Source organism: Amblyomma mixtum, chromosome 2 (genome assembly GCF_055824585.1).
Source record: "Amblyomma mixtum isolate Tamu chromosome 2, ASM5582458v1, whole genome shotgun sequence".
Classification (NCBI taxonomy): domain Eukaryota; kingdom Metazoa; phylum Arthropoda; class Arachnida; order Ixodida; family Ixodidae; genus Amblyomma; species Amblyomma mixtum.
The window spans coordinates 104,857,841-104,929,929 of NC_143013.1; the positions used below are offsets into that span (position 1 = coordinate 104,857,841).

At 47.4% G+C, this 72,089-nt stretch overlaps 1 long non-coding RNA gene across 1 annotated transcript; it reads right to left on the minus strand.

The window, feature by feature from the left end:
- Positions 1 to 38,020: 38,020 nt before the first annotated feature.
- LOC149360380 (uncharacterized) lies at positions 38,021 to 45,887 on the minus strand. Its single transcript, XR_016288831.1, has 3 exons — positions 45,126 to 45,887; positions 43,758 to 43,865; positions 38,021 to 38,147 (listed from the first exon to the last, which is right to left on the minus strand). It is a non-coding gene; the product is annotated as an uncharacterized LOC149360380 (long non-coding RNA).
- Positions 45,888 to 72,089: the final 26,202 nt, after the last annotated feature.

Here is a 72,089-nt window from a genome sequence, read left to right on the forward strand (position 1 = left end):
GCGCTGTACTCCATTGCAGCACACAACAACATGTTGTTGTAGTTTTTTTAAGGATAAGCAGAAGGCTGCAATTCCAGTTTTACGGCTATAAGAACCGAATTGCCTGATCTGAGGGTCACTTTTCACTCTAAAGTTGAAGACGGGGATCGTCATCCGTGATGAATTTTGCAAGAAAAGAACCCTCCCATCGACCACCGATTATATGTTGTTGAATTGAGTCGGGCAAGGTCAGGTACCCTTGTTTTTCATCACATCTGCTCAAGAGACATTCCATAAGCTTTGACTGTGACTCGCTGCCCTTGGAGTCCACTCTGCCACTCTAAACGCCGACCTTTGTTCGGCTCGTTACTTGGCCACCCTAAGCTCATTTTTCCGCATTTTGTTAGTGCTAAGATATGGATGATACCAGTTTGTTCCGTAATGCTCTAATCCTTCCCATTGACGTTATCGCTAGTATTTTCCTTGCCATGCCCAATGCGTGCTACACGGCTACTTGAAATCCCGTCGAACCGATCGCCACTCGAGTCGACGGAGCTTTGCGGAAAATGAGAAAAAGATATCTTAGCGGAAAGTTGAACACTCAGAGGCTCTTCGGCGTCCGGCCGACATTCGACGATTTCAAATGCTTACGAAATGCGAACACAGACCGCCCCCGTCATTGGCGGTGGCCGTTATCTTGCCTCAGAGCCGCGTCCCGCAACTGCTTCCGCCCTCTTAATTTCGACATCTACTGCTCACTTGTTTCTTCTACTCTTTGTTTAGCACACCGCTTGTGTTGTCGCTAATTTAGTGCTTCAAGTTAATGACTCGTCATTCAGCATTTACAGCGTGCGCGTGAAATTTAAGCGGGAATACACGAATGTCTACTGCACTGCAGTACCACCGTTGCCTGTGATCGTTTGTATGGCATAAAACGTAAGCTATGTTAAATATTCTTTTTGTGATGCCCGGATTGTAAATATACTTGTTTACACAGCATGATCACTGCAAGAAGACGGGATGATTGCGACGAAACACTTGATAGCCGGAGAACTGGCGCTTGTCGGTCGTGGCAGATCCGCTTTCTTCCATACCACAAATACTCGGTGCTGAACTGCTTTATCCAGAAGCATGTTCGACGATTGATCGCATCAACGAAAAGGATCTCATTTGTTATCCACGAGCGGCGCCAGTGGTCGACTGTTGACGGCTTCCTAAAGCAATGCTCGGCATGCCGGGTGACACCGGCGCTTCCCGCTCGTTCCATTCGTCCTGCGATATCAGCAATCATCCGCTAAGGGTTACTGTTTCCAAAACTTCACTTGTGACAATTTGCATTCGCCAAAACTTGTGTATTCGCTCTCCACAAAATCCGAGATCACATACGCGAACAATGCGGACTAGCGCTTATTCGTCGAAAGCAAGGGTCTCATCGCAGCAGCTCATGACGGCGCTGGAGAGCTCGGAAAGCGCCGTGATATGGTCTGGTTGCGGGCACAATGGACTTAAATTCAAGAGCCAAAGCTAACTTTCTCTGATTTAGTATTTTTTGAGGGAATATGGGGAGTCATCATACTAAGAAGCAAACATAATGAGCGTGAGCGTCAGGTTCATTATAAGTAAGATCGGCTGTACAATCCAGCCAGTATGAAACGCGAACACCCATATCGCCTTCTTTTTCTACATTGCAGAAAGGTATTCACTTGCAGCCAGTTTAAATATATATACTTCGGTAGAACCTTCACCCAGACACAGGAATCAGGCTAGTTCTGCACAACAGCTGAAAGTAGCCAGGCAAAATATTTTGTTTTGTTCCCATGCGCTGTTCGCTTGCCTTGCTGTAGACGGAACAAAGTGGGCTGTTAACATGTGACCAGTAAATAATTTACAATGGATTTTTTTTTTCTCACATGCCGTTTCGAATGGGGTTTTAATAGCCGAACGACGGTTGTGGTGTCGAAGTTAGGTATAGGCTCCATGCCCTGCAGTTTGGCGAGCACGAGTGACGTCATCTGGGTAACAGGGAAGAGGGAGGGGGGAAGGTGGACCTCGCTCTCTCGTTCAGTTTGCAGTCAGCTAGCAGAGCGCCAAGATATTCCCTCCGAAAGCGAAAACAAACTTCGCTAATTATGGGTGGCTCGACCTACTGCTGTGTTTATATATCGAAGATAAAATTTCATTTCTTTGCATGGTGATCATGCATGCTTGCTCATGCATGCACATGAGGGTCCACTGGAACAGAGTCTTTTTTGGAACTAAATTCATGAGTGCAAACTGGGAGCGGATTTACATAGTCTGGGGTGTTTTCAATGAGCCGTCACTGGTAGGAGTCCTAGGAGTTTCTTTGTGTAAAGAGAAGGAATGCACTGAGTAATAGGCAGTGGTTTTTTGGGGCGTTCTTGGAGCGGGCATCTGTAGTTTCAGACTACGGTTTTTTATACACCTGTGTGGTTCAGCGGGTTAGGGCAGTTTTTTTTTACATGAGTGGGTGCGCGTTGTGGGTACGATGTTGTTTTTCTGAGCGTGCTTGGGTAGTTTTTGACGATGTTTCGCTTATAAGTTTTTCTGTATTGATTTTTATGACGTTGCGTAGAGCGGTTTAAAATTTTTATATTGATATTGGTGAATTCCCGCCATGTAAAACCCTTTTCTGGATCAATAGAATAGAAAAGAAAGGCGTGGGAACTCACGCGATCGAGAGACGCCTGATCGAGAGACGCCCAGTTCCATCGCCCCCGTGGAACTGGGTAGCCGCACGAGCACACCCGGCAGGGATAAGGACCACGCAGGCTCTGCAGGAGCCGCGGTGAAGCGTTGTCCGAGGTAAGCGCCCGCAATAACAGCTCACGGTAAGTCAGTTTGCACTTGGGACGAAGACTGGAAAGACGAAAGCTTCACAATGGCTGACGTCCGCCGGGCGAGTAGCCGGAATGGCACTGACCACCACCGCCCTGAGAGCACATCCACCAGCCACCGCCAGCAACGCACAAACAGTGCTCATCTCGGGGAATGAGCGCGACGCTAAGAATAGAGGAACACACATGGTTCGGTCAACCTTGGAATGCAGGACACGGTCTCCACGAAGAAAAGCAAAAAAATAGAACGCAAACACTGACGCCGAGTCAAGGGTGTGAGGAGTACGCCCGCTCCCCAACGGCTACGCATGGCTCCTACGGCTGTTTCGCTGCTCGCCGTTCGGAAGTTTGAGCTTTCTTTTCACAATGAATCCTTTCCCTCCGTTCTCAACATCGTCGACCACTGCGCACAAACAAGGCTTCACCCAAAAAGAATTAGAAAAAGCTGGACGCGCTCCCTCCGAGGCCGCAGTATCCAACTGCGAGAAGTCCCAAAAAACAGTTGTGCTGACCAATTCTCTGCGCGCTTCTTTGTTCATTTACAATTCGCTACTTAAATCATTGTTAAAGTTTAGCGAGGTTTCTAATTAGCGGAAAACGAGCGAAATATCTTTGTGATGCGAACAGCATTCTAATATACCAGCGACTTTGTCCGAATGGTGACTGCAAGCCACTCTGCTCTGCTTGAATGGACGCGAGATTCTTGTGGTCTAGTGGCAAAGCTTTACAGAGAGGCGGGCCTGACAAGTTGTTTACTCTGGGGCAGCCAGCGGTGCGTCCATGAGACACCTTCTGTCTTCGCAGGGAAAGGCAAAACGAGACATGGCAAGACAAATAACTTCATGCAGAGCCGTGAAATTACACTTACCTCACGTACAGCGGTCTTCCGCATGCCAAAAAGAACGGGGCGCTTCTGGGGGGGGTGGGGGGGGGGGGAGGCGAATATGGCAAAATGGCATTGAAAATAAAAGCACAGTGCAGCCGCTGCCCGGAGTGTGCACGTAGTAGCGTAGATGTATAAAGGGTAGCCCAAGGAATCTACCGATTAAAGCGAGCATCTCCAAAATTTCAGGGGTGCGGGAAGGGGGGAAGGGTGTGCATGAGCTCCAGCACAGCTTGCTTGGCTGTACGCATCCCCCTCTGGTCATCATCCCTTCGTTCCTAAAGACCGTGAATGTAGCAGGTATCGACTCTGTTTTTTCTGCACCAAATTCTCAAAGAAAGGGTGCTGCATGAGCCCTTTTTCACATCTGCTGTGAGACGGAAGCGCTTGTCTCCCAGTGCAAACATGCGTCGCGAAAGATATGGATGAAAATTAAAATGTTTTAATAAGTGTACGTTATCAATTTCCGAGCTAATATTAGATTTGGAAAATTTAATCCTAAATCGTTATATGTTGCAACGCAACAGCCACTTTACAAAAGTCGTCGTAGGGGCTACGGATGGGAGTACAGGCCCTGGGCAACCCTGAACAAAGAGAATAATAAAAAGGCACGTCAGTGACATTGACCTCCTAACCCCTTTAGAAAATGTCACCTTCTGGCCTGCTACGAAGGCGCAAAATGCAGTGGCAATTATGACTTCACTCCATTCTGGCCCATTATGTATTAATTTGTTTCTGTTATTCATAAACGTGAATTTCAGTGCCGTGGTGCAGCCATAAGGCTGAGAAAGGAATACAGCATGCTTCGCGCCGATTCCCGGCATCACCCATGCAGGATAAAAAGAGGAGGCCGGAATGAAGCCAAGTCAGCGCAGCATCCTTTGCCATTCTGCCAAATTATGCCGGCAGAAGTACAGGTCCTGCAGACGTATACGACAACACTGCGTCCCTACTTCCACCTCGCACCCCGGTACTACACCACTGAGTGCACGAACAGGTATATGCACATAGGTATCACCCCGAAAACCTGCACAGGCTTTTAAATTGCTTCTTCCGCATCTTCACGAATAAATTCTTTATTATTGTGTGTTTCAAGGTCACATAAGGATGACTGAATCAGCGTAATATGCTCTTTGCTTCCTCTCTTAACCTACCAACGTTAAAGTTACCGCATCCGCAATTCTTGAGACGAAATACGGACGCTCTCTCCGTCACTCCGCCGAATTGCGGACTATCAGTGCGTTCTTTCAAACACCACTTATGGTTTGTGTTCTTTACAGACGTCTAAAGCACCTTCTGAACATGGACAACAAAGATTGAGAGAAATACAGGTGCTGATTGAGAACATCGTTTATTGCCTTGAACTGGCTTATATAGTCCCAGTCCCGTGACAACACAAGAAAACAACAACTCACTTCCCGTGGCACAATTATCTCGTTGGTCCGTAGCCTTACCTCCAGTCATTGGCATGCTCATGGGCGCTTAGAAAGATCAGCTCTTTTTTGCTCAGGTGTACGGATGGCTTGCTGACACAGTTCTTAGAGAATCTTGATATTGCCTTAGCTTCTACTATCCCCCATGAAGTGGTGTCGTGGCACTTGAGTAGAACAGCCGTTCTTTCAAATGCAGGTGAGCAGGTTTTACATTGGCTTTAGTGTTCGCTGAGCTCACCCGAGTTAGTATTTTTTAGATTTCTACGATGTTCTTGTAGCCTTGTATTCTGGCATTTCCCCGTCTGGCCCATACAGATATTACCACATGACAGCGGTGTTGTCGACGGAGGCGCTCCGGTTTCTTGAGACAAGTGCACAGGCGACGCCGGCCGTTCGAGTCCTGCAGCGGCCGCCATTCTCCGAGCACCGGCGACCACGCTTCCCTTCTTGGAAGAGCAGCGGGAGGCCCAAGAGGCGCGGAGCCACATCTGGACACCGCTCGCCGGTTGCCGTGGCGCCCTCGACATCCGGTCGGAGAGAGGGACACGGGCAGTGCCGTACGAACTCGCTTGCGGAAAAGGACGTGCGTGCTGTGCTCCGTCTTTTCTGTGTTCTTATGTAACCTTCGCAGACTAATAAACCTGCCCATTTATTTGTTTTATCTGGACGTTTGTTGTGTCGACTACATCAGCTACATCTTCAGAAGTGGGATTGAGACTGCCTTGCAAAACTGGCGCCTTCAACGAGAGCTTCGACCACGTAAGCCACGATGATGCTCCGATCGAAGCCAACGACGGAAGGTCCTGCGGGCAAGGTGGCACCACGACCGGGCCTTTCAACGGACAGCGACGCACCCAACGATGTGGGGGGCAAGGGAGGCGGCACTCAGCGAAAGCGATACTCTACGAAACGACGATGGGCAGTCTAATTCAGGGCGGGGATCCATGAACGCCGACACGGTAGACGGCCACGGACTGGACAACCCCAACGGAAGAGCGCCCGGGGCCTTCGACTTCCAGGCGCTGATGCAGGTTGCGGTGCAGACGGCGGTACGTGAGGCCTTGCAGGGAGCAGCCCAGCTTCTGCAGGCGGCCCAAACGCCACATCACCCACCGACGGGAACATCAAGCGTCGTGGATGGACGACTGGCCACGGCAAGTGCACAACTGGTGCCAAGTTATGACCCGTCATCTAACGACCAGCCAACAGTCGAAATGTGGCTGAACAAGGTAGACAACCTGGCTGCAGCGTACGGTTGGAGCGACCAGCAAGCGACGTGCTTCGCACTCACAAAGCTGCAAGGTGTTGCCAAGACGTGGTACGACGGCCTGACGAATGTCCAGCGCACTTGGGCAGAGTGGAAACGCGAGTTGAAGAAGGCATTTCCGTCAGCATCTAGTTTCCAGCACACCTTCCGGGACATGGAAGCACGCAAGAAAAAGCGCCACGAAAGTATAGAGGCGTACTTCTACGACAAGCTGGCGAAAGCAAGGCGCTGCAATGTAGGCGACCCGGCCTGTATTGAATACCTTATCGCTGGACTCGACAATGAAGAGCTTGTGCGGTCCCTCAGCGTCAGAGATTACGCCAGCCCCGACGAGTTGCCCAGGTGCATGAAGCGGCTCTACGAGCGTACAGAAGTCGTAAAGGAAACTAGAGCCAAGACGCTGTATCAACCACCAGCTATTCGGCACCCTCAACGCGTCCTAGGAGGACACAATTCGTCACAAGCGGCGCATCAGCTTCAACACTGCGCTGGAGACAACGGATCGACGAGGGCTCCCCGACGAAAATTCAACGACAAAGGAGAGCCACTTTGATTTAAATGTTCTTCATATGGACATTTCTCGGCAGCATGTCCAAAACCTCAGCGTAGACCGCGCTGCACGAATTGTGGGAAATCAGGCCATGAGAGCAAAGACTGCTATTCGAGGAAAGGCTCGACAGCCAGCGACACAGCTAAAACAGCCGTCCTAGCCCAAGAAAGCAGCAGTACAAGTGGCAGCATGGTGCTAAATCAGAAGTACTTCATGGATGCCAACGTGAATGGGAAGGCGATCAAAGCGTACATCGACATGGGCAGCCAATGCTTAACGATACGAGAAAGCGAAGCGGAAAAGTTACACCTCTCTTATGAAGCACTCAGCCGTCCATTCACTATCAGAGGGTTCGGAATGGGAAAAACAACGCCCCTGGGAAGCTTCGAAGCGAGGCTGACGGTGGACCAGGCTACGGCCTACGTCAAGGTACACGTTGTCCGCGACGAAGTGCAGGCTGTCCCATTGCTTGTCGGTCAACCCTTTACTGAGCAGCCTCACATTACGGTTGTGCGCCGTAAGAACACCGTGCGCATTTTCGAGGAGCGTAACGGGTCGGAGGACGAAGACGGAACTCTTACCAATCTTGCTATACCGGCCCTACCTCCGCGGCGTGTGAACTTGTGGGCGAAGGAGGCCGTTGTCATACCTCCTAATTACGTCGGGTTCATTGCGCTTGGGAGTGACAACGTTACGCACAGCGACATCTTCGTTCGCGGCAGGCTGCACGAGATGAGCGGCGAGTATGTGCCAAGCTGCGTATTAAGAGAAGATGAACATGGCGAGATATGCCTGCCCGTGGCAAACGTATCCGAATCTCCTCTGATTGTTGCTCAAAAGCAGAAGATCGCGAGAGGAACGTTGTGCATGGAAGAAGAAAATACCGAACCCTCCCTGATCGCAAACAGCAGCGAACGAAAACCGGCAAAGGCGATCTCGGGTGAAGATTTGACGGTTGGCACAACGATTTCTGCCACGCAGAAAGAGGCACTCGTCGCAGTGATTAACCAGTACCGCGACTGCTTTGCGACGTGCCTTTGAGAAATCGGGTGCACGGTCGCGGCGCAAATGAAGATTGAGGTGACCACCGACGCTCCTGTAACGTACCGCCCATACCACCTAGCCTACTCCGAAAGGCAGGCTGTGAGAACAATGATTGACGAACTCAAGGAGGCTGGAGTAGTAACGGACTCTAACTCTGCTTACGCGAGCCCTATCCTACTTGTTTCAAAGAAGAATGGCGAGAAGCGGCTTTGCGTAGACTTTCGAGCCCTCAACAAAATAACGAAAAAGGACAGGTATCCGCTACCGTTGATTGATGATCAACTTGACAGGCTACATGATAAACGACTGTTCACTAGCCTAGACCTTGCGTGCGGCTATTATCAGGTGCCAATCGATAAAGAGAGCCGAGAGAAGACAGCGTTCGTCACTCCGGATGGACACTACGAATTCAACCGCATGCCATTCGGACTTGTCAACGCACCGAGCGTGTTCCAGCGCATGATAAACACCGTCCTCGGCTCCCTTAGGCACACGAAGGTCATGGCCTACATGGATGACCTGCTGATTCCATCGGCTTCGTTTGAGGAAGGATTAGACAGCTTGGGCGAGGTACTCGAGCTCCTTCGTTCGGCTGGTCTCACGCTGCGCTTGAAAAAGTGCTCCTTCTTCCAAGAGAAAATTAGCTATTTGGGTTATGAAATTGCCGCATCGACCATCAACCCCGACAGCCTCAAGTTGATAGGAATTGCAAATTTTCCGACACCAGCAAACGTCCACGACCTCCGACGCTTCCTGGGCCTCTGCAGCTATTTCCGACGTTTTGTGGCTGGATTTGCCATGATAGCCAAGCCACTTACGATCCTGCTTTGCAAGGGAGAAGAATGGCGCTGGGACGACGTTCAAGAGACTGCATTCAGGCAGCTACAAAGACAGCTGATGAGCAAGCCAACGCTGGCACTTTACGCACACGGAGCGAGAACGGAAGTGCACACCGACGCTTGCAAGGTCGGCCTCGGAGGAGTGTTGTTGCAAGAGCAACCAGACGGCCTCATGCACCCCGTTATGTATGTTAGCCGTAGCACCACGCGAGACGAGGAACGCTACCATTCATACGAACTGGAAGCTTTAGCCGTTGTGTGGAAAATTGAGAAGCTTAGACCATACCTGTACGGAACCGAGTTTCTTGTTGTTACGGACTACAACTCATTGAGAACTGCTTTGTCAAAGCGAGATCTGGTGCCACGTGTCGGCAGGTGGTATCTAAAGTTGAAAGAGTATACGTTTGATGTAGAGCATCGACCAGGAGCTAGGATGAGCCACGTCGACGCCCTCAGCAGGGCTCCTGCGTCGGAAGCTGAAGAAGTTGACGATGTAAGTGGCATTAATGTCTTTGTAACAGAGCTCTCCAACGAAGACTGGCTAACGCTAGCACAGAAGACGGACTCAACATTACAGTCGACCATGGATTCCCTAAAGGGATCATCAGAGACGAAAGAAGCAGAGCGCATCAGAAAAGAATATGTCCTGGTTGAAGGCAGGCTTTTCAGGAGAACGTGTGGCAACAACGGCGACGAGCGTCTGCTATGGGTAGTGCCACGAGCGGCACGTTGGCAGGTCGTGAGACGATGCCACGACGATGTGGGTCACTTTGCAGTTGACATAACCATGGCCTTGCTCGAAAGCAAATACTGGTTTCCAAGAATGCGCCGGTACGTGAAACGACATATCTCGTGCTGCTTAGAGTGTTTGTATAGAAAGGTTCCGTCCGGAAAAAAACCTGGAAAGCTGCACAGCATCGAAAAAGTGGCCGTGCCGTTCGACACCATTCATATGGATCACTTGGGCCCATTTATCCGCAGCAAGAGTGGCAATACACACGTGATTGTGGCAGTGGACGGCTTCACTAAGTTTGTGCTCATTCGGGCCGTGCGAAGCACCGCGTCGGGCTACGCCAAAAGCTTTCTCAGGGACATCGTCTCCATATTCGGGGCCCCACGAAGGTTGGTTACCGATCAGGGAACTGCCTACACCAGCCGACAATTCGAGCACTACTGTAAGACTCTCAGCATAATCCACGTGAAAAACGCAACTTGCACGCCTCGTGCCAACGGACAAGTCGAGAGGTACAACAGAATGATAACCCCTGCGATTGCCAGCTTATCCGAACGAAGCGACGGGAAGGACTGGGACGAAACGCTCACGCAGGTGCAATGGGGAATCAACAACCCGGTAAACCGAGCTACGAAGACGACTCCATTCACTCTCCTTTTCAACTTTCGCCCCCGAAACGTGACAGGGGACTCAGTTGACGACGAAATCGCACTGGAGCTGGACGCCAGTATGCTGAAACTAAGAGAGAAGGCCATCGACAACATACGCCGGGACCAAGAAAAACACAGAAGTAACTACAACAAACGAAGAAAGACCGCGCCGAGCTACCAACCAGGCGACATGGTGTTGCTGGAGAGGGAACCAGCTGCAACGGGGGAGTCGCGTAAATTGTGCCAAAAGTACAGAGGCCCATATATCGTCGTGGAAACACTTCCCAAAGACAGATACAGGGTGCAAGACTTCCCAGAGGTCCAGCGGACGCAGCGGTTCTACGAAGGCGTCGTGGCGGCGGACAGGATGAAGCGCTTTGAGCTGGGAACGGTGGCAAGCGAGGATCATTCGTCGGACAACGACGAGGGTGAGGAAACTGAGGCTTGAAAAAAGAAAGCAGATGAAGCGAAGATGCACACCAACCGAGGGCGGCTAGAAAGGAAAAGGATGGCCGACTGTTGTCGACGGAGGCGCTCTGGTTTCTTGAGACAAGTGCACACGCGACGCCGGCCGTTCGAGTCCTGCAGCGGCCGCCATTCTCCGAGCACCGGCGACCACGCTCCTATTCTTGGAAGAGCAGCGGGAGGCCCAAGAGGCGCGGAGCCACATCTGGACACCGCTCGCCGGTTGCCGTGGCCCCCTCGACATCCGGTCGGAGAGAGGGACACGGGCAGTGCCGTACGAACTCGCTTGCGGAAAAGGAGATGCGTGCTGTGCTCCGTCTTTTGTGTTCTCATGTAACCTTCGCAGGCTAATAAACCTGCCCATTTATTTGTTTTATCTGTACGTTTGTTGTGTCGACTACATCAGCTACAGCGGGATTGAATAAACATCTTTTACACAGCTTACAAGACGTGAGCGATGATTCGTCACGCAGTTTGGCTTTATAGTTACATCAGAATTAACCTTTCTACACAACTGATGCAATCTTTTGGCGCCGTAAAAGCAACATGAACTGCTGCTCTGTTGCCAAACTTTTTTAGGTTATGGGACACAGTATGTAGGTCAGGTATCACCGATGCCTTCCTTCGACAGCGATTTTCACTGGGTTCCTTTTTAGATTTAAGTATGCTTTCAGCAACAGCAATCAGAAGATGCGCTGGGTACACGGCTTGCCGAAGACGATCCGCTTGCTTCAGAAAAACGTTTTCCTGTAGGTGCTTGCATTATTTTACAAGGGGGCTCCTAAAAAAAGACTTTACGATGACTCTCTTAACTAGTTTAGAGTGGGCCGAGGCCTACGGGAGGACTGGCTTATTTCCCCTTGGCTCACAGGCACAGCACACGGCTTCAGAGCGGAAATATAGGCACAAATCCAGGAATCTAATGTGTCCATTGTCCGAGCACTCATGAGTTATTACCAGAGGTGGAAGGCAGTCAGTGAACAAGTTCACATTTCCTCTCTGAACACGTCTGCTGGGCCTGTGAGCCAAGGGGAAATAAGCCAGTCCTCCCGTACGCCTCGGCACACTCAGAACTAGTAAAGAGAGCCATCGTAAAGTCTTTTTTAGGAGCGCCCTTGTAAAATCGTGCTAAAAAACGGGTACTAACTGCGGGGTTCAGGAAATTTAAGGGCGCATTCTTATCTCTGCTTCCCTGAAATGAGTTCAATGGCCTGCAGCTGACCAATCTCCTTCCCACCAATACCTTTTGTGGGCAGAGCCGGAAGTGAAAACGCACTCTGGGAATGAAGGTTTTTGGTTCGGAAATCAAATTTTCAAGTCATGTGTTGTGTGGAAACAACTAAAGCAAGCAAAAGAAAAAAAGCTGCATCAAGAGTTAGCCGCGCATTAGCGGACTTCTTGAAACATGTTTTTTTTTCATACAGATATTCAGTGAGCCTGTAGGTACCTCGCCCCTCCAAAAAAAAAAAATAAAAAGCACCACAACGGCATACCGCCTAAAATGCAGCCAGGAAAAATTTCAAGCAGCCCAACTGAACTATTATAGCCCAATCTGACAATACTTGGTGGAAGGAAGAGACGCGCGGGCTTTTTCTAGCCACTGGCCTGGAGGTAAAGTGACTCAATTGGGTCCCCTCTGTGTGGTTAACAATAGGTCACAGTGAGATCGCGGGAATCCCACTGTACGAGTCTCCGGGAGTTGGGGCTGACAATGGGTCGTCGCTCGAGGGCGGGAGGAGGGAGGGCATGGACGAAGAGAGCCATGACAACTAGTCGAAAGGGAAAGGGCAGCAGCCTTAGCCAATGGGGTGCGTCATTGCGTTGAGGCCCTCATGCAGAAGGTATATAAAGCGTGCGTCCGGGTCGCACCGTCGCAGGTTTTGCGTGTTCGTGCCATTTCGTGCAGCAGACGTGGAGGTTGTGCGACAGTGTTCCGAGACCGTTAACCCCGATATTCGAAGATTACGCTGTTTCTGAGAACGACTGCGAGAATGCCTGGGCTCGAGCATCCGCGACCTCTTCGTGCAGGCTGCAGTTCAGACTGTCTGCCGTCACCTGTTGCAATTCCAGCTGACGCAGGCGTGCTGTCGGACAGGCCTCCAACTGTACCTGTGGAGTCCAGCTGCTCTGTCGATGAACGTGGTGCCTGCATTCCGGCCGAGATCGACGACATCTGCGACCTGTTGAAGGAAGAGGAAGCCAGCATAGAAAAGAACTTCAAAGAACAGGTGGACATGCTCATCGGCCTCCTGCACTACGCACGCCGCGACGATAGGCTTAGCAACGCCACGCGAATGAAGATCCACGAGGTGATCGAACTGCGGTCTATGGGATGGAAGCTCGACGACGTCGCCGCAGAAGACATCGTCCAGAAGCTTGGAGGACCGGAGAGCAATGCTCGGCAGCGGAGAGCCATCGCGCCAGCACTTCCTCCACCGCATGCGCCGCTGCAGCCTCGAGAGCCATCGAGGAGCTATGAGTCCGCCAATCACTTGGGTTGGAGACTTCTAAAGGATGAAATGGCTGTACCAAGCTGCGACCTCTGTGGAGGAGTCCCAAGTTGCCAGAACTGCCGTGGGGATGACTCTGATATTTCTGAATATGTCAGCACTGTTACTGTGGGCGGAGAAGCTATCCGCATTGCTGCACCAACTGCTGCTCTTGCTGTTACTTCAGCTCAAGCAGTAGTGGAGTTGTTTTCCAAGCTCTTCTGAAATTCTGACGTCGAAGTGGCATCGACCGCCCCATACCTTTGGAAAGAACGCTTCCCTGTAAACAGGACCCGTGCTTCAAGGCCCGACACCGCGAAGAGCTTCTCGGTGCACCATGTGTGAAATCAAGGCTAAGAACTGGCTCTCAGGCTGAAGCATCAAAACTCTGTACATTCTCATACTAATAAATGTTTCTCTGTGTGAATGCGAGGCTTTCTTGTTTTTCTGCTATTAGTGCATTTCGTAATGCTGCCTATAGCTTGTTTTGCTCTAAAAAAAACCTCCCATCTTTTGCTTTCCAGTGAGTCTGCGAGGGCTAAACAGATTAGTGGGCAACGCTACACTTGGGGCTGTGAGGAGAACCGCAGTTGAGGGCTTTATAATTTCTTTAATGGGTTCTGAGATCACAGTACAGCGAATATTTTTGCATTCACAGTACGGCTAAAAACTGGTTAGAAAGTGGTTGCTGTGTCTGCATTGAACCTGTAAGCTCGTTCTCAGTACCCAAACACTGCAGACACATAGCCACCATGGCAGGTGTTAATAAGAAAAGGTTTACTAATCCTTTATTGCAAGCTGGAGCGCAGCAAGGACAACTGCGAAGGCAATCCAACTCATTAGCTAGCATTTGAACTCTGGCTAGCAAAGCTTACGGCTATGGCTATCGGGTGGTACGTAACTGCACTGCCTGATAATCAGCCAGTTGTGGTCGCTGTTCGATATGGAAGCGAAATGCAAAAACGCCCATGTGCTCGTAAAAAGGCTGAAATTTTAGCACACGTGCGCTGGTATGGTGGAGCCAGCAGCGACCGCATCGCCAGCGCGCCCGCACGACATTGCCTGCGTTAGATGGATGGCCAGTGCGTTTCCGTCAACCCGTCCGCATAGCAGACGCGCAGTGACATCGCTGCGAGAATGGCACCTCGGCTTGAGACCTGCTTTTATGCGGACTTGTGCAATGTTCGAAATTACAGACCATTCAACGCTGAAAATGAGAAGGCGGGAAATGGAGCGTACATTGGACAAAAGAGAGATGTTCTTCTACAAAAAGATATTGATGAGATAATCTAAATGGCCCTGACTACAAAAGGCCTGGCAGCAGTTCGACGGTTTGTTTTTTTATTGCTTTTATTTATGTTCCAGAGTAGAATTTATGAATCGTTGATGAAGGTGGCACCAAAGACGAAAAGTGTGCGTGAGCAGTTCATAAAAACAAGAACTGCCGACTTCCAGTATTTAGCCATGTCCTTCGTCACCAAGGATGTTCTGTAGTGCTGCAACTTTTTACAGTAAGCTTCGTGGCCTGCTTAATGTATTTGGCCACTGAAAATGTGCTGTACAGCAGTTTAAAATGACCACTTGCTGTCATTTGTCACCACTTGCGAGACCAAAAGGTCTCGTTCCCCGAAAACACTCTCGTATTATTCGAAGAAACGAAAAATGGCAAGTTCGAAAATCGCTAGCTCTCTGCTCTTTGTGCTGGACACTGCGCAGTGAATTCGACCATACATAACGTCAGATAAATCACAAAGGTCAAAATCGCATGTCTTAGAGATTGATACGATGCGCAGCTTGACGTTTGCATTCGCTCGCAGATTTAGCATCTGCTTGTTCCGCAGATTCGGCACCCCATGCGTGAGCGGTCTTCTCTTCTTGAATGCCTATACTAGCTGCCCGTTGTGGCACCTAATCACGTCATTTTACATGTTTGTTGCTTTAGGACAGGGTGGATTACTGGAACGTTTCAGCTCGTTATGAAAGGTAACGGCGCGCCTTCTCTATCAAATATGTAGCTAGTCAAATGGCAATTTTCGTTTTGGACAAATAGGTTTCATGAGTTTTTTGCACACATAAATGATGTTGTGAAGGTGCGGTTTCACAATTTATATTTTAAGAAATGATTAGCGGTACACCACCGCTGTTTCTGTATGCAAGTTATTCGGCCAGGTGGCCCTATAGTGTGGTGGAATTATCACCGTTAATTTCCTAACAAACGTCTTAAAATTCGAATTACTTGTTGAAGCTAAAGTGCATGTTTTTGTGAAAACACAGGCAGTCATTGTGTTAGGGCGTTATCTTTCCCTGAATTTTTCAAAAACCGACGGCGTTCTGAGGTATCTTCAATGTCCGGATAAATCGACGCGATTACGACCTGACTTGAATGACTAAGGGCGCAAAACTTTTCCCTGGTTTGATGACCAGGTGCATCTCGTGATGTTTCTTCGGTTTCTCTTACCTAGAATGAAACGAAACACTTTTCAGCTTCATCTAGTGCTCGTCGTCATGAACACACAAAACTCAGCTGCAAATGCCTTCTACCAGGGAACAGCAGTTAGTCAGCAAACTTCAATGGAAAAATTAGATCGCTGATATGCATGCATGTATAATTGCACGGATTGGGTCGGACTTTTTTTTTTTGGGGGGGGGGGGGGGGATTTGTGTGCGCTGTACTCCATTGCAGCACACAACAACATGTTGTTGTAGTTTTTTTAAGGAGAAGCAGAAGGCTGCAATTCCAGTTTTACGGCTATAAGAATCGAATTGCCTGATCTGAGGGTCGCTTTTCACTCTAAAGTTGAAGACGGGGATCGTCATCCGTGATGAATTTTGCAAGAAAAGAACCCTCCCATCGAGCACCAATTATATGTTGGTGAATTGAGTCGGGCAAGGTCAGGTACCCTTGTTTTTTATCACATCTGCTCAAGAGACATTCCATAAGATTTGACTGTGACTCGCTGCCCTTGGAGTCCACTCTGCCACTCTAAACGCCGACCTTTGTTCGGCTCGTTACTTGGCCACCCTAAGCTCATTTTTCCGCATTTTGTTAGTGCTAAGATATGGATGATACCAGTTTGTTCCGTAATGCTCTAATCCTTCCCATTGACGTTATCGCTAGTATTTTCCTTGCCATGCCCAATGCGTGCTACACGGCTACTTGAAATCCCGTCGAACCGATCGCCACTCGAGTCGACGGAGCTTTGCGGAAAATGAGAAAAAGATATCTTAGCGGAAAGTTGAACACTCAGAGGCTCTTCGGCGTCCGGCCGACATTCGACGGTTTCAAACGCTTACGAAATGCGAACACAGACCGCCCCCGTCATTGGCGGTGGCCGTTATCTTGCCTCAGAGCCGCGTCCCGCAACTGCTTCCGCCCTCTTAATTTCGACATCTACTGCTCACTTGTTTCTTCTACTCTTTGTTTAGCACACCGCTTGTGTTGTCGCTAATTTAGTGCTTCAAGTTAATGACTCGTCATTCAGCATTTACAGCGTGCGCGTGAAATTTCAGCGGGAAAATGTCTACTGCACTGCAGTACCGCCGTTGCCTGTGATCGTTTGTATGGCATAAAACGTAAGCTATTCAGTTCAGTTCAGTTCAGTTTATTGCCTTAAAAGTCCCCCGTAGGGGCATTACATAAGGGGTGGGTTTTTATACAAACAATAAGGATCATGGTAAACAGTTATTGAAAAAAATGGTCAGATACAAGTTGCAAAAACGAAGATCGGCAGGTAGTAGAAGCGATTTCGTGGGGACGGCCGTTCCAGTCTGTGGCGGTTCGGAAAAAAAATGAGGCAGTGAAGGTGGTGGTCCGGGCACGTGGGCGCGCAACTTGAAGTGGATGGCTAGTTCGATATGATATGCGTGCTGCTGCTATGTTAAATGTTAAATGCTGCTATGTTAAATATTCTCTTTGTGATGCCCGGATTGTAACTATACTTGTTTACTCAGCATGATCACTGCAAGAAGACCGGATGATTGCGACGAAACACTTGATAGCCGGAGAACTGGCGCTTCTCGGTCGTGGCAGATCCGCTTTCTTCCATACCACAAATACTCGGTGCTGAACTGCTTTATCCAGAAGCATGTTCGACGATTGATCGCATCAACGAAAAGGATCTCATTTGTTATCCACGAGCGGCGCCAGTGGTCGACTGTTGACGGCTTCCTAAAGCAATGCTCGGCATGCCGGGTGACACCGGCGCTTCCCGCTCGTTCTTTTCGTCCTGCGATATCAGCAATCCTCCGCTAAGGGTTACAGTTTCCAAAACTTCACTTGTGACAATTTTCATTCGCCAAAACTTGTGTATTCGCTCTCCACAAAAGCCGAGACTACATACGCGAACAATGCGGACTAGCGCTTATTCGTCGAAAGCAAGGGTCTCATCGCAGCAGCTCATGACGGCGCTGGAGAGCTCGGAAAGCGCCGTGATATGGTCTAGTTGCGGGCACAATTGACTTCAATTCAAGAGCCAAAGCTAACTTTCTCTGATTTTGTATTTTTTGAGGGAATATGGGGAGTCATCATACTAAGAAGCAAACATAATGAGCGTGAGCGTCAGGTTCATTATAAGTAAGATCGGCTGTACAATCCAGCCAGTATGAAACGCGAACACGCATATCGCCTTCTTTTTCTACATTGCAGAAAGGTATTCACTTGCAGCCAGTTTAAAAATATATACTTCGGTAGACCCTTCACCCAGACACAGGAATCAGGCTAGTTCTGCACAACAGCTGAAAGTAGACGGGCAAAATATTTTGTTTTGTTCCCATGCGCTGTTCGCTTGCCTTGCTGTAGACGGAACAAAGTGGGCTGTTAACATGTGACCAGTAAATAATTTACAATGGATTTTTTTTTCTCACATGCTGTTTCGAATGGGCTTTTAATAGCCGAACGACGGTTGTGGTGTCGAAGTTAGGTATAGGCTCCATGCCCTGCAGTTTGGCGAGCACGAGTGACGTCATCTGGGTAACAGGGAAGAGGGAGGGGGGAAGGTGGACCTCGCTCTCTCGTTCAGTTTGCAGTCAGCTAGCAGAGCGCCAAGATATTCCCTCCGAAAGCGAAAAAAAACTTCGCTAATTATGGGTGGCTCGACCTACTGCTGTGTTTATATATCGAAGATAAAATTTCATTTCTTTGCATGGTGATCATGCATGCTTGCTCATGCATGCACATGAGGGTCCACTGGAACAGAGTCTTTTTTGGAACTAAATTCATGAGTGCAAACTGGGAGTGAATTTACATAGTCTGGGGTGTTTTCAATGAGCCATCACTGGTAAGAGTCCTAGGAGTTTCTTTGTGTAAAGAGAAGGAATGCACTGAATAATAGGCAGTGGTTTTTTGGGGCGTTCTTGGAGCGGGCATCTGTAGTTTCAGACTACGGTTTTTTATACACCTGTGTGGTTCAGCGGGTTAGGGCAGTTTTTTTTACATGAGTCGGTGCGCGTTGTGGGTACGATGTTGTTTTTCTGAGCGTGCTTGGGTAGTTTTTGACGATGTATCGCTTATAAGTTTTTCTGTATTGATTTTTATGACGTTGCGTAGAGCGGTTTAAAATTTTTATATTGATATTGGTGAATTCCCGCCATGTAAAACCCTTTTCTGGATCAATAGAATAGAAAAGAAAGGCGTGGGAACTCACGCGATCGAGAGACGCCTGATCGAGAGGCGCCCAGTCCCATCGCCCCCGTGGAACTGGGCAGCCGCACGAGCACACCCAGCAGGGATAAGGACCACGCAGGCTCTGCAGGAGCCGCGGTGAAGCGTTCTCCGAGGTAAGCGCCCGCAATAACAGCTCACGGTAAGTCAGTTTGCACTTGGGACGAAGACTGGAAAGACGAAAGCGTCACAATGGCTGACGTCCGCCGGGCGAGTAGCCGGAATGGCACTGACCACCACCGCCCTGAGAGCACATCCACCAGCCACCGCCAGCAACGCACACCCAGTGCTCATCTCGGGGAATGAGCGCGACGCTAAGAATAGAGGAACACACATGGTTCGGTCAACCTTGGAATCCAGGACACGGTCTCCACGAAGAAAAGCAAAAAAATAGAACACAAACACTGACGCCGAGTCAAGGGTGTGAGGAGTACGCCCGCTCCCCAACGGCTACGCATGGCTCCTACGGCTGTTTCGCTGCTCGCCGTTCGGAAGTTTGAGCTTTCTTTTCACAATGAATCCTTTCCCTCCGTTCTCAACATCGTCGACCACTGCGCACAAACAAAGCTTCACCCAAAAAGAATTAGAAAAAGCTGGACGCGCTCCCTCCGAGGCCGTAGTATCCAACTGCGAGAAGTCCCAAAAAACAGTTGTGCTGACCAATTCTCTGCGTGCTTCTTTGTTCATTTACAATTCGCTACTTAAATCATTGTTAAAGTTTAGCGAGGTTTCTAATTAGCCGAAAACGAGCGAAATATCTTTGCGATGCGAACAGCATTCTAATATAACAGCGACTTTGTCCGAATGGTGACTGCAAGCCACTCTGCTCTGCTTGAATGGACGCGAGATTCTTGTGGTCTAGTGGCAAAGCTTTACAGAGAGGCGGGCCTGACAAGTTGTTTACTCTGGGGCAGCCAGCGGTGCGTCCATGAGACAGCTTCTGTCTTCGCAGGGAAAGGCAAAACGAGACATGGCAAGACAAATAACTTCATGCAGAGCCGTGAAATTACACTTACCTCACGTACAGCGGTCTTCCGCATGCCAAAAAGAACGGGGCGCTTCTGGGGGGGGGGGGGGGGGGGGGCGAATATGGCAAAATGCCACTGAAAATAAAAGCACAGTGCAGCCGCTGCCCGAGCTGTGCACGTAGTAGCGTAGATGTATAAAGGGTAGCCCAAGGAATCTAATGATTAAAGCGAGCATCTCCAAAATTTCTGGGGTGCGGGAAGGGGGGAAGGGTGTGCATGAGCTCCAGCACAGCTTGCTTGGCTGTACGCATCCCCCTCTGGTCCTCATCCCTTCGTTCCTAAAGACCGTGAATGTAGCAGGTATCGACTCTGTTTTTTCTGCACCAAATTCTCAAAGAAAGGGTGCTGCATGAGCCCTTTTTCACATCTGTTGTGAGACGGAAGCGCTTGTCTCCCAGTGCAAACATGCGTCGCGAAAGATATGGCTGAAAATTAAAATGTTTTAATAAGTGTACGTTATCAATTTCCGAGCTAATATTGGATTTGGAAAATTTAAGCCTAAATCGTTATATGTTGCAACGCAACAGCCACTTTACAAAAGTCGTCGTAGGGGCTACGGATGGGAGTACAGGCCCTGGGCAACCCTGAACAAAGAGAATAATAAAAAGGCACGTCAGTGACATTGACCTCCTCACCCCTTTAGAAAATGTCACCTGCTGGCCTGCTGCGAAGGCGAAAAATGCAGTGGCAATTATGACTTCACTCCATTCTGGCCCATTCTGTATTAATTTATTTCTGTTATTCATAAACGACAATTTCAGTGCCGTGGTGCAGCCATAAGGCTGAGAAAGGAATACAGCATGCTTCGCGCCGATTCCCGGCATCACCCATGCAGGATAAAAAAAGGAGGCCGGAATGAAGCGAAGTCAGCGCAGCATCCTTTGCCATTCTGCCAAATTATGCCGGCAGGAGTACAGGTCCTGCAGACGTATACCACAACACTGCGTCCCTACTGCCACCTCGCACCCCGGTACTACAACACTGAGTGCACGAACAGGTATATGCACATAGGTATCACCCCGAAAACCTGCACAGGCTTTTAAATTGCTTCTTCCGCATCTTCACGAATAAATTCTTTATTATTGTGTGTTTCAAGGTCACATAAGGATGACTGAATCAGCGTAATATGCTCTTTGCCTCCTCTCTACACCTACCAACGTTAAAGTTACCGCTTCCGCAATTCTTGAGACGAAATACGGACGCTCTCTCCGTCACTCCGCCGAATTGCGGACTATCAGTGCGTTCTTTCAAACACCACATATGCTTTGTGTTCTTTACAGACGTCTAAAGCACGTTCTGAACATGGACAACACAGATTGAGAGAAATACAGGTGCTGATTGAGAACATCATTTATTGCCTTGAACTGGCTTATATAGTCCCAGTCCCGTGACAACACAAGAAAACAACAACTCACTTCCCGTGGCACAATTATCTCGTTGGTCCGTAGCCTTACTTCCAGTCATTGGCATGCTCATGGGCGCTTAGAAAGATCAGCTATTTTTTGCTCAGGTGTACGGATGGCTTGCTGACACAGTTCTTAGAGAATCTTGATATTGCCTTAGCTTCTACTATCCCCCATGAAGTGGTGTCGTGGCACTTGAGTAGAACAGCCGTTCTTTCAAATGCAGGTGAGCAGGTTTTACATTGGCTGTAGTGTTCGCTGAGCTCACCCGAGTTAGCATTTTTTAGATTTCTACGATGTTCTTGTAGCCTTGTTTTCTGGCATTTCCCCGTCTGGCCCATACAGATATTACCACATGACAGCGGGATTGAATAAACATCTTTTACACAGTTTACAAGACGCGGGCGATGATTCGTCACGCAGTTTGGCTTTATAGTTACATCAGAATTAACCTTTCTACACAACTGATGCAATCTTTTGGGGCCGTAGAAGCAACATGAACTGCTGCTCTGTTGCCAATCTTTTTTAGGTTATGGGACACAGTATGTAGGTAAGGTACCACCGATGCCTTCCTTCGACAGCGATTTTCACTGGGTTCCTTCTTAGATTTAAGTATGCTTTCAGCAACAGCAATCAGAAGATGCGCTGGGTACACGGCTTGCCGAAGACGATCCGCTTGCTTCAGAAAAACGTTTTCCTGTAGGTGCTTGCATTATTTTACAAGGGGGCTCCTGAAACATGACTTTACGATGACTCTCTTAACTAGTTTAGAGTGGGCCGAGGCCTACGGGAGGACTGGCTTATTTCCCCTTGGCTCACAGGCACAGCACACGGCTTCAGAGCGGAAATATAGGCACAAATCCAGGAATCTAATGTGTCCATTGTCAGAGCACTCATGAGTTATTACCAAAGGTGGAAGGCACTCAGTGAACAAGTTCACATTTCCTCTCTGAACACGTCTGCTGGGCCTGAGAGCCAAGGGGAAATAAGCCAGTCCTCCCGTACGCCTCGGCACACTCAGAACTAGTAAAGAGAGCCATCATAAAGTCTTTTTTAGGAGCGCCCTCGTAAAATCGTGCTAAAAAACGGGTACTAACTGCGGGGTTCAGGAAATTTAAGGGCGCATTCTTATCTCTGCTTCCCGGAAATGAGTACAATGGCCTGCAGCTGACCAATCTCCTTCCCACCAATACCTTTTGTGGGCAGAGCCGGAAGTGAAAACGCACTCTGGGAATGAAGGTTTTTGGTTCGGAAATCAAATTTTCAAGTCATGTGTTGTGTGGAAACAACTAAAGCAAGCAAAAGAAAAAAAGCTGCATCAAGAGTTAGCCGCGCATTAGCGGACTTCTTGAAACATGTTTTTTTTTCATAGAGATATTCAGTGAGCCTGTAGGTACCTCGCCCCTCCAAAAAAAAAGTAAAAAGCACCACAACGGCATACCGCCTAAAATGCAGCCAGGAAAAATTTCAAGCAGCCCAACTGAACTATTATAGCCCAATCTGACAATACTTGGTGGAAGGAAGAGACGCGCGGGCTTTTTCTAGCCACTGGCCGGGAGGTAAAGTGACTCAATTGGGTCCCCTCTGTATGGTTAACAATAGGTCACAGTGAGATCGCGGGAATCCCACTGTACGAGTCTCCGGGAGTTGGGGCTGACAATGGGTCGTCGCTCGAGGGCGGGAGGAGGGAGGGCATGGACGAAGAGAGCCATGACAACTAGTCGAAAGGGAAAGGGCAGCAGCCTTAGCCAATGGGGTGCGTCATTGCGTTGCGGCCCTCATGGCAGAAGGTATATAAAGCGTGCGTCCGGGTCGCACCGTCGCAGGTTTTGCGTGTTCGTGCCATTTCGTGCAGCAGACGTGGAGGTTGTGCGACAGTGTTCCGAGACCGTTAACCCCGATATTCGAAGATTACGCTGTTTCTGAGAACGACTGCGAGAATGCCTGGGCTCGAGCATCCGCGACCTCTGCGTGCAGGCTGCAGTTCAGACTGTCTGCCGTCACCTGTTGCAATTCCAGCTGACGCAGGCGTGCTGTCGGACAGGCCTCCAACTGTACCTGTGGAGTCCAGCTCCTCTGTCGATGAACGTGGTGCCTGCATTCCGGCCGAGATCGACGACATCTGCGACCTGTTGAAGGAAAAGGAAGCCAGCATAGAAAAAAACTTCAAAGAACAGGTGGACATGCTCATCGGCCTCCTGCACGACGCACGCCGCGACGATAGGCTTAGCAACGCCACGCGAATGAAGATCCACGAGGTGATCGAACTGCGGACTATGGGATGGAAGCTCGACGACGTCGCCGCAGAAGACATCGTCCAGAAGCTTGGAGGAGCGGAGAGCAATGCTCGGCAGCGCAGAGCCATCGCGCCAGCACTTCCTCCACCGCATGCGCCGCTGCAACCTCGAGAGCCATCGAGGAGCTATGAGTCTGCCAATCACTTGGGTTGGAGACTTCCTAAGGATGAAATGGCTGTACCAAGCTGCGACCTCTGTGGAGGAGTCCCAAGTTACCAGAACTGCCGTGGGGATGACTCTGATCTTTCTGAATATGTCAGCACTGTTACTGTGGGCGGAGAAGCTATCCGCATTGCTGCACCAACTGCTGCTCTTGCTGTTACTTCAGCTCAAGCAGTAGTGGAGTTGTTTTCCAAGCTCTTCTGAAATTCTGACGTCGAAGTGGCATCGACCGCCCCATACCTTTGGAAAGAACGCTTCCCTGTAAACAGGACCCGTGCTTCAAGGCCCGACACCACGAAGCGCTTCTCGGTGCACCATGTGTGACATCAAGGCTAAGAACTGGCTCTCAGGCTGAAGCATCAAAATTCTGTACATTCTCATACCAATAAATGTTTCTCTGTGTGAATGCGAGGCTTTCTTGTTTTTCTGCTATTAGTGCATTTCGTAATGCTGCCTATAGCTTGTTTTGCTCTAAAAAAAACCTCCCATCTTTTGCTTTCCAGTGAGTCTGCGAGGGCTAAACAGATTAGTGGGCAACGCTACACTTGGGGCTGTGAGGAGAACCGCAGTTGAGGGCTTTATAACTTTAATGGGTTCTGATATCACAGTACAGCGAATATTTTTGCATTCACAGTACGGCTAAAAACTGGTTAGAAAGTGGTTGCTGTGTCTGGCATTGAACCTGTAAGCTCGTTCTCAGTACCCAAACACTGCAGACACATAGCCACCTTGGCAGGTGTTAATAAGAAAAGGTTTACTAATCCTTTATTGCAAGCTGGAGCGCAGCAAGGACAACTGCGAAGGCAATCCAACTCATTAGCTAGCATTTGAACTCTGGCTAGCAAACCTTACGGCTATGGCTATCGGGTGGTACGTAACTGCACTGCCTGATAATCAGCCAGTTGTGGTGGCTGTTCGATATGGAAGCGAAATGCAAAAACGCCCATGTGCTCGTAAAAAGGCTGAAATTTTAGCACACGTGCGCTGGTATGGTGGAGCCAGCAGCGACCGCATCGCCAGCGCGCCCGCACGACATTCCCTGCGTTAGATGGATGGCCAGTGCGTTTCCGTCAACCCGTCCGCATAGCAGACGCGCAGTGACATCGCTGCGAGAATGGCACCTCGGCTTGAGACCTGCTTTTATGCGGACTTGTGCAATGTTCGAAATTACAGACCTTTCCCCGCTGAAAATGAGAAGGCGGGAAATGGAGCGTACATTGGACAAAAGAGAGATGTTCTTCTACAAAAAGATATTGATGAGATAATCTAAATTGCCCTGACTACAAAAGGCCTGGCAGCAGTTCGACGGTTTGTTTTTTTTTATTGCTTTTATTTATGTTCCAGAGTAGAATTTATGAATCGTTGATGAAGGTGGCACCAAAGACGAAAAGTGTGCGTGAGCAGTTCGACAGCTCACCGCATAAAAACAAGAACTGCCGACTTCCAGTATTTAGCCATGTCCTTCGTCACCAAGGATGTTCTGTAGTGCTGCAACTTTTTCCAGTAAGCTTCGTGGCCTGCTTAATGTATTTGGCCACTGAAAATGTGCTGTACAGCGGTTTAAATTGACCACTTGCTGTCATTTGCCACCACTTGCGAGACCAAAAGGTCTCGTTCCCCGAAAACACTCTCGTATTATTCGAAGAAACGAAAAATGGCAAGTTCGAAAATCTCTAGCTCTCTGCTCCTTGTGCTAGACACTGCGCAGTGAATTCGACCATACATAATGTCAGATAAATCACAAAGGTGAAAATCGCATGTCTTAGAGATTGATACGATGCGCAGCTTGACGTTTGCATTCGCTCGCAGATTTAGCATCTGCTTGTTCCGCAGATTCGGCACCCCATGCGTGAGCGGTCTTCTCTTCTTGAATGCCTATACTAGCTGCCCATTGTGGCACCTAATCACGTCATTTTACATGTTTGTTGCTTTAGGACAGGGTGGATTACTGGAACGTTTCAGCTCGTTATGAAAGGTAACGGCGCGCCTTCTCTATCAAATATGTAGCTAGTCAAATGGCAATTTTCGTTTTGGACAAATAGGTTTCATGAGTTTTTTGCACACATAAATGATGTTGTGAAGGTGCGGTTTCACAATTTATATTTTAAGAAATGATTAGCGGTACACCACCGCTGTTTCTGTATGCAAGTTATTCGGCCAGGTGGCCCTATAGTGTGGTGGAATTATCACCGTTAATTTCCTAACAAACGTCTTAAAATTCGAATTACTTGTTGAAGCTAAAGTGCATGTTTTTGTGAAAACACAGGCAGTCATTGTGTTAGGGCGTTATCTTTCCCTGAATTTTTCAAAAACCGACGGCGTTCTGAGGTATCTTCAATGTCCGGTTAAATCGACGCGATTACGACCTGACTTGAATGACTAAGGGCGCAAAACTTTTCCCTGGTGTGATGACCAGGTGCATCTCGTGATGTTTCTTCGGTTTCTCTTACCTAGAATGAAACGAAACACTTTTCAGCTTCATCTAGTGCTCGTCGTCATGAACACACAAAACTCAGCAGCAAATGCCTTCTACCAGGGAGCAGCAGTTAGTATCGGCAAACTTCATTGGAAAAATTAGATCGCTGATATGCATGCATGTATAATTGCACGGATTGGGTCAGACTTTTTTTTTTTTTTTTGGGGGGGGGGGGCGGAATTTGTGTGCGCTGTACTCCATTGCAGCACACAACAACATGTTGTTGTAGTTTTTTTAAGGAGAAGCAGAAGGCTGCAATTCCAGTTTTACGGCTATAAGAACCGAATTGCCTGATCTGAGGGTCGCTTTTCACTCTAAAGTTGAAGACGGGGATCGTCATCCGTGATGAATTTTGCAAGAAAAGAACCCTCCCATCGACCACCGATTATATGTTGTTGAATTGAGTCGGGCAAGGTCAGGTACCCTTGTTTTTCATCACATCTGCTCAAGAGACATTCCATAAGCTTTGACTGTGACTCGCTGCCCTTGGAGTCCACTCTGCCACTCTAAACGCCGACCTTTGTTCGGCTCGTTACTTGGCCACCCTAAGCTCATTTTTCCGCATTTTGTTAGTGCTAAGATATGGATGATACCAGTTTGTTCCGTAATGCTCTAATCCTTCCCATTGACGTTATCGCTAGTATTTTCCTTGCCATGCCCAATGCGTGCTACACGGCTACTTGAAATCCCGTCGAACCGATCGCCACTCGAGTCGACGGAGCTTTGCGGAAAATGAGAAAAAGATATCTTAGCGGAAAGTTGAGCACTCAGAGGCTCTTCGGCGTCCGGCCGACATTCGACGGTTTCAAATGCTTACGAAATGCGAACACAGACCGCCCCCGTCATTGGCGGTGGCCGTTATCTTGCCTCAGAGCCGCGTCCCGCAACTGCTTCCGGCCTCTTAATTTCGACATCTACTGCTCACTTGTTTCTTCTACTCTTTGTTTAGCACACCGCTTGTGTTGTCGCTAATTTAGTGCTTCAAGTTAATGACACGTCATTCAGCATTTACAGCGTGCGCGTGAAATTTCAGCGGGAATACACGAATGTCTACTGCACTGCAGTACTACCGTTGCCTGTGATGGTTTGTATGGCATAAAACGTAAGCTATGTTAAATATTCTCTTTGTGATGCCCGGATTGTAACTATACTTGTTTACATAGCATGATCACTGCAAGAAGACCGGATGATTGCGAAGAAACACTTGATAGCCGGAGAACTGGCGCTTCTCGGTCGTGGCAGATCCGCTTTCTTCCATACCACAAACACTCGGTGCTGAACTGCTTTATCCAGAAGCATGTTCGACGATTGATCGCATCAACGAAAAGGATCTCATTTGTTATCCACGAGCGGCGCCAGTGGTCGACTGTTGACGGCTTCCTAAAGCAATGCTCGGCATGCCGGGTGACACCGGCGCTTCCCGCTCGTTCTATTCGTCCTGCGATATCAGCAATCATCCGCTAAGGGTTACAGTTTCCAAAACTTCACTTGTGACAATTTGCATTCGCCAAAACTTGTGTATTCGCTCTCCACAAAAGCCGAGACCACATACGCGAACATCGGACTAGCGCTTATTCGTCGAAAGCAAGGGTCTCGTCGCAGCAGCTCATGACGGCGCTGGAGAGCTCGGAAAGCGCCGTGATATGGTCTGGTTGCGGGCACAATGGACTTCAATTCAAGAGCCAAAGCTAACTTTCTCTGATTTAGTATTTTTTGAGGAAATATGGGGAGTCATCATACTAAGAAGCAAACATAATGAGCGTGAGCGTCAGGTTCATTATAAGTAAGATCGGCTGTACAATCCAGCCAGTATGAAACGCGAACACCCATATCGCCTTCTTTGTCTACATTGCAGAAAGGTATTCACTTGCAGCCAGTTTAAAAATATATACTTCGGTAGACCCTTCACCCAGACACAGGAATCAGGCTAGTTCTGCACAACAGCTGAAAGTAGACAGGCAAACTATTTTGTTTTGTTCCCATGCGCTGTTCGCTTGCCTTGCTGTAGACGGAACAAAGTGGGCTGTTATCATATGACCAGTAAATAATTTACAATGGATTTTTTTTTCTCACATGCTGTTTCGAATGGGGTTTTAATAGCCGAACGACGGTTGCGGTGTCGAAGTTAGGTATAGGCTACATGCCCTGCAGTTTGGCGAGCACGAGTGACGTCATCTGGGTAACAGGGAAGAGGGAGGGGGGAAGGTGGACCTCGCTCTCTCGTTCAGTTTGCAGTCAGCTAGCAGAGCGCCAAGATATTCCCTCCGAAAGCGTAAACAAACTTCGCTAATTATGGGTGGCTCGACCTACTGCTGTGTTTATATATCGAAGATAAAATTTCATTTCTTTGCATGGTGATCATGCATGCTTGCTCATGCATGCACATGAGGGTCCACTGGAACAGAGTCTTTTTGGAACTAAATTCATGAGTGCAAACTGGGGGCGGATTTACATAGTCTGGGGTGTTTTCAATGAGCCATCACTGGTAGGAGTCCTAGGAGTTTCTTTGTGTAAAGAGAAGGAATGCACTGAGTAATAGGCAGTTGTTTTTTGGGGCGTTCTTGGAGCGGGCATCTGTAGTTTCAGACTACGGTTTTTTATACACCTGTGTGGTTCAGCGGGTTTTACATGAGTGGGTGCGCGTTGTGGGTACGATGTTGTTTTTCTGAGCGTGCTTGGGTAGTTTTTGACGATGTTTCGCTTATAAGTTTTTCTGTATTGATTTTTATGACGTTGCGTAGAGCGGTTTAAAATTTTTATATTGATATTGGTGAATTCCCGCCATGTAAAACCCTTTTCTGGATCAATAGAATAGAAAAGAAAGGCGTGGGAACTCACGCGATCGAGAGACGCCTGATCGAGAGACGCCCAGTTCCATCGCCCCCGTGGAACTGGGCAGCCGCACGAGCACACCCGGCAGGGATAAGGACCACGCAGGCTCTGCAGGAGCCGCGGTGAAGCGTTGTCCGAGGTAAGCGCCCGCAATAACAGCTCACGGTAAGTCAGTTTGCACTTGGGACGAAGACTGGAAAGACGAAAGCGTCACAATGGCTGACGTCCGCCGGGCGAGTAGCCGGAATGGCACTGACCACCACCGCCCTGAGAGCACATCCACCAGCCACCGCCAGCAACGCACACACAGTGCTCATCTCGGGGAATGAGCGCGACGCTAAGAATAGAGGAACACACATGGTTCGGTCAACCTTGGAATGCAGGACACGGTCTCCATGAAGAAAAGCAAAAAAATAGAACGCAAACACTGACGCCGAGTCAAGGGTGTGAGGAGTACGCCCGCTCCCCAACGGCTACGCATGGCTCCTACGGCTGTTTCGCTGCTCGCCGTTCGGAAGTTTGAGCTTTCTTTTCACAATGAATCCTTTCCCTCCGTTCTCAACATCGTCGACCACTGCGCACAAACAAAGCTTCACCCAAAAAGAATTAGAAAAAGCTGGACGCGCTCCCTCCGAGGCCGTAGTATCCAACTGCGAGAAGTCCCAAAAAACAGTTGTGCTGACCAATTCTCTGCGTGCTTCTTTGTTCATTTACAATTCGCTACTTAAATCATTGTTAAAGTTTAGCGAGGTTTCTAATTAGCCGAAAACGAGCGAAATATCTTTGCGATGCGAACAGCATTCTAATATACCAGCGACTTTTTCCGAATGGTGACTGCAAGCCACTCTGCTCTGCTTGAATGGATGCGAGATTCTTGTGGTCTAGTGGCAAAGCTTTACAGAGAGGCGGGCCTGACAAGTTGTTTACTCTGGGGCAGCCAGCGGTGCGTCCATGAGACAGCTTCTGTCTTCGCAGGGAAAGGCAGAACGAGACATGGCAAGACAAATAACTTCATGCAGAGCCGTGAAATTACACTTACCTCACGTACAGCGGTCTTCCGCATGCCAAAAAGAACGGGGCGCTTCTGGGGGGGGGGGGGCGAATATGGCAATATGGCACTGAAAATAAAAGCACAGTGCAGCCGCTGCCCGAGCTGTGCACGTAGTAGCGTAGATGTATAAAGTGTAGCCCAAGGAATCTAATGATTAAAGCGAGCATCTAAAAAATTTCAGGGGTGCGGGAAGAAGGGAAGGGTGTGCATGAGCTCCAGCACAGCTTGCTTGGCTGTACGCATCCCCCTCTGGTCCTCATCCCTTCGTTCCTAAAGACCGTGAATGTAGCAGGTATCGACTCTGTTTTTTCTGCACCAAATTCTCAAAGAAAGGGTGCTGCATAAGCCCTTTTTCACATCTGCTGTGAGACGGAAGCGCTTGTCTCCCAGCGCGAACATGCGTCGCGAAAGATATGGCTGAAAATTAAAATGTTTTAATAAGTGTACGTTATCAATTTCCGAGCTAATATTAGATTTGGAAAATTTAAGCCTAAATCTTTATATGTTGCAACGCAACAGCCACTGTACAAAAGTCGTCGTAGGGGCTACGGATGGGAGTACAGGCCCTGGGCAACCCTGAACAAAGAGAATAATAAAAAGGCACGTCAGTGACATTGACCTCCTCGCCCCTTTAGAAAATGTCACCTGCTGGCCTGCTGCGAAGGCGAAAAATGCAGTGGCAATTATGACTTCACTCCATTCTGGCCCATTATGTATTAATTTGTTTCTGTTATTCATAAACGAGAATTTCAGTGCCGTGGTGCAGCCATAAGGCTGAGAAAGGAATACAGCATGCTTCGCGCCGATTCCCGGCATCACCCATGCAGGATAAAAAGAGGAGGCCGGAATGAAGCCAAGTCAGCGCAGCATCCTTTGCCATTCTGCCAAATTATGCCGGCAGGAGTACAGGTCCTGCAGACGTATACGACAACACTGCGTCCCTACTGCCACCTCGCACCACGGTACTACACCACTGAGTGCACGAACAGGTATATGCACATAGGTATCACCCCGAAAACCTGCACAGGCTTTTAAATTGCTTCTTCCGCATCTTCAAGAATACATTTTTTATTATTGTGTGTTTCAAGGTCACATAAGGATGACTGAATCAGCGTAATATGCTCTTTGCCTCCTCTCTACACCTACCAACGTTAAAGTTACCACTACCGCAATTCTTGAGACGAAATACGGACGCTCTCTCCGTCACTCCGCCGAATTGCGGACTATCAGCGCGTTCTTTCAAACACCACTTATGCTTTGTGTTCTTTACAGACGTCTAAAGCGCCTTCTGAACATGGACAACAAAGATTGAGAGAAATACAGGTGCTGATTGAGAACATCGTTTATTGCCTTGAACTGGCTTATATAGTCCCAGTCCCGTGACAACACAAGAAAACAACAACTCACTTCCCGTGGAACAATTATCTCGTTGGTCCGTAGCCTTACCTCCAGTCATTGGCATGCTCATGGGCGCTTAGAAAGATCAGCTCTTTTTTGCTTAGGTGTACGGATGGCTTGCTGACACAGTTCTTAGAGAATCTTGATATTGCCTTAGCTTCTACTATCCCCCATGAAGTGGTGTCGTGGCACTTGAGTAGAACAGCCGTTCTTTCAAATGCAGGTGAGCAGGTTTTACATTGGCTGTAGTGTTCGCTGAGCTCACCCGAGTTAGCATTTTTTAGATTTCTACGATGTTCTTGTAGCCTTGTATTCTGGCATTTCCCCGTCTGGCCCATACAGATATTACCACATGACAGCGGGATTGAATAAACATCTTTTACACAGCTTACAAGACGCGGGCGATGATTCGTCACGCAGTTTGGCTTTATAGTTACATCAGAATTAACCTTTCTACACAACTGATGCAATCTTTTGGGGCCGTAAAAGCAACATGAACTGCTGCTCTAATGCCAAACTTTTTTAGGTTATGGGACACAGTATGTAGGTAAGGTATCACCGATGCCTTCCTTCGACAGCGATTTTCACTGGGTTCCTTTTTAGATTTAAGTATGCTTTCACCAACAGCAATCAGAAGATGCGCTGGGTACACGGCTTGCCGAAGACGATCCGCTTGCTTCAGAAAAACGTTTTCCTGTAGGTGCTTGCATTATTTTACAAGGGGGCTCCTTAAACAAGACTTTACGATGACTCTCTTAACTAGTTTAGAGTGGGCCGAGGCCTACGGGAGGACTGGCTTATTTCCCCTTGGCTCACAGGCACAGCACACGGCTTCAGAGCGGAAATATAGGCACAAATCCAGGAATCTAATGTGTCCTTTGTCCGACCACTCATGAGTTATTACCAGAGGTGGAAGGCAGTCAGTGAACAAGTTCACATTTCCTCTCTGAACACGTCTGCTGGGCCTGTGAGCCAGGGGGAAATAAGCAGTCCTCCCGTACGCCTCGGCACACTCAGAACTAGTAAAGAGAGCCATCCTAAAGTCTTTTTTAGGAGCGCCCTCGTAAAATCGTGCTAAAAAACGGGTACTAACTGCGGGGTTCAGGAAATTTAAGGGCACATTCTTATCTCTGCTTCCCGGAAATGAGTACAATGGCCTGCAGCTGACCAATCTCCTTCCCACCAATACCTTTTGTGGGCAGAGCCGGAAGTGAAAACGCACTCTGGGAATGAAGGTTTTTGGTTCGGAAAACAAATTTTCAAGTCATGTGTTGTGTGGAAACAACTAAAGCAAGCAAAAGAAAAAAAGCATCAAGAGTTAGCCGCGCATTAGCGGACTTCTTGAAACATGTTTTTTTCTTTTCATACAGATATTCAGTGAGCCTGTAGGTACCTCGCCCCTCCAAAAAAAAATAAAAAGCACCACAACGGCATACCGCCTAAAATGCAGCCAGGAAAAATTTCAAGCAGCCCAACTGAGCTATTATAGCCCAATCTGACAATACTTGGTGGAAGGAAGAGACGGGCGGGCTTTTTCTAGCCACTGGCCCCGAGGTAAAGTGACTCAATTGGGTCCCCTCTGTGTGGTTAACAATAGGTCACAGTGAGATCGCGGGAATCCCACTGTACGAGTCTCCGGGAGTTGGGGCTGACAATGGGTCGTCGCTCGAGGGCGGGAGGAGGGAGGGCATGGACGAAGAGAGCCATGACAACTAGTCGAAAGGGAAAAGGCAGCAGGCTTAGCCAATGGGGTGCGTCATTGCGTGGCGGCCCTCATGGCAGAGGGTATATAAAGCGTGCGTCCGGGTCGCACCGTCGCAGGTTTTGCGTGTTCGTGCCATTTCGTGCAGCACACGTGGAGGTTGTGCGACAGTGTTCCGGGACCGTTAACCCCGATATTCGAAGATTACGCTGTTTCTGAGAACGACTGCGAGAATGCCTGGGCTCGAGCATCCGCGACCTCTGCGTGCAGGCTGCAGATCAGACTGTCTGCCGTCACCTGTTGCAATTCCAGCTGACGCAGGCGTGCTGTCGGACAGGCCTCCACTGTACCTGTGGAGTCCAGCTGCTCTGTCGATGAACGTGGTGCCTGCATTCCGGCCGAGATCGACGACATCTGCGACCTGTTGAAGGAAAAGGAAGCCAGCATAGAAAAGAACTTCAAAGAACAGGTGGACATGCTCATCGGCCTCCTGCACGACGCACGCCGCGACGATAGGCTTAGCAACGCCACGCGAATGAAGATCCACGAGGTGATCGAACGGCGGTCTATGGGATGGAAGCTCGACGATCTCGCCGCAGAAGACATCGTCCAGAAGCTTGGAGGACCGGAGAGCAATGCTCGGCAGCGGAGAGCCATCGCGCCAGCACTTCCTCCACCGCATGCGCCGCTGCAGCCTCGAGAGCCATCGAGGGGCTATGAGTCCGCCAATCACTTGGGTTGGAGACTTCCTAAGGATGAAATGGCTGTACCAAGCAGCGACCTCTGTGGAGGAGTTCCAAGTTGCCAGAACTGCCGTGGGGATGACTCTGATATTTCTGAATATGTCAGCACTGTTACTGTGGGCGGAGAAGCTATCCGCATTGCTGCACCAACTGCTGCTCTTGCTGTTACTTCATCTCAAGCAGTAGTGGAGTTGTTTTCCAAGCTCTTCTGAAATTCTGACGTCGAAGTGGCATCGACCGCCCCATACCTTTGGAAAGAACGCTTCCCTGTAAACAGGACCCGTGCTTCAAGGCCCGACACCGCGAAGAGCTTCTCGGTGCACCATGTGTGAAATCAAGGCTAAGAACTGGCTCTCAGGCTGAAGCATCAAAATTCTGTACATTCTCATACTAATAAATGTTTCTCTGTGTGAAGGCGAGGCTTTCTTGTTTTTCTGCTATTAGTGCATTTCGTAATGCTGCCTATAGCTTGTTTTGCTCTAAAAAAAACCTCCCATCTGTTGCTTTCCAGTGAGTCTGCGAGGGCTAAACAGATTAGTGGGCAACGCTACATTTGGGGCTGTGAGGAGTACCGCAGTTGAGGGCTTTATAATTTCTTTAATGGGTTCTGAGATCACAGTACAGCGAATATTTTTGCATTCACAGTACGGCTAAAAACTGGTTAGAAAGTGGTTGCTGTGTCTGGCATTGAACCTGTAAGCTCGTTCTCAGTACCCAAACACTGCAGACACATAGCCACCATGGCAGGTGCTAATAAGAAAAGGTTTACTAATCCTTTATTGCAAGCTGGAGCGCAGCAAGGACAACTGCGAAGGCAATCCAACTCATTAGCTAGCATTTGAACTCTGGCTAGCAAAGCTTACGGCTATGGCTATCGGGTGGTACGTAACTGCACTGCCTGATAATCAGCCAGTTGTGGAGGCTGTTCGATATGGAAGCGAAATGCAAAAACGCCCATGTGCTTGTAAAAAGGCTGAAATTTTAGCACACGCGCGCTGGTATGGTGGAGCCAGCAGCGACCGCATCGCCAGCGCGCCCGCACGACATTCCCTGCGTTAGATGGATGGCCAGTGCGTTTCCGTCAACCCGTTCGCATAGCAGACGCGCAGTGACATCGCTGCGAGAATGGCACCTCGGCTTGAGACCTGCTTTTATGCGGACTTGAGGAATGTTCGAAATTACAGACCTTTCCCCGCTGAAAATGAGAAGGCGGGAAATGGAGCGTACATTGGACAAAAGAGAGATGTTCTTCTACAAAAAGATATTGATGAGATAATCTAAATTGCCCTGACTACAAAAGGCCTAACAGCAGTTCGACGGTTTGTTTTTTTTATTGCTTTTATTTATGTTCCAGAGTAGAATTTATGAATCGTTGATGAAGGTGGCACCAAAGACGAAAAGTGTGCGTGAGCAGTTCGACAGCTCACCGCATAAAAACAAGAACTGCCGACTTCCAGTATTTAGCCATGTCCTTCGTCACCAAGGATGTTCTGTAGTGCTGCAACTTTTTACAGTAAGCTTCGTGGCCTGCTTAATGTATTTGGCCACTGAAAATGTGCTGTACAGCGGTTTAAAATGACCACTTGCTGTCATTTGCCACCACTTGCGAGACCAAAAGGTCTCGTTCCCCGAAAACACTCTCGTATTATTCGAAGAAACGAAAAATGGCAAGTTCGAAAATCGCTAGCTCTCTGCTCCTTGTGCTGGACACTGCGCAGTGAATTCGACCATACATAATGTCAGATAAATCACAAAGGTCAAAATCGCATGTCTTAGAGATTGATACGATGCGCAGCTCGACGTTTGCATTTGCTCGCAGATTTAGCATCTGCTTGTTCCGCAGATTCGGCACCCCATGCGTGAGCGGTCTTCTCTTCTTGAATGCCTATACTAGCTGCCCGTTGTGGCACCCAATCACGTCATTTTACATGTTTGTTGCTTTAGGACAGGGTGGATTACTGGAACGTTTCAGCTCGTTATGAAAGGTAACGGCGCGCCTTCTCTATCAAATATGTAGCTAGTCAAATGGCAATTTTCGTTTTGGACAAATAGGTTTCATGAGTTTTTTGCACGCATAAATGATGTTGTGAAGGTGCGATTTCACAATTTATATTTTATGAAATGATTAGCGGTACACCACCGCTGTTTCTGTATGCAAGTTATTCGGCCAGGTGGCCCTATAGTGTGGTGGAATTATCACCGTTAATTTCCTAACAAACGTCTTAAAATTCGAATTACTTGTTGAAGCTAAAGTGCATGTTTTTGTGAAAACACAGGCAGTCATTGTGTTAGGGCGTTATCTTTCCCTGAATTTTTCAAAAACCGACGGCGTTCTGAGGTATCTTCAATGTCCGGTTAAATCGACGCGATTACGACCTGACTTGAATGACTAAGGGTGCAAAACTTTTCCCTGGTGTGATGACCAGGTGCATCTCGTGATGTTTCTTCGGTTTCTCTTACCTAGAATGAAACGAAACACTTCTCAGCTTCATCTAGTGCTCGTCGTCATGAACACACAAAACTCAGCAGCAAATGCCTTCTACCAGGGAACAGCAGTTAGTCAGCAAACTTCACTGGAAAAATTAGATCGCTGATATGCATGCATGTATAATTGCACGGATTGGGTCGGACTTTTTTTTTTTTGGGGGGGGGGGGGGGGAATTTGTGTGCGCTGTACTCCATTGCAGCACACAACAACATGTTGTTGTAGTTTTTTTAAGGAGAAGCAGAAGGCTGCAATTCCAGTTTTACGGCTATAAGAACCGAATTGCCTGATCTGAGGGTCGCTTTTCACTCTAAAGTTGAAGACGGGGATCGTCATCCGTGATGAATTTTGCAAGAAAAGAACCCTCCCATCGACCACCGATTATATGTTGTTGATTTGAGTCGGGCAAGGTCAGGTACCCTTGTTTTTCATCACATCTGCTCAAGAGACATTCCATGAGCTTTGACTGTGACTCGCTGCCCTTGGAGTCCACTCTGCCACTCTAAACGCCGACCTTTGTTCGGCTCGTTACTTGGCCACCCTAAGCTCATTTTTCCGCATTTTGTTAGTGATAAGATATGGATGATACCAGTTTGTTCCGTAATGCTCTAATCCTTCCCATTGACGTTATCACTACTATTTTCCTTGCCATGCCCAATGCGTGCTACACGGCTACTTGAAATCCCGTCGAACCGATCGCCACTCGAGTCGACGGAGCTTTGCGGAAAATGAGAAAAAGATATCTTAGCGGAAAGTTGAACACTCAGAGGCTCTTCGGCGTCCGGCCGACATTCGACGGTTTCAAACGCTTACGAAATGCGAACACAGACCGCCCCCGTCATTGGCGGTGGCCGCTATCTTGCCTCAGAGCCGCGTCCCGCAACTGCTTCCGCCCTCTTAATTTCGACATCTACTGCTCACTTGTTTCTTCTACTCTTTGTTTAGCACACCGCTTGTGTTGTCGCTAATTTAGTGCTTCAAGTTAATGACTCGTCATTCAGCATTTACAGCGTGCGCGTGAAATTTCAGCGGGAATACACGAATGTCTACTGCACTGCAGTACCACCCTATTGAAAATACTGAACGTGGATTCTGCGTGCCTATCTTTGCGTGTTTATTGCCACGCACATTGTGACGATTGAGCGAGGTCGCAGAACGCGAGACATATTTCACACAATTTGCGCAAGCCGAGCAAGCTCGCAAATGCGACACATCTGTCACATAAAGTGCGCAAGCCGCGTAAGGCTCGTACAGCAGGAGACATCCTCGCGTGATATGCGCAAGCCGGGTGGGGCTTCCAGAATGTCCGAGAGCCAAGGGTGAGTCCCAGAATGTTCAAGAGCCTTGTCTGGCTCACAGAGCACTAGACAGTGTCAAATGGAGTTACCATCATGATACCGATAATACCTTGCATGGCTGCAAGGCTCCTACATCACTGCTCAACACGTTACGCCAATGCCCTACCTAAAGGCCTCCTCACCTGTCTGTCACTGCCTCATTCAGCATGCATGTTGTGAGATAACAAGCTTTGCAGCAATGGTGCTTCGTGGGATGACTCTCATGTGTGTAGCATGCTTGCAAAAGGACATAGATAAGGTCACCTTAACTGGCTTTATTAATGCCACATCCCTCATGACGGGTGCCACACAGTGGCTAAACAATTTCTTCAGCTTCTCCAAGTCCAGCAGGTTGGCGTCTTGATCCAGGTTCTCACTATGCAGCACCTGCAAAAAGGTAGCAGTATATGCAAAAAAATTCAGTTAATTTGTTTTCTCGAAATTCCAGAAAAGGGCACAAGTAGTTCTTCCAGTAATGAACTAATGATGATTTCGAAAAGTATCAGGTTTGAAATACAGACATTGGAAAACCCGACTCAAGCACGCAGGCTGCTCAGCATCAAACCTGCACAAAATCTAATAACCGTGTCACACAGGCATTTTGAAGGCTTTCAAATGGCCATCAACTCAGTGGCACTTGAATGCAGCTAAATGGGCATTTCCAATAGCCACAGAGTCCCTAGAACAGTGTGGACATCTATCAAGATTTTGAAGGCTTTTCAGTGGTAGAAATTTGCACTCAGACATGGAGCACTCGCAACTTACACTAAGGAATAAAATCAAAGCAATTTAATCGCTGAAAGAATACTCAACCTGAAATGTACAACTTATTTCACTGAAAAAAAAGAAGGCTGGCCACAAAACACTGCAGCAAGCGTATTATCACTGTTGCCAATAGCACAAAAACAATGAATACCACCTTTTCAAAACTGCGTGAGTGCTACAACAGCTTCCCAGCAAAATTATCAACTGTGACAGCGGCTCCACAGCAGTTTGGTGCGAGATGATGAAATATCTCTACGGCGATCAAGTATTCTGTGTAGCAGCGGCATAACTCCCGAGTTGAAGTGCAAATCTCAAAGCTCAATCTCCCACCTTAACTGTTATCTTTAAATACATATTTAAATTCATTGCAGCATGCTGCAGAAGTATGTGGTCAGATCATTCGAGAGGATACCTGCAAGCTATCTCAGGAGACGAAAGATCTGATGAAGAAACGCCAAAGCATCAGGACGTCTAACTTCAGAGATAGAATAGGACTAGGAGAGCTATCGAAGTTAATTATAAGTGCAAGGTAGCCAACATAAGAAAGTTTAACATGGAGAAAACCTAGCATGCTCTAAAGCATGGAGGTAGCCTAAAATCAGTGAAGAGAAAACTAATCACTGGTAAAAACCAGATGTATGCGCTGAAAGACAAAGAGGGCAATGTCATAAGCAATATGGATAAGATAGTTAAAGTAGCCGAAGAGTTCTACACAAATCTCTACAATAGTGAATGTAATCAGAAGGTTACAGAGAGAGGCAGTAGAGCACAGCAATGGGACACCAGCCAGTAACGAGGGAGGAAGTAAAGAAAGCCTCAGGAGCAATGCAAAGGGGTAAAGCAGCTGGTGAGGATCAGGTAACAGCAGATTTGTTGAAGGATGGAGGAGAGATTATGCTAGAGAAACTAGCCACCCTGCATACGCTTGCCTCGTGACCACGAGCGTATCAGGAGCTTGAAAGAATGCGAACATTATTTTAATTCATAAGAAAGAAGATGTCAAGGACTTGAAGATTTACAGACCGATCAGCTTACTATCCATTGTCTACAAGGTATTTACTAAAGTAATCACTAATAGACTCAGGACAACCTTCGAATTCAATCAATCAAATGATCAGGCAGGCTTTCATAAAGGATACTCAACAAGAGACCACATTCATGCAATCAATCAGGTGATAGAGAAATGGGCAGAATACAACCAACCCCAATATATAGCCTTCATTGACTACCAGACAGCAATTGACTCGGTGGAACCACAGCTGTCATGCAGGCATTGTGGAATCAGGGTGTAGAAGAGTGTTATGTGAAAATATTGGAAGATATTTATAACGACTGCACAGCTACCATAGTTCTCCATAAGGTCAGCAATAAAATTCCAATAAGGCAAGGTGTCAGGCAGGGAGACACGATTTCACCAATGCTATTCACTGCCTGTTTACAGGAGGTATTCCGGGGCCTGAAATGGGAACAGTTGGGGAGAAGAGTTACTGGAGAATACCTAAGTAATTTGAGATTCCCTGATGGCATTGCCTGGCTAAGCCACTCAGGATATGAACTGCAAAGCATGATGAATGAGTTAGACAGGCAGAGCAGAATTGTGGGGCTAGAAATGAACACGCAGAAAACCAAAGTAATGCTCAACAGCCTAGCAAGGGAACAGCAGTTCACAATTGGTAGCGAGGTGCTAGAAGTAGTAAGAGGATATGTATACTTAGTGCAGGTAGTGACCGCTGATCCGGATCATGAGAGGGAAATAACTAGAAGAATAAGAACGGGGTGGAGCGCATATGGCAGGTTCTCTCAGATCGTGAAAGCCAGTTGCCAATATCCCCCAAGAGAAAAGTCTAACACAGCTGTATCTTACTGGTACTCACCTATGGGGCAGAAATGTGGAGGCTAACAATGAGGGTTCAGCTTATTTCAAGGACAACGCAGCGAGCTATGGAAAGAAAAATGATAGGTGTAACGTTAAGAGATCGGAAGCGGGCGGAGTGGGTGAGGGAAAAAACGCGGGTTAATGAAATCCTATTTGAAATCAAAAGGAAGAAATGGGCTCGGGCAGGGAATGTAAGGCGAAGGCAAGACAACCGCTGGTCCTTGAGGGTAACAGAGTGGATTCCATGAGAAGGTAAATGTAACAGGGGGCGGCAGAAAATTAGGTGGGCGGATGAGATTAAGAAGTTTGCGGGGATACGGTGGCCACAATTGGCAGAGGACAGGGTTAATTGGAGAGACATGGGAGAGGTTTTGCCCTGCAGTGCGTGTAGTCAGGCTGCTGCTGCTGCTGATGATGATGATGATGACAGCCTGAGCACACCTACAAAGTAAAACTGTGAAATCGACCCAGCAGCACTTTACTGTGTTGAAAGAGAACAGGTACAATTGAATTACTGCATTACCTTGTTATCATTAAAAAGTACAGGGCTCTAAGGACTTCCTAATTTACATCGAAACGAATGGTTTACAGTGAACTTTCACGGATTACACTAACAGGCACTGAAAATCCAACACAGCTGCCCAAGAGAATATTAGGCAGCCGCGCTAGCCTTCTTTTGCGCTATGCTACCTGATACCAGATTAAGATTCGAGAGCAATTTACTCATACTCTAGCACTGGGATACGTTATGCCCCAGACTGATGCAGCTGTCTTACTAAAACAGAGAAGCTTTCAGTGTGGGTCATGTGTGCTGTGGCGTGAACACATGCACAGGATCGCCTGCTACCATTCAAGTCCTCTGTGTACACAAATGCAGGTGCAATAGAAAACCCACATCACAAATTTGGCTAGTCTGGTCGGCCAAGCATGGGCCAGCTGATAGCACGAAGCAGCAGGTGCGACACATACCATCATCAGCCTGACTAGGCCCACTGCAGGGCAAAGGACTCACCCATGTCTCCACATTAACCCTGTCCTTTGCTAGGTGTGGCCACCATATCCCCGTACACTTCTTAACCTCATCCGCCCATCTAAGTTTCTGCCGCCCCCTGCTATGCTTGCATTCTTTTGGAATCCACTCCATTACCCTTAAGGACCAGCGGTTATGTTGTCTTCCCATTACAAGCCCCGCCCAGGCCCATTTCTTCCTCTTAATTTCAAGTAGCATGTCATTAACCCGCGTTTGTTCCCTCACCCACTCCGCCCCCTTTTGGTCTCGTAATGTTAGACTTATCATTTTTCTTTCCATAGCACACTTTGCTGTCCTTATTGTTTGGCACGTGTTTTTTTCTTTGTAATAAGGCATAAAGTATTATACATGAATTACCACATGGCATCCTCCTATGACCGCTAAATAATTTATAATCAAATTTCTTTCTCCTGCTGTATTTGTTTCGGTTTCGACAGCTGAATGATGGCTGTGACGTCAAAGCAAGGTTATTGGTCACGTGAGGCATGAAAAACTGCAATACAATTGGTACTTCTGGCTCTTAAGGAATGCTGGTGTCAGCGCTGTAGCGAATTAAAATGATGAAGCAGCGATTATAAGTGCAGTTTTACCACGCCTCACGTGACCTATAACCTCTCTTTGATGTCATAGCCATAGTCAAATTGTTCACCGAAACAGGATGGCAGAAAAAGTTGATTATAAATTATTCAGCGGTCTCACGCGAATACCAGATGGTGATTCATGCATAGTAGTGTCTTCCGCAGCATTATAGAGAAGAAAACATGCCACCAAGATTAGGTGTCTATACTCTTTTAAGCTGAACTCTTTTAATTAGCCTCCACATTTCTGTCCCAAAAGTGAGAAACATGCAGGCTAAAGAAAAGATTTCAGCTTAAGTACCAAAGTGGCTCTAATCACACGATGAAGCGGAAAAACTCTCGACACTTGAACAGAGAACAAATAGGAATACCAACAAAATTTTAGATTCTTGTAAGGCTATCAAGCATTTCTGAATATTGTAAACTGCACTTTCACACATACAGTACGCATGTATGCCAAGCTCACATTCAGTAGCCCTGTTTTCCGGCTGTAATTATCACGGTCTGAGCTCAGTTACAGATTTAAAACCAGCCAAAAGATGCAACACAGGAAAAGAGAAGAAAACAGGTTGGACTATCAATTGAATTTTTTGTGAAGGAAAAGAAGGCTCGCATGAAGATGCGCCACACATGACCCACACCAGCGAAAGGCAGGACAACAAATAACTGTCACTGATATACAAGCACGTCATCTAAAAGAGAAAATTCTTTCCGTTGAAGATTGACTAATGGCTTCGCTACTCATACAGCCATTGCCTTGGAGATATGCATCAAATACCTTACAGATTTGTTTACCACTTCTATACACCACTGAACACCACTGAAGTGTCACAGAAATCAGGCGTACACACTGATGGGTCATCTTATGATTTACACTCACGACATTGGCACTGTAGTGCCAGATTAGAAGCTGCCTTCCCCCTAACGAGTTAGTGCTCACTCAGGGACACATTAAAGACACCTGCACATATCCCTGAAGTAGTTTCTTGCACAAGCTAGCGGAATGTGATAAACCACTTGCTGCAAGTCCTGAACCTAGTTTTATGGGATACCATACTGCTATCCCGGGTTTTAACAGCAGCGCAAAGGCCATCAACACAATGATTGGCGCAAAAATTACATTTAAAAATTTTCCCGACACTCGATTTGAACTCATGAAGTCTACACAAAGGACTCCATGATAACCGTTCTGAGGTGAATGGCAGTTCAGCCTAGCCTCTGGAATCTGTGCCAAAAAAAACGGAGTCAGCGCATCGCAATTTATTTCCGATATCAGCCAGTGCTGATGACAATTGTATATTTTGCTTTCTCTGGCTTATAAAGCTCCACTTTCAGAAAAAGTGTCGTCTTTGTGGTTAGGATGCGGAACTTCATCATCACAGGTCAACTTCAGCTTGCCATCAGTGTCCTTTTAATGCCTCAAAGTTGAACAATAGCTCCATTCATAGAGGAGGGCTGTGCATAAATTTCGACCACCAAAGATTCTTTAACATGCACTGACATTGCATAACACACGAGCAAATATGCATTTCGCCTTGTCGAAACGAAGCCACCACAATTCAATCCCGCGTCTTTGGGCTCAGTAGCCGAACACCAATGCAGTAGGCCACAGCAGCAGGTGAAAAACAAAAGAGAGCCCTTAATAGGCAACCTAACTTGCAAAAATCAACATAACGAGGGGTCACACAAGTAGCAGTGGACTAGGAAAATAAAAGCTACTTGTGTCGGAAGATGTCTTCAGTGCTTACCTCAAAAGCCTGCTTGCTTGCTGGGCATCCTAGCACCAAGTGAAAGGCTGGCACAGCTATACTGGAGAGCTTGGAAGAGGCATTGCTGGTAAAGCTATGTGGAGCTTGCTGCAAGGTAAAAAGACACATTTAACAGCAGCACAGTGCAAAAAATGGACTAGAATCAAGCATGTAAGGCAAAATGCAAGGCACAAAAAGGAGCCGGTCGCAGAATGGAACACGACTGTTTAACCACATTTCGAAGTGGGCCAGGCAACAAGAAATTCATAACCACGGCAGTCATTCACAAGCTAGCCTCAGACGAGACATCACTTGCATATCGATATCCAGCATCGTTTCTACAATACATGCCACCATTCAAAAGAACAGACCACAGCAGAACGATATTTTCAGTAGAAGGCTGGTTTGCTTCAAATTCTGCATGCGTCCCTCAATTTGAAATCTGGCATGATTAGCACTGATTTCACATTCTCACAGGTATGATGAATTAATAGTGCCAATTGCAGAAAAACCACACTTTTTCCTTTAACATCAAATAAGGTATTGGAGAGGTACCTCAGCATATTTAAGTCAAAGTCAGATTTATTTGCGCCATTGGTTATAATCATGAAACAATTAAGTTTATTCTTCGTACATATTAAAGGCTCAATTACCCTTAAATTTCACTGCAACTTCGGGATTTAGGCCAAATGGAGCTAGGGCACCTGTGTGCATTTTGCAGTTGTTTGTACCATTTCAGCTCCGAGCCAAAGTATGAAAAAGCGAATGCCAAAATAGAGGCGAAAAACTTCAGAGCAATTTGTTTTTATCTCACCGTTCTGCTATTCAAGGCTCGACTACACTGGCTCGGCTATAAGTACGAACGCAGCTGGATCATACGGAGCTTCGTACCTTAAATACACAATTTATAAAAGTACAAGTGAAATACAAGTGAAAGAGGAGGAAGCTCAATCCTAAGGCATACAGCTGAATCGCATTCTACGTAGTTATACTGCTCGAGCGCTGTTACTTCAATTACAGCGTAACATGCGGCGAGAATGCAAAGCCCGGGCCGAAGATCTATTCGCGGGCACATATTCCATTCTCGGCGAGAGATGAATGGCAGTACGGCGGCAGTACGGCGCCGATATCGTGCACCCCGCGATCGGATCAGCTGTGCATATTTGCATGGCATACTGACCATGACCGTGTGACCACTGACACTACACGCGCATTCATGCCCGTGTGCCGCCAGCAAACAACCTTTCAGCGCTGCGTGCTGCCGCGATAGGCACTGCGTCTTCGCGTCTCTGTACTAGCTGTGTTGACGTGGCCAGTTGTGCGCAAAGGCTTTGAAATAATGAACAGGTTCGAAGAAAATTAACTTACCCCCAAGATGCGAGATGTCACCCGGGTAGTGGTCTCCCACCAGCTGCTCCGCCATGGAGGAAATGAGACCCGCCGTCAGCATAGCGTTTCCAGTGAAGGCGCGCAAAGGACGACGCGCTATCCGTCGAGCCCGCTGACGCACGCTATAAACACAGGTTTAGCGAATTTCACTGCTGTCGGCACATCACATATCGGAAGAGTGACAAATGCTCATTCCAGCGATGGTTCACGCCCTCGGCACCACAAAGGAGGACCACGACCGACCACGACAAACGTAGCAACGCTGTCCGCCATGCTGTCCCTTCCCAGACGCTGCGTTCGTTGGCTAGCGCTTCGGCCAGTTCCGGCTTCCTTCGGCCCGTTTAGAAAGGCATCGCCTCCAGGCATTCCTCCAGGTCGTCTCTTTCGGGCTCTATGCTTTTGGGCAGTGCGATAGCAAAGGATTAAAACCAAATGAAACTTTCGTTACAAAAATAATTAAGTTCTTGTGCACATATTAGCATTAAAAACTTGAGAAATTTGTGACGCGTGGACGCATGAATATGCGTGTCGGTACATGCGTGCGTGCGTGCGTGCGTGCGTGCGTGAGTGGGCATGGTCTAGCGCGTCAAATCCAAAGCCTATCCGACATGCTGCATGGTTTCTGAGATCACCGCCGTGAGCTTCGCTTGTTTTCTCGTGCTGCTGCTGGGCGGTCTTGTGCGCCGCTGTTACTGTGCTGGAATCGCAAAAGAAGAAGGATTACCGGTGTGTGCTGCCGGTGGGCGCGCTCTCATGCAAGAGTAGTAGCAGCTCCCAATTAAGCGATCCGTCGGGGCATATGTGTTATGGTTGTCTGGTCGACAACGATAATGAGGTCAGCAGTGCGGTGCCGTCGTTTGATGAGTCGAACCTTTCGGCCTATTGCTCTGCTAACTTCGTTGCAAAAATGCCTGGCTCATAAGCAGCGACAGTGGCCATTGTTTCTGTGGTGTGTTTCGATTACAAGACGGCGCCCTTCTACAGTGTGGCTTCCTTGGAAACTTAGTCGGCGGTGTGCCTGCAACGCCTGTCGCTGTCAGCTCAAACTGACCGCCTGCGAGCGCTGCCTTCTTTTGCGATGTGAACGGTGACGGGACACTTACTGCCTGTGGCCGGAGCTTATAGCAAAAGCGAAGAGTGTTTTCTGTGAAGGTTTGACGAAGTGCGTGTGTCAGTCTGGACCCTTAGCAAGTCATACGAGATGCGACATGCAAAAGTGGTCCACCAGTCGCTTCAGCAGAAAGGAGTGCGGATGTTTTTTACGTTACTTCAATCTAGAACTGCCCATGCAAATATTTCAACTCGTCTCTTGCCCAAACAGCATAGTAAAGAAGCTAAAGCAACAAAACTGCTGTTTCCATGCTGTATATTGATTCCGCACTCGTGCTAGAGGTGGGAAATATGTAGCAGTTATTGGCGGAGTTACAGCCTATGAAGCACGTGCAGCTTCATGTAACTGCAGGTTAGGATATGCGCCTTACTTGGTATTGACTTTGTGACCAGACATAGCCATTTGTCAACTAAAAGAAATTTTCTTGCTATAGGATTCTGCAGCATTATGTATGCTTCTGGACACTGAATACCGGGTGCGTCACCTCTCTTGAAAGCACTCAGATTTGTGTACTTATCAGTACGTTTGAGGTGAGAAAATTTTATCAGCTTCTTTTCTTTATTTTATAATTAGCTACACAGCATGTTGCAAAAAAAATGTTTTAAGGAAAAGTATTTCAGTTTAGAGTAGAACAGTTCAACAAAGTTGTTTTGGGCATTCTGGTAACTTCAAGATGGTATTTGATGGTTGCATACAGACGCGCAAGTCAAACCTCAAAGGGCATCAAACTTAACAGTACCGCTGAGCTTATCCTTTCGTGCTTTTTATGTGTGTGTAGATCACGTGGGGAAGTTCAGTATTGGATGTTGGATTTCATAGTTCTGCTACAACTTTTATCTTCCTTTCTACACATGAAACATTACTGAACTTGATTACATTCCCCAAGCAAATACCTGACGCCTTACAAGCGTTCCTTACTGTGCACAGTTGTCCCAGTGCATTATATCCACTCATGTGCAGCACACTGTTGTGTTGCTCTTGGTCTCCAAATGTGACTCTCAGCAATATGATGGAATCATAGTCCATCCAGATGGTCTTTGTGGTAGTGCAAATTTCAAAACAGATTGAAGAAGAATGAAGAGTGTGATACTTCGTCATGCATCATGCAATGCTGGTGCTAATCAGGCAACATGTGTGGTATATATACTTCGCACATTTGAGATTCATTGGATTTGTTCTGGAGCCATACTGGGAATTAATTAATCGATCTGTGATTTGTCACTGAAATTGAGAGAGGGCACTAATTTCTGAACTTTTGACACCAACTGTGAATTCAAAACTGTCTTTTCATGTAGGCTTACATGGCTTTTTTACGTGTATGTAAATTTATGCTAATGACTTTGGAAATTGCTTTGGAAATGGTTTTAGAAATTGCCTCGTAACATTCCTGTTACAGCTCACAATTCGCTTTCTGCACGTCATGTTTGATTGAACCTGATTATATCCCCAAGCTTGCTTGTTGCACCTAACAGACACTGTTGCCCTTTCAGAGTTATTCCATTGATTGACTCCTTTCGAGTGCAAGCAACAAATGGTTGTGTTGCTTCTGATTTCGAAATATGGCTGTCTGCATGACGGGCGACAACATAAATGCTCTGGATGGCTTTCATCATGCATCTATAAGATATCTGTAACTTTCAGAATTGGTTAAAGGAAGAACTGAAGGATGCTGTAAGAGTCGTTAGAAGCTTGTTTTTTACATTATTTTATAATGAACTTGCAATGTTGACAAGTTCTTGCTCAGTGTGCATGTTGTCATGTACAGGTCCCTGCAGTTTCGAAGGGAACCATTTTGCACTAAAAGATAATTTTTTGGTTATTTGTTTGCTGAAGTTGAAAATGATTAATGGGTACTTACGCCAAGACGAAAATTATAAAACAGCAAAACGTGAGCTTATTGCTCATTATTGAGAAGTAATCATTAACTGAATGCTCGAACTTTGTTTGCTTTCACCCTAAATGGGCCTTTACAGTCTCGACAAGTTGCTACTAAGCAAGCAAACACACACATGGCCACACGCAGCCTCACTGAGCTTGCCCAGTGTGCACATAAGCACGCACAGCTTCGGCAAGCCCCCTCTCAGCACGCAGATGTCCACGCACAGAGAGTTGTCCACGAGAGTCCACGATTTTTTACACACAAAGAGTGTGCGTGTACGTCTTTCAGCTCACAGTACGCGATCATGTACACACAGGACGCACAGAATGTGTACAGGTAACGCACAATTTCTGCGCATTCGTGTGCAAAATGAACGTGATCGTACAAAAATCACTGTTCTCGTGCAAACTCACGCAGAGTTTTTTCAATACGTTGCCTGTGATCGTTTGTATGGCATAAAACGTAAGCTATGTTAAATATTCTCTTTGTGATGCCCGGATTGTAACTATACTTGTTTACACAGCATGATCACTGCAAGAAGACCGGATGATTGCGACGAAACACTTGATAGCCGGAGAACTGGCGCTTCTCGGTCGTGGCAGATCCGCTTTCTTCCGTACCACAAATACTCGGTGCTGAACTGCTTTATCCAGAAGCATGTTCGACGATTGATCGCATCAACGAAAAGGATCTCATTTGTTATCCACGAGCGGCGCCAGTGGTCGACTGTTGACGGCTTCCTAAAGCAATGCTCGGCATGCCGGGTGACACCGGCGCTTCCCGCTCTTTCTATTCGTCCTGCGATATCAGCAATCCTCCGCTAAGGGTTACAGTTTCCAAAACTTCACTTGTGACAATTTGCATTCGCCAAAACTTGTGTATTCGCTCTCCACAAAAGCCGAGACTACATACGCGAACAATGCGGACTAGCGCTTATTCGTCGAAAGCAAGGGTCTCATCGCAGCAGCTCATGACGGCGCTGGAGAGCTCGGAAAGCGCCGTGATATGGTCTGGTTGCGGGCACAATGGACTTCAATTCAAGAGCCAAAGCTAACTTTCTCTGATTTAGTATTTTTTGAGGGAATATGGGGAGTCATAATACTAAGAAGCAAACATAATGAGCGTGAGCGTCAGGTTCATTATAAGTAAGATCGGCTGTACAATCCAGCCAGTATGAAACGCGAACACGCATATCGCCTTCTTTTTCTACATTGCAGAAAGGTATTCACTTGCAGCCAGTTTAAAAATATATACTTCGGTAGACCCTTCACCCAGACACAGGAATCAGGCTAGTTCTGCACAACAGCTGAAAGTAGACAGGCAAAATATTTTGTTTTGTTCCCATGCGCTGTTCGCTTGCCTTGCTGTAGACGGAACAAAGTGGGCTGTTAACATGTGACCAGTAAATAATTTACAATGAATTTTTTTTTTCTCACATGCTGTTTCGAATGGGGTTTTAATAGCCGAACGACGGTTGTGGTGTCGAAGTTAGGTATAGGCTCCATGCCCTGCAGTTTGGCGAGCACGAGTGACGTCATCTGGGTAACAGGGAAGAGGGAGGGGGGAAGGTGGACCTCGCTCTCTCGTTCAGTTTGCAGTCAGCTAGCAGAGCGCCAAGATATTCCCTCCGAAAGCGAAAACAAACTTCGCTAATTATGGGTGGTTCGACCTACTGCTGTGTTTATATATCGAAGATAAAATTTCATTTCTTTGCATGGTGATCATGCATGCTTGCTCATGCATGCACATGAGGGTCCACTGGAACAGAGTCTTTTTTGGAACTAAATTCATGAGTGCAAACTGGGAGCGGATTTACATAGTCTGGGGTGTTTTCAATGAGCCATCACTGGTAGGAGTCCTAGGAGTTTCTTTGTGTAAAGAGAAGGAATGCACTGAGTAATAGGCAGTGGTGTTTTGGGGCGTTCTTGGAGCGGGCATCTGTAGTTTCAGACTACGGTTTTTTATACACCTGTGTGGTTCAGCGGGTTAGGGCAGTTTTTTTTACATGAGTCCGTGCGCGTTGTGGGTACGATGTTCTTTTTCTGAGCGTGCTTGGGTAGTTTTTGACGATGTTTCGCTTATAAGTTTTTCTGTATTGATTTTTATGACGTTGCGTAGAGCGGTTTAAAATTTTTATATTGATATTGGTGAATTCCCGCCATGTAAAACCCTTTTCTGGATCAATAGAATAGAAAAGATAGACGTGGGAACTCACGCGATCGAGAGACGCCTGATCGAGAGCCGCCCAGTTCCATCGCCCCCGTGGAACTGGGAAGCCGCACGAGCACACCCGGCAGGGATAAGGACCACGCAGGCTCTGCAGGAGCCGCGGTGAAGCGTTGTCCGAGGTAAGCGCCCGCAATAACAGCTCACGGAAAGTCAGTTTGCACTTGGGACGAAGACTGGAAAGACGAAAACGTCACAATGGCTGACGTCCGCCGGGCGAGTTGCCGGAATGGCACTGACCACCACCGCCTTGAGAGCACATCCACCAGCCACCGCCAGCAACGCACACACAGTGCTCATCTCGGAGAATGAGCGCGACGCTAAGAATAGAGGAACACACATGGTTCGGTCAACCTTGGAATGCAGGACACGGTCTCCACGAAGAAAAGCAAAAAAATAGAACGCAAACACTGACGCCGAGTCAAGGGTGTGAGGAGTACGCCCGCTCCCCAACGGCTACGCATGGCTCCTACGGCTGTTTCGCTGCTCGCCGTTCGGAAGTTTGAGCTTTCTTTTCACAATGAATCCTTTCCCTCCGTTCTCAACATCGTCGACCACTGCGCACAAACAAAGCTTCACCCAAAAAGAATTAGAAAAAGCTGGACGCGCTCCCTCCGAGGCCGTAGTATCCAACTGCGAGAAGTCCCAAAAAACAGTTGTGCTGACCAATTCTCTGCGTGCTTCTTTGTTCATTTACAATTCGCTACTTAAATCATTGTTAAAGTTTAGCGAGGTTTCTAATTAGCCGAAAACGAGCGAAATATCTTTGCGATGCGAACAGCATTCTAATATACCAGCGACTTTTTCCGAATGGTGACTGCAAGCTACTCTGCTCTGCTTGAATGGACGCGAGATTCTTGTGGTCTAGTGGCAAAGCTTTACAGAGAGGCGGGCCTGACAAGTTGTTTACTCTGGGGCAGCCAGCGGTGCGTCCATGAGACAGCTTCTGTCTTCGCAGGGAAAGGCAAAACGAGACAAGGCAAGACAAATAACTTCATGCAGAGCCGTGAAATTACACTTACCTCACGTACAGCGGTCTTCCGCATGCCAAAAAGAACGGGGCGCTTCTGGGGGGGGGGGGCGAATATGGCAATATGGCACTGAAAATAAAAGCACAGTGCAGCCGCTGCCCGAGCTGTGCACGTAGTAGCGTAGATGTATAAAGTGTAGCCCAAGGAATCTAATGATTAAAGCGAGCATCTAAAAAATGTCAGGGGTGCGGGAAGGGGGGAAGGGTGTGCATGAGCTCCAGCACAGCTTGCTTGGCTGTACGCATCCCCCTCTGAAACTCATCCCTTCGTTCCTAAAGACTGTGAATGTAGCAGGTATCGACTCTGTGTTTTCTGCACCAAATTCTCAAAGAAAGGGTGCTGCATGAGTCCTTTTTCACATCTGCTGTGAGACGGAAGCGCTTGTCTCCCAGTGCAAACATGCGTCGCGAAAGATATGGCTGAAAATTAAAATGTTTTAATAAGTGTACGTTATAAATTTCCGAGCTAATATTAGATTTGGAAAATTTAAGCCTAAATCGTTATATGTTGCAACGCAACAGCCACTGTACAAAAGTCGTCGTAGGGGCTACGGATGGGAGTACAGGCCCTGGGCAACCCTGAACAAAGAGAATAATAAAAAGGCACGTCCGTGACATTGACCTCCTCCCCCCTTTAGAAAATGTCACCTGCTGGCCTGCTGCGAAGGCGAGAAATGCAGTGGCAATTATGACTTCACTCCATTCTGGCCCATTATGTATTAATTTGTTTCTGTTATTCATAAACGAGAATTTCAGTGCCGTGGTGCAGCCATAAGGCTGAGAAAGGAATACAGCATGCTTCGCGCCGATTCCCGGCATCACCCATGCAGGATAAAAAGAGGAGGCCGGAATGAAGCCAAGTCAGCGCAGCATCCTTTGCCATTCTGCCAAATTATGCCGGCAGGAGTACAGGTCCTGCAGACGTATACGACAACACTGCGTCCCTACTGCCACCTCGCACCCCGCTACTACACCACTGAGTGCACGAACAGGTATATGCACATAGGTATCACCCCGAAAACCTGCACAGGCTTTTAAATTGCTTCTTCCGCATCTTCAAGAATAAATTTTTTATTATTGTGTGTTTCAAGGTCACATAAGGATGACTGAATCAGCGTAATATGCTCTTTGCCTCCTCTCTACACCTACCAACGTTAAAGTTACCGCTTCCGCAATTCTTGAGACGAAATACGGACGCTCTCTCCGTCACTCCGCCGAATTGCGGACTATCAGTGCGTTCTTTCAAACACCACATATGCTTTGTGTTCTTTAAAGACGTCTAAAGCACGTTCTGAACATGGACAACAAAGATTGAGAGAAATACAGGTGCTGATTGAGAACATCGTTTATTGCCTTGAACTGCCTTATATAGTCCCAGTCCCGTGACAACACAAGAAAACAACAACTCACTTCCCGTGGCACAATTATCTCGTTGGTCCGTAGCCTTACCTCCAGTCATTGGCATGCTCATGGGTGCTTAGAAAGATCAGCTCTTTTTTGCTCAGGTGTACGGATGGCTTGCTGACACAGTTCTTAGAGAATCTTGATATTGCCTTCGCTTCTACTATCCCCCATGAAGTGGTGTCGTGGCACTTGAGTTGAACAGCCGTTCTTTCAAATGCAGGTGAGCAGGTTTTACATTGGCTGTAGTGTTCGCTGAGCTCACCCGAGTTAGCATTTTTTAGATTTCTACGATGTTCTTGTAGCCTTGTATTCTGGCATTTCCCCGTCTGGCCCATACAGATATTACCACATGACAGCGGGATTGAATAAACATCTTTTACACAGCTTACAAGACGCGGGCGATGATTCGTCACGCAGTTTGGCTTTATAGTTACATCAGAATTAACCTTTCTACACAACTGATGCAATCTTTTGTGGCCGTAAAAGCAACATGAACTGCTGCTCTGTTGCCAAACTTTTTTAGGTTATGGGACACAGTATGTAGGTAAGGTATCACCGATGCCTTCCTTCGACAGCGATTTTCACTGGGTTCCTTTTTAGATTTAAGTATGCTTTCAGCAACAGCAATCAGAAGATGCGCTGGGTACACGGCTTGCCGAAGATGATCCGCTTGCTTCAGAAAAACGTTTTCCTGTAGGTGCTTCCATCATTTTACAAGGGGGCTCCTGAAACAAGACTTTACGATGACTGTCTTAACTAGTTTAGAGTGGGCCGAGGCCTACGGGAGGACTGGCTTATTTCCCCTTGGCTCACAGGCACAGCACACGGCTTCAGAGCGGAAATATAGGCACAAATCCAGGAATCTAATGTGTCCTTTGTCCGAGCACTCATGAGTTATTACCAGAGGTGGAAGGCAGTCAGTGAACAAGTTCACATTTCCTCTCTGAACACGTCTGCTGGGCCTGTGAGCCAAGGGGAAATAAGCCAGTCCTCCCGTACGCCTCGGCACACTCAGAACTAGTAAAGAGAGCCATCCTAAAGTCTTTTTTAGGAGCGCCCTCGTAATATCGTGCTAAAAAACGGGTACTAAGTGTTTGGTTCCGGAAATTTAAGGGCGCATTCTTATCTCTGCTTCCCGGAAATGAGTACAATGGCCTGCAGCTGACCATCTCCTTCCCACCAATACCTTTTGTGGGCAGAGCCGGAAGTGAAAACGCACTCTGGGAATGAAGGTTTTTGGTTCGGAAATCAAATTTTCAAGTCATGTGTTGTGTGGAAACAACTAAAGCAAGCAAAAGAAAAAAAGCATCAAGAGTTAGCCACGCATTAGAGGACTTCTTGAAACATGTTTTTTTTTCATACAGATATTCAGTGAGCCTGTAGGTACCTCGCCCCTCCAAAAAAAACATAAAAAGCACCACAACGGCATACCGCCTAAAATGCAGCCAGGAAAAATTTCAAGCAGCCCAACTGAACTATTATAGCCCAATCTGACAATACTTGGTGGAAGGAAGAGACGCCCGGCCTTTTTCTAGCCACTGGCCCGGAGGTAAAGTGACTCAATTGGGTCCCCTCTGTGTGGTTAACAATAGGTCACAGTGAGATCGCGGGAATCCCACTGTACGAGTCTCCGGGAGTTGGGGCTGACAATGGGTCGTCGCTCGAGGGCGGGAGGAGGGAGGGCATGGACGAAGAGAGCCATGACAACTAGTCGAAAGGGAAAGGGCAGCAGCCTTAGCCAATGGGGTGCGTCATTGCGTTGCGGCCCTCATGGCAGAAGGTATATAAAGCGTGCGTCCGGGTCGCACCATCGCAGGTTTTGCGTGTTCGTGCCGTTTCGTGCAGCAGACGTGGAGGTTGTGCGACAGTGTTGCGGGACCGTTAACCCCGATATTCGAAGATTACGCTGTTTCTGAGAACGACTGCGAGAATGCCTGGGCTCGAGCATCCGCGACCTCTGCGTTCAGGCTGCAGTTCAGACTCTCTGCCGTCACCTGTTGCGATTCCAGCTGACGCAGGCGTGCTGTCGGACAGGCCTCCAACTGTACCTGTGGAGTCCAGCTGCTCTGTCGATGAACCTGGTGCCTGCATTCCGGCCGAGATCGACGACATCTGCGACGTGTTGAAGGAAAAGGAAGCCAGCGTAGAAAAGAGCTTCAAAGAACAGGTGGACATGCTCATCGGCCTCCTGCACGACGCACGCCGCGACGATAGGCTTAGCAACGCCACGCGAATGAAGATCCACGAGGTGATCGAACTGCGGTCTATGGGATGGAAGCTCGACGACGTCGGCGCAGAAGACGTCGTCCAGAAGCTTGGAGGACCGGAGAGCAATGCTCGGCAGTGGAGAGCCATCGCGCCAGCAGTTCCTCCACCGCATGCGCCGCTGCAGCCTCGAGAGCCATCGAGGAGCTACGAGTCCGGCAATCACTTCGGTTGGAGACTTCCTAAGGATGAAATGGCTGTACCAAGCTGCGACCTCGGTGGAGGAGTCCCAAGTTGCCAGAACTGCCGTGGGGATGACTCTGATATTTCTGAATATGTCAGCACTGTTACTGTGGGCGGAGAAGCTATCCGCATTGCTGCACCAACTGCTGCTCTTGCTGTTACTTCAGCTCAAGCAGTAATGGAGTTGTTTTCCAAGCTCTTCTGAAATTCTGACGGCGAAGTGGTATCGACCGCCCCATGCCTTTGGAAAGAACGCTGCCCTGTAAGCAGGACCCGTGCTTCAAGGCCCGACACCACGAAGAGCTTCTCGGTGCAGCATGTGTGACATCAAGGCTAAGAACTGGCCCCCAAGCTGAAGCATCAAAATTCTGTACATTCTCATACTAATACATGTTTTTCCGTCTGAATACGAGGCTTTGTTGTTTTTCTGCTATTAGTGCATTTCGTAATGCTGCCTATAGCTTGTTTTGCTCTAAAAAAAACCTCCCATCTTTTGCTTTCCAGCGAGTCTTTGAGGGCTAAACAGATTAGTGGACAACGCTACACTTGGGGCAGTGAGGAGAACCGCGGTTGAGGGCTTTATAATATCTTTAATGGGTTCTGAGATCACAGTACAGCGAATATTTTTGCATTCACAGTACGGCTAAAAACTAGTTAGAAAGTGGTTGCTGTGTCTGGCATTGAACCTGTAAGCTCGTTCTCAGCAGCCAAACACTGCAGACACATAGCCATCATTGCAGGTGAATAAGAAAAGGTTTACTAATCCTTTATTGCTAGCCGGAGCACAGCAAGGACAACTGCGAAGGCAATCCAACTCATTAGCTAGCATTTGAACTCTGGCTAGCAAAGCTTACAGCTATGGCTATCGGGTGGTACGTAACTGCACTGTGTGATAATCAGCCAGTTGTGGTGGCTGTTCAATATGGAAGCGAAATGCAAAAACGCCCATGTGCTCGTAAAAAGGCTGAAATTTTAGCACACGTGCGCTGGTATGGTGGAGCCAGCAGCGACCGCATCGCCAGCGCGCCCGCACGGCATTCCCCGCGTTAAATCGATGGCCAGTGTGTTTCCGTCAACCCGTCCGCATTGCAGACGCGCAGTGACATCGTTGCGAGAATGGCATCTCGGCGGGAGACCTGCTTTTATGCGGACTTGTGCAATTTTCGAAATTACAGACCTTTCCCCACTGAAAATGAGAAGGCGGGAAATGGAGCATACAAAGGACAACAGAGAGATGTTCTTCTACAAAAAGATCGTGATGAGATAATCTAAATTGCCCTCACTACAAAAGGCCTGGCAGCAGCTCGAGGGTTTTTTTTTTATTGCTTTTATGTATCTTCCAGAGTAGAATTAATGAATCGTTGATGAAGGTGGTTCATGAGCAGTTGGACAGCACACCACATAAAAACAAGAACTGCCGACTTCAAGTATTTAGCCATGTCCTTCGTCACCAAGGATGTTTTGTAGTGCTGCAACTTTTTACGGTAAGCTTCGTGGCCTGCTTAATGTATTTGGCCACTGAAAATGTGCTGTACAGCGGTTTAAACTGACCACTTGCTGTAAATACCTGTCAGCTTCTTTACAAGTCTTTTTTCCCAACCAAAAGGTCTCGTTCCCCGAAAACACTCTCGTATTATTCGAAGAAACGAAAAAAGGCAAGTTCCTCCGATGTTAACTCAGGAATGAAGATGACTCATGGAGTGGTGTCCAAAGGGTACATGGGTTGTCGACCACCCATTTATCAGCAAAATAGAGGTTGAAGGGTATATTCCAGCGCCTCATGACTGGTTTTGGGCCATTCTTCAGGCTTCAACCTTGAAGAGCGACTCACAAATGTGAATGCACCGTAAAGAGACGCCTGGCGCTCTTCGTTTCCGCCAAGACTGCGAGAGTGTCATCCGGGAAAGAGAGCTTTCACGGAAAAACAAACCGTGCAGAGAAGCTTGGCTTACAAATTTCCCATGTGGTTCATAGCATTTGCAGTAGTAGTGTCTTTGCAAGATGCGATGCAGTTCTGTTCAAACTTGCACATGATGATGCAGGAACGAAGATGGGAAAAATAAATGGACAGGAGTTGGAGCTGGCACATGGGATAACAATTCACGAAGTAACTTCAGTACAAACCTAATGATGGCATGCTACATCTAGTTTCTATTGCTTTCAGGTTGGGCTGATAATCGATTCTGTGGAACCATGGCTGTGTTGCAGTCCCGACGGCAGTGTGACATCGGGCGGCACATTTACAACTTATTGAAAATAAGTGCCCTACAGTCAGAAGAACAAGTGTAATCAGCTATGTCTCATCCATTATGTGAACGGACACTTACATTTGCGTAAAACACATTCATACTACACGCAGGTAATGATAATGCTGTATGTCCTGAGAATCGACACGGCTTTACTTTATGTGTATTGTCCTCAGAGAAGCATAGCTCTAACAATCAAACAGGACAAAGCATTTCTTGCCGAGTATATACCAAAGTTAGAGTACTCTTAATTCAGCTCTTTTCTGAAAGCACTTATTAAATGAATGCCCGACGGCATTTTGTAAATAATGTAAAAAGCTCCCCCTGTCCTTTCATGCTATCGCTACCGCTGACTATCGCTGTCTGGAAACTGAACGAGAGTTGCATCACGGCCGCCTCGATCACGCTCGCGCGGCGGCCGCGCTCGATCCAGGTGGCCGTGGTTGCATCCACCTTTCGCCCCCTCTGTCAACCAGATGGCGCCACGCGCTCTCCCCAAACTGCAACTTATGAACAGATTCATACATATCGCCCTTTGTTTTCGGATTTTACCCTTTTTGTAACTGGAGAGGGGTACCATCGGGAGATATTTTGAGTTTAGTTTAGGGTAAAAATTACAAAATTCCGTCAAAAGTTGTATACTTTGGGTTTTTAAAGGAACCCTGAAATGATTTCGATGGGCGTATTCTAGTGCAACAGATCGGTAGAGGTGGCCATTGCAGATATTTAAGTCAAGTTTAAAAGCTCTGCGTGGACCCTATAATTTTTTTTAAATCTCTGCTCGCAATAGCTCACAACCGATTAGGGCGACACCTCACCAACCCGCGCCCCAAAACCCGATGACGTCAGTGGGCATCCGACCAGTTTGAAGGCTCGCCCAGACTGCCCACGGACGTCATCGGAGTGGGGGACACGCATGGAGGAAAAAAAACACAAGAGACACCGTCCGGCGATAGCCTTGAATCCTATTCATAAAAAGTAAAAAGGAGAGAGTGTCCATCCGGAGCACGAAACCCCACCTAGAAGAAATTCTATGTGGCGTTGGATCACGCCACGTGGTAGCGTATACGATAATATGTATACCCGCTGCGCGGAGCATCGCGGCAAATACACTATCAACTAGAGCTGTGCATGGGCCGCAAATTTCAGCCCGCGCCCGGCCCGAGCCCTACAGTACTGACGGAGGCCCGGCCCGGCCCGACACTGAAGAAACCTAAGCCCGCCCGGGCCCGGCCCGAGTTAAGGCCCGGCCCGGGCCCGGCCCGACCTGCAAAACTGAAATTAAAGTGACGATGAAACAGAAAGACGTTTAAGGAAAATCAGTTTATTTCAATGTTTTTAAAATGCTCGGCTCTCATGGTCTAGAGGAAAATTAGTATATGCAAACACGGCGCATGTAGAGAGTTATCACTCCAAGTTATTATGTAAAAACAACAAATCGTCCATTGATGACGGCTTGAGGCAAGTGCGGCGCTCCTGCAGATTAGTTTCGAACCTCGCAACAGTAGGGCGGCTGGAGCCACGCAGGAGCAATCGCTATCGCGAAGGTGAGATGCAACGCATCTTCGGCAACGCCGAGTAGGGGCCTCCCCTAGTATTAGCCAGTTCCGCCCTTTTTGTTGTTTGTCCTTTTTGCCGTTTAATTTGTCTCGAGTGTCTAAACTTCTATACGCTGTAAATATTTGTATATAAAACTTCAAGTATCCCTTTTTGTTATCCCTGTGTCTTCAAGTCTTCAAGTTGAAACCACCCGTCTCTGGCGGGGCACCTATGGTGCAAAGAAGAAGAAGAAGAAGAACCTGTGAAATTTACTTAGCCCGGGTGAATAGACTTCCGAAAGGCCCGAGCCTGGCCCGCGGGCCGGGCCGGGTACGGGCTTTCGGGCCGGCCCGAGCCCGTGCACAGCTCTACTATCAACCTCCGTGCTGTAGATGCCCGCACCATGGGCTGCGCAGACGCTCACACTAAAACATACCAACGCCGAAACATTAGGGTGGAGTGCCTAATTAGGGAGGGAGCGGCTTCACGTGCACTTGGCGAGCGAAGGCTGGTCGCGCTCTCCCCTTGGTTTTTTTTTCCTCCATAGAGCGTGGCGCGGCGAGTTGTCGCAATAATCGGGTGCGAGCTATTGCGAACAGCAATTTTTTAAAATTATTTCTATATTATAGGCTCCACGCAGAGCTTTCAAACTTGACTCGAATACCCGCAAAGCCACCTCTATAGATATGTTGCACTAGAATATGCCCATCGAAATCATTTCAGGGTCACTTTAACGGGAACACAATATTTGTGCAGCGAATTTGTGTGTGAATAAGTTTGCGGGGATAGGGTAACCTCATCTGGCACATGACAGGGTTAACTGCACTGTTAGCAAAAAAACACCAAAAAGGGAGTAAATGGCTCGTACTCTAACGCACACCCAAAAGGAGGTTTTTTTACTCCATATGTACGGAATTTCTATTTACTCCCTTATATAAGGGACAGAAGGCAACAGCCACAGAAACCAAGGGACACAGGGTATTTTTATTTATTTATTTATTTCGTAGTGTTGATCAAGTTAGAATATTACTGAATGTGTTATCGCTTAAAGCTAATTAATTAGAAAAGCAGAAGAAAAAACAGCCACATGCCGCCTGTGGGATCCGAACCCACGACCTCCGAATTACGCGTCCGGTGCTCTACCTGTGAGCTACGGCGACGGCTGTCAAATCTTCTGCTTTCGGGGGTATTTATGTTTACAAGTAACCTAGCCTTTGAGAGTGTTCATCAGCGCCACCCACGTTCATAAGCGGCGGACGTAGAACGTCCTGAGTTACCGCAGGTGTGACGTAGAACGTCATCGAACGGAGAGGGTGGAAGCTGTGTGAGAACCCTCTTATGGCGTCAAGGCTGCCAGAACCGAGGCCCTCGCTAAGCAATTAAGCAAACAAGGGAAGGGAGATGAGGGGCTCGTTATAAATATGACAGAAGGCAACAGCCACAGAAACCAAGGGGCACAGGGGATTTTTATTTCATTTATTTATTTTGTAGTGTTGATCAAGTTAGAATATTACTGAATGTGTTATCGCTTAAAGCTAATTAATTAGAAAAGCAGAAGAAAAAACAGCCACATGCCGCCTGTGGGATCCGAACCCACGACCTCCGAATTACGCGTCCGGTGCTCTACCTGTGAGCTACGGCGACGGCTGTCAAATCTTCTGCTTTCGGGGGTATTTATGTTTACAAGTAACCTAGCCTTTGAGAGTGTTCATCAGCGCCACCCACGTTCATAAGCGGCGGACGTGGAACGTCCTGAGTTACCGCAGGTGTGACGTAGAACGTCATCGAACGGAGAGGGTGGAAGCTGTGTGAGAACCCTCTTATGGCGTCAAGGCTGCCAGAACCGAGGCCCTCGCTAAGCAATTAAGCAAACAAGGGAAGGGAGATGAGGGGCTCGTTATAAATATGACAGAAGGCAACAGCCACAGAAACCAAGGGGCACAGGGGATTTTTATTTCATTTATTTATTTTGTAGTGTTGATCAAGTTAGAATATTACTGAATGTGTTATCGCTTAAAGCTAATTAATTAGAAAAGCAGAAGAAAAAACAGCCACATGCCGCCTGTGGGATCCGAACCCACGACCTCCGAATTACGCGTCCGGTGCTCTACCTGTGAGCTACGGCGACGGCTGTCAAATCTTCTGCTTTCGGGGGTATTTATGTTTACAAGTAACCTAGCCTTTGAGAGTGTTCATCAGCGCCACCCACGTTCATAAGCGGCGGACGTGGAACGTCCTGAGTTACCGCAGGTGTGACGTAGAACGTCATCGAACGGAGAGGGTGGAAGCTGTGTGAGAACCCTCTTATGGCGTCAAGGCTGCCAGAACCGAGGCCCTCGCTAAGCAATTAAGCAAACAAGGGAAGGGAGATGAGGGGCTCGTTATAAATATGACAGAAGGCAACAGCCACAGAAACCAAGGGGCACAGGGGATTTTTATTTCATTTATTTATTTTGTAGTGTTGATCAAGTTAGAATATTACTGAATGTGTTATCGCTTAAAGCTAATTAATTAGAAAAGCAGAAGAAAAAACAGCCACATGCCGCCTGTGGGATCCGAACCCACGACCTCCGAATTACGCGTCCGGTGCTCTACCTGTGAGCTACGGCGACGGCTGTCAAATCTTCTGCTTTCGGGGGTATTTATGTTTACAAGTAACCTAGCCTTTGAGAGTGTTCATCAGCGCCACCCACGTTCATAAGCGGCGGACGTAGAACGTCCTGAGTTACCGCAGGTGTGACGTAGAACGTCATCGAACGGAGAGGGTGGAAGCTGTGTGAGAACCCTCTTATGGCGTCAAGGCTGCCAGAACCGAGGCCCTCGCTAAGCAATTAAGCAAACAAGGGAAGGGAGATGAGGGGCTCGTTATAAATATGACAGAAGGCAACAGCCACAGAAACCAAGGGGCACAGGGGATTTTTATTTCATTTATTTATTTTGTAGTGTTGATCAAGTTAGAATATTACTGAATGTGTTATCGCTTAAAGCTAATTAATTAGAAAAGCAGAAGAAAAAACAGCCACATGCCGCCTGTGGGATCCGAACCCACGACCTCCGAATTACGCGTCCGGTGCTCTACCTGTGAGCTACGGCGACGGCTGTCAAATCTTCTGCTTTCGGGGGTATTTATGTTTACAAGTAACCTAGCCTTTGAGAGTGTTCATCAGCGCCACCCACGTTCATAAGCGGCGGACGTGGAACGTCCTGAGTTACCGCAGGTGTGACGTAGAACGTCATCGAACGGAGAGGGTGGAAGCTGTGTGAGAACCCTCTTATGGCGTCAAGGCTGCCAGAACCGAGGCCCTCGCTAAGCAATTAAGCAAACAAGGGAAGGGAGATGAGGGGCTCGTTATAAATATGACAGAAGGCAACAGCCACAGAAACCAAGGGGCACAGGGGATTTTTATTTCATTTATTTATTTTGTAGTGTTGATCAAGTTAGAATATTACTGAATGTGTTATCGCTTAAAGCGAATTAATTAGAAAAGCAGAAGAAAAAACAACCAACAACCACAATTATTTTGGAGTAAAAAGGGAGTTATTTTGGAGTGAAAAGGGAGTAAATTTTTTACTACCCACAGAAATGAAGCCCAAAAATGGCATCATGTTAATTTATCCTCATTCAGGCTCACTCTTACAGCACTGACAGCTGCGGAAACGGGCAATAGCTCTGCGGGCCGCCGGCAACCCAATTTGGAAAACTGGCCTGCACTAATGTGACCCCGCGTCACGCATTCTTTCCGCCGTCTGCTAGCCCAGCGGCGGCGTACGCGGCAGGAGTCGTCTGCTTGCCGTCTCCTTATGCTGTACGAGCTCGTTTCGTTTTCCATGTTCGTAGATAAAGGGATGTAACATTATAATCAATAGTTCAAAACTGAAAAGGAGACGCTGGGTAGTTTTCACGGTCATGCACCATGCTATATTTGACCCAAAACCAGAGCAGAAAAGATGAAGATACACCTGATGGTAGTTCGGAAAGGCAGTGTTTGCTTTAATATTCACTTCATTAAGGCTTGGATTTTAGACATGGCTGAGGAAAAATGTGGCCTCATGAGCTCAATCAAGAGCTCAGCCTTTACACTATGTTCAATCACACTTCAATATTCATGGAACACATAATCTGTTGCAACACACTGCGAGAACCACACTGAAAAAGCCTGTGAGAATTAGGCCTAAGGGGGGGGGGGGGGCTGTAACGGGATATAAAGGAAAGTCAGGTATCGTTAGAGCACTGGAGGCTTCACAGGAGCAATTCAATCATGTAACGTACGGTAGCGGAAAACGGCGACAAGTCGATATCTTGTACCGCGGCAGCCGCCCGTGAAGGACCAGAAATCACCAGAAATCCAGCGACGATGGTAACCAAGCGGTCGTCACTCACCGCCATAATCCGACAACTGACCAGAAGCAGACGAGACGCTAGGCGGCGGGGCGGATTGCACAAAATGGTGTTTTTTTACTCCATTTCAGCACTGCTGGAGTATTCGGCACAATTAACTCCCTTTCTAGACTAGAGTAAATTTAGGTAAATCCTCATTTTTACTCCATTATTCCCTCATGGGAGTAAAATGGAGGACAGTCCACCCTTTTACTCCCCACTCATGGAGTAAATGTTTTCACAAATGGAGTGAAAAGGATGGCCGCCACCATTTTTACTCCCTTTTGGGTATATTTTTGTTTACAGTTTCGAGAGATATAGGAGAGGCATTTGCCCTACAGTGGGTGTAATCAGGCTGATGATGATGATGTGCTCTCTATCGGTCATGAAAAATGTGCTATGTCAAGCCCTTGGTGGACTTTCGCAGGAACGAGGCGCTGTTAAACACTCCCCATATGGGGGAGTTCAAGCTTCGAAATGGCTTTTGTAAAGCGTGCGAAATGTCATGCATGTGGTTGGAGGAATGTGCCTGCCACTTCACAATGAATGCAGCGCATTTACTACTCAATAACTGGTACAATCTATTGGGACACTGTTGACAAGCGCATGCAAGCCCTCAAATAGTGTGTTGTGTTGTGCTATAGATTTAGTGGCGCACAAGTTTAAGACTATCATGCGACAAGCTCAATGTAATAGAATGTTTTTTCTGGGAAAATTTTGTAAAGAAAAAAAGTATAGCTCAACGATGGTATAAAGGGCTTAAAGAGGCTCTAATAAAGTTTCAGTATGTCAAAGAACGTCGCTTCATGAATATTGTCCCGCAAGATTTTTTGTAATGCCCTTTGTAGAGGCAGAGTTATCTGCAGTCAAGCTGAATTTCAGCATCTTCGGGCCTTTCCCTCTTCTCTCGTCACTTTTCGCACGCTGGAAGGGCGGCGCTCCTCAGCCGGCCCCACTTCCGGGGGCGGAGCTTTCCGACTCCGTCGAGGCTACGAGGTGTATTGGCCGCGGCCGTGGTAGCTGCCTGACGTCTGAAACAATCTAATCAATAGCCATCTCTCAACTTATATACGCAGGTGCGAGCGACGGTGGTGGGAGCTAGCATTTAAAAAGTCACCGAGAAGGGCTCGCACACTTTCGTGCGTGATTGTAGATTCTCTGCTGCGTGTAGAAAGGCACAATTTGAATCAGGTGTTCAGGACAAGAAAATGTAGGGATTGGCAGTTGATGTGCTCTCCTCGGGAGGTGTTTCAGAGCCTCTTTAATTAAAAGTTATTTCGTACTGCCTAGTGATCGCAAAGGACAAGCATTTTATAAATGGCACAAGCTTAAAGAATGTTGGGTAGCCTCAGCGGCCATCCTTTGGCTGGCCAAGGATCTTAGGCAGTCAACCTTCTTCCCAGGAAGAAGAAGGTGGCTGAGGTTCTGTTTGCTTAATAAATTGACTACATTTTATCTAATGTACAAAAATCCTGAGATCCTTGCTCAGCCACTTTCTCCTTCCTGGGAAGACGGTTGATTGCCTAAGATCCTTGGCTGGCCAAGGATCTTAGGCAATCAACCGTCTTTCCAGGATGAGGAAAGTGGCTTAGGTTCTGTTCGTTTTAATAAATTGACTACATTTTATCTATGCACAGTTTGTTTAAAACTTCTGTCCCGTTTAAAATTTTAAAAACACGTGACGTCAACAAGTGCATCTTCACCTAAGAGCAGTGTTAATGGAATGGCTCGAGTTCATTGTAAAACACAGCAAAATATTTTCAGAGCGGAAGCTCTACCACAAGGTCTTGTCGCCCCGAATAATGACCTTCAAGCAGCGGCGCGGGGGTGTGGCTGTGGCACATCCCTTCAGCATTATAATTTCGATAATAGGTACAGTCAGACAGGTTGGGAGGAAGAGGGTAGAGGCGATTGCCTAGCTGCCACACGCCAATGGCGGTAGAGCATTAAGCAAGCCGTCGAGGCGAGAGCGAAATTTCTGGCGGCGGGTGGCGGCGGGTGGCGGCGCCGAGGAAGGGTGTAGGGGCCGCAGTGGCCCACGCTCGTCTACTGATCCGGAGTACCCTGGTTCAAATCCAATCGCGGCGGCCGCGTTTCGATGGAGGCGAAACCCAAAAGGCGCCCGCGTGCTGTGCGATGTCAGCGCACGTTAAAGATCCTCAGGTGGTCGAAATTATTCCTGAGACCTCCACTACGGCACATCTTTCTCTCTTTCAATCCCACCTTCCTCCCTCTAGCGCAAGCGGTCCAGCGTTCTCTAAAACAATATTTTAATAAGCTTCTTTTACTGCGAACGCAATATTACGCCAGGTCTAACCGCTCGTCGCGTGGTCCGTGGACCCCCTGCTCCTCGAGGAGCAGCCGCCACGCTTATCAGATGGAGTGACGTCAGCCTCTCCGTTGCTATGGCGACGCGTGACGTCTGCTTGCTTTCTCCAGCGAAGCCAGGAGGAGCTGGTCGTGCCTTACTACTCGAGGAGACTCACCATGGAAGTCACCGACGAAGAGTCCGTATCTGAATCTAGTTGCTCTACTGCTTCTATTCCTTTCGCAACCAACCAGGTTTAACCAGAGCTAAGCCACACCAATTTTTTGGCGTGTGTCACCACCGCATGACGAACAGTCTTCACGCTAGCGCTGTCGTCTTCGCGCTCTTTTCGCTATCGCCTTCGATCCTCCGCTGCGTTCCCTCTCTTTTATCCTCCGATGCGCTCAATCCCTCGGTTACGCCGAGGCACGTCGATGAACGCAGTAACGGCCGCCTCACACCTGCGCTGTAAAAAAACAAGTCGTAAGTGTTCCTTTAACTAGTGCACTTCCGTTTCTGCGCTGCTGATTATTCGATGCAAACGCACAGAAGGCACGTAAACGACCGATACAAAGCCGTTAAGCTGTTGCAGGGAAAATTAAGACTGCTCACGTAGATGGCACGTATATTGAACTGCGTCATTTTAAACATGCATCAGGCTAACACAGACAATATCTTACGAATTTGCATGCCAAAGCAGTGACAGAAACAGTTGCTTGCGTACATGGTTATAAAGCGTTCTTCACTGAGTGGGCGAAACGCTTTTGTACTAAAGTTAGCTGATTATGTCGCGACTATTGTGTTTGCCAAGCTCATAAAGAATATGGGTAGATCGCTCTAACAAACTCTCCATGCGAATGTGGTTCACCGGTGAACGGATCACCCCGCCATCTAATCCAGCAAGTAAGATCGATGAATGGTAAGAGTCACCTTTGAAACGGGGCAGTGGGGGGCGCTGCAAGGCCCAGAAATGTATTTTTCTTTCTTTAAATTTTTTCTTCAATAAACACCATTTCTGGACATGTTGGTTTAAAATCGCAAACCCTTTGTTGCAGCAACGACTAAAAAAATGAACATATCTTCAAGTGCTTTCACAATAATTAAATGACTCTGTGCGCATGACATTCAACCAAGAAACATCCAAGCGTTGTGAAATTGGAAAAAAAAATAAAGATTGCAATATTCACTTAAGCAAGTAATAGCACTGGAGGACAGCTCTTGTACAAACAAAAACGAGAAACTGAAGAACAGGATAACACAAGTTAGTTTATTATTGACAACTACCGCAACGTCCAAGACTTAACGGACTGTTCAGTTCACGAGCACGCACAGCTAAATTCACAGGAACGAAGACTAGAGCGGCCCCCCTCTGAACAGGCAGCGTAAGCCGCCACGCTTGCTTCTGGTGGGCACTTTGCTTTCTGCACGAGCATTCTTTGCGAGAATGTATTTAGAACCAGGGATCACCAATCCAAGTTTAAAGTTGTTACGGAGGGCACCGGAGAGCAAAGCAATAAAAACCTTTTCCAGCCACACGAAAAGAATGTTCAGTGTATCCAAAAGAAATTACTTCAAATAAATGTGTATTCGATGAGTCTGCGTATACAACGTAGTGCCAATGCCTTATGCAGTCCTATGCGGTGCTACCAAACATGCTCATAGTAAGTAACATGTACAGCAGAAACCATCTATATGCATACCTGTGGCTGGTTGCAAAGCGATCCTGCAACAATGGGGACCATAAAGTTAAACATACATTAAGTGAACTGCTGCTTTCTGAATCAAGGTCACCTTTTTCTGATGGCATAAGTATGATAGTTGCCATCAAGCCAATTTTAAACACATCAACTGGATTTCATCGGAGAACTAAACAAAACGGACATCAGTCAAGGGTATTTGTAGATTCATGGAATGGAAAGACAGACTGGCATGAAGAAATAACAGTAAACAGCAACATTAGGTTTCCAGAGCTTAGTGACAACAGAGTCACCACCAAGCAGATACTCAACCAGATGGGAAGAAAAAAAAACTAACAATGACAACGAAGTGGCTGAAGTACTGCATTTAGTGCAACATGCGGCAACGAAAGAAGTGTACATAAAAAAAATTGTGTTGAAGCTAGAACAGCTCAATTCAGTAATAACACCAACAAAAACTGTGGGCAAAAGGGCAACGCAAACATCCAAAAAAATACAGCAATTATGACTAAAGAAAAATGCGGGAGCAAACAAAATGAACAAACTGACAAAAGGAGCTCCCAATAACATTGGCCATTAAAAATCACATTTGACGATTCGAACTGGCTGGAAAAAAAATGCCTCCAAACCAAAAGTAAACTCAACACACTCACAGAATGCATGTGCACAAGTAAATCCGGCAAATTAAAACCTGACTCATATACCACTTGGAAGCAGGGACGACATCATCTTCACTCCTCGACTTAATTAGATCAGCGAACCTTTTCTCGTTTATTTAAGCATGCTCGTCATCCATCATTGCATACCCTTTGATGGCCTGAGGCAATGAACATCGTTTCAAACAAAGAAACAAAAAAGCTTCCTTCTCCTGGGCAACTGTTGAAAAATCACTGTAAAGCATGCACACAGCTTTGTTTTCGAAAAACAGAACTTTGACAATAAACTTAGAACCTCTAAACAGCAGTTTGAAAGAAGATGGGAACCTTTCTTTAGAAGCCTTTGTATTCACAGCAGGGAGGCAGTCTAGCTTCCATTTTATCAAAACCTCAACAAGGATAGTCGTATAAGGTTAAAATGCAAATAACTCACTGAAACTAAACTTGGCACGTGGAACAGGTGCCTTGAACCAAACCAGCTAGTATTATACATACGACAGTAGCTACAAAAGGTGCTACCTCTAATCTTCCTTTTGCTAATGGAAAACCTTGTACTGCACATTTTAGTGGAAGATTGCATACTCACTCTGGTGGCCTGCAAAGCCCTTTCAGCTCTGCTATAATCCTCATGTACCACGTAGAAAAGTTGCAACAAAGGATCGACGTGGAAAAAAAAAAATAAAGTACCACAAAGAGCCGACTCAACCACATATAAATCTGACAGATCACAGTTGACATATGAGATGGATAACACACAGCCACACACCAAGTCTTCTCAGTTTGCTCCTCAAAAGATGGAGATGAGCACCGAAAAGCTTGTTGTCCTGTACGAGTTGACATACAAGTTTAGCTGATGCGAGGTTATAAACAAGAGTAGCTGTACACTAGCATGAACAGATTTCCTTGTAAAAAGAGCTCGCACACAGTACACAGTAGATTTGCGAAGTCGGAAAAAATGTCCCCAGACAGCGGAGCAAAAATCTACCCACCGAATCCAGGCAGCCTCAGGGGCCTTGCTGTTCAGCCACCGTCGACTATGACTTTCGGTAGAAGCCAGAACCCTTCCTCTGCTACGATAATGGTACAGAGACCGAAAACCAACTACTTGTATTTGCCAGCACTACTTGCTTGAAGTTGCTAGCCGAGAGCAGCACATGGTTCATGCATGGGAACTTCCATCTCAAACCCAAGGAATTCCTGCAGCTTTTTTTTTTTGTACCACACAGCGAGGGCGTTGTATCAGTTGCTTACGCCTTTATGAAAAGGAAAAATCAGGAAGCCTACGAAGAGCTGTACAGGTCACTTCGTGACCGGTGCGAACTCCTTGAATTGGTTCTGTATCCGGAACTCGATATGTGCGACTTTGAAACGGCGACCATGAATGCTGTCAAGGCAGTGTTTGGAAAAGGCGTTTCCATAAAGGCGTGCTTCTTTCACTTACGCCAAAGCACCTCGCGAAAAATTCAAGAGCTCTCTTTGGCGAACCTTCCCAGGCAAAACAAAGAAATTCGTGCATTCGTGGAAACGCTGGACACTCTTGCATTCTTGCTGCTTAACGAAATAGGAGAGGGAATGCCAGTATTGAAAGGCCAAATGCCAGAATCTGCCCAAAAAATAGTAGACTACTTTGATACCCCATATGTTTCCGCTACGTACAAGAGGATAAACAGAGCTAACAACATCGTAACCTTCCGGCGAACATCTCCCACCTATCCCCCTTTAATTAGGAGTGCCCACGCAGAAACTCTTGATGGAGGACACAGAACGAACAACCATACTGAAGATTAGAATAGAAGGCTGCAAAAGCATGCTGAGCCACAGCCACCCAACCGCGTGGAAGAACGTTGACGCCTTGCGTTCACAAGAAGCCACCGTGGCCATGAAGATAGAGCAGTGCCAAGTCGTCTTTGTCTTTGGTGTATTTCTTTGCTTCCAGCTGCATATCTTCACCGTGATATCAAAGCTTGGACTTCGTTTCTTCTTAGCAAGCTGTAACAATGCAAGCTATATTGTGAGACAGGAGACAGAGCGCAGGATGGAGCGAGCTTTAATGGCACCCGCAAGTATGGCGACCAACCCTTCGAAGAAGAAGATGATCGATGATGATGGATATGTACAGATGAAGACGAAGATCGCATGTTGTGCTTTGAGCGATGATGATGGATATGTACAGATGAAGACGAAGGTCGCATGTTGTGCTTACAATATATACAACGATTACAGAAGTCGGCACGGAAGCGACTAAACAACGAACAGCTACGGGGCGTCTATGAAGAACAATGATGGTGGTGAAAGGGAAATGGTCCAGAGCAAGTGCGTCTCTGGATCTTTCGGCGCTTCTGCGAAGTCGCCTGCAGAAGTTCTTTTATTTGCATGACCTGGACTGCTTGACCATCACATGGTCTAGTATTACAATATACTTCACGCCTTCGTCTATTCTCAAATCCGAAGAAGAGTCTAATAAAGAGACCGATTTTCTGTCAAGTGGGTTCCGGGAAAAAATTCTTTTCTTCACTTGGGGACATTTTTTTCCTAGACGGTGCTTCCTTGGGGACCTTTTTTCCAGGGATGTATGTTCCGGGGACGTTTTTTACCGTGGACGTTCCTTTCTACCAGGCGACCATATTTCCTTTTATGGGTGCCCCCTTGAGTCACTTGATTGGGAAACACAGCACATGGCAAGCGTGCTGCCGGCTTTACACAAAGCGGATTTGCAACGCCTGAGCACGCGCCCAAGTGCACGAAAAGAGAGCAGTCTGACTGCGCCGAGATTGGGTTCTGCAGGGAAGTGACAGTACAGGACAACACTGACCGGCGCTGCGGAGCCCAACCTCAAATTTTTTTCCTCAACTAAAACAAAAAAATACCTCGATAAAAAGTGCTGAAAAAGATAACAACACAACGAGCTATTAGAGGAATAGTATTTTGCATTTTTGCAGTGAGCACGTCAGTATATTTTCGTTCGAATATGCACACTGAACTTTATCGCAACTTTGGTATTGTTTTTTTTTCTAGACGGTATGCTGATTAGTTTTAGTCTAAAGATTTGCGCTATGTAGAATATGTTATGGCATGCCTTTTAAAAGTTTTATATTGCTCACGATTGTCGCGTGGACTTCTTTAAAGCATTTCCAAAATGAAGCGCTTTGGGCTAGAAAAACGAACTACAAAAACATTACCTTGCGCCGGCCATGTATTGACAGATGATACAAAAACGTTACTCATATATTTTGTCCACGAAAAATCTAGGCGGCAAAAAGGAAATAAAAATTTTGTGTTGAATTTTTTACGAAGTACGTATAGTTTTGCACAAGTCTGTAAAATGTGAGGGGCTGTCACATAACAGCAAAGTTTTTTCCCGCTCGATATCAGGGAAAATTGTTTTCGACGGTTCAATGAGCCACAAATTTCTTGAACTTTTGAATTTGAATTTTTTTTTACAAATATCTAAGAGGATCGAGCGCAAACATTGGTGCGCTTGATATGGAATGACCCTGCCAAGATGTTTTGAAACCCAAAGTTCTCGCACACAGCCTGAGACGGTGTTCTCGCATTCTTCGAAAAAGAACAGGGGAGCAAAGTTGTCCAAAGGAATTCCAGTGGATTCGAAATTTCCCCTGACACTAGGGCACAATGGTGTCGTGTTCTCACCAGCACTCTAGCTTATCCGCAATGAACAAGAGAGTGAGAGTGAACGTTCATTCTTCGCTTACGCCTCACGCTGTCCCCTTTTGTGAGCAGAGCAGGGGTGCGAACGCGAGGAGCAAGCCAAGCAAGCTTGCTGCTGGGGGAAGACACCATTGTCCACTTTCCTGGAAAACTAGTGCTAACGGCCCTGGTTCAGGTAAATTAAGGGCCTATCCTTCCCGGAAAAAGAGTACAATGGTGAGCCCCTGACCAATCTCCCTCCCCACCCTTTTGTGGGCAGAGCAGGAAGTGAAAACGCACTCTCGGAGTGAAGGTTTTTGTTTCGGAAATCAAAGCTGCATCAAGAGTTAGCCGCGCAATAGCGGACTTCTTG